Below are 69,637 nucleotides of genomic sequence, written 5' to 3'. Positions count from 1 at the left end.
GAAACGCGCTCTACGTACATTCGCATTTGAGTTACGCAGCCAGTGGAGTTCTTCTCTTGTTGGTCTTCACAGCGAGGCGCTTGTTTCAGTGTAATTTCATGAACGTCGGACGCGTTTGTCGGCCACTGTAGATCCCAATCACTCTACGCGGAGGGAGTGGGAATTAGCAGAAATTGTTGTATTCCGTTGCTCTTTCGTAGAGGCATCATCATCATCCACTCCCTTCGGGCGCGGCTTTCGAACACCAAGAAAATCCAACCAGCAGAAGCTGATCTAACGGCAGCAGCAGCAGCAGAAGTCGATGGATGCACAAGATCCATCGATGGCAGCCGTAGCAGCCTTTCGGAAAATGAAGCGCGCTGCAGGCGGCTAACCGTAACGTTTTGCCGTCCCGATTAGCGGGCCAACGTTCAGCCGGAGCGAAACTCCTCCGCGAAGCTCGCGTGTAGTTCTCAATCAGAGCCGGTAGGCCGCACCGCAACGGACTCCGAGGCTCCGAGGAAGATGGAATCTGAACAGGCGCCTCAGTTGAAAAAGGCGATTCGTTTCACGTCTTTCGGGCACAGTCGGCGAAACAAACGGCAGCAGCAGCATAACGTCGTTTCAGTACCACCGCCCCCGCCAAGCCCTCAGCGCTCCTAGAGGAGCGGTCGTTCGATCGATCGGCTCGCGATACTTGACCGAAAGAGATTCGCTTTGAAGAGCGCTCCATTGCTCCAGTCCCTCGCCGAATCTTTGCTCAAGCACTTAGAAACCGTTTGAGCCGAAGCTGTGTTCTGACGAGGTGTGCGCCTCGGGCGCATTTCACTTCCAGCGTCTGTCTCCGTACTCTGTGCTCAGGTCGGTCACTTCGGCTTAGCCTGTCGCTTGCGAAAACTGCGGAAATCCTAGAGAACGAACCTATTACGTCGCCGAGTGAACCTCAGGCACGTTCTGACTAAGCAACTCATCGGATGCTCCGAATCGCTGTTTTTTCCCCTGAAGACTCATCGCTGATCGGAATTTTCCACTTGATTTTGGAGGTTTACTGGTCCTCGCGAACGGTCGAACGGTAATTTCCGTCTGAAATTCTGTTACTTTAGGACGAGTAGGAACGAAGCAAAAGCGAAACGGTGAGCAGAGAACCGCAGCGCGTTCCACAGCAGTCAAACGGTTTTATCGAAGCCACGCGGGGGAGTTCGGCGGTCGTTAAGCCGGTCGAGTGCGCGCTTAACACAACAGACAAGCTCTCGTGAATTCTGAAGCAGCTTAGCAAGTGATGTTTTACTGAAGCGGCAGTTTGACTTCGCCGTCTCGGAATTGATGACACCAACAAGCAGCGAGCTACCAACCTGAACGAGCCATAGAAATCAAGAGACAGGCAAGCGGGTGGCTGGCCGGCTGACTGGCTGGCTGGCTGGCTGGGTAGGATGGAAAGCAGTGGGCATTCTTGGCACAGGTCGGTGTCGTCGTTTCCTTAAAGACCTCCAATACATCACCACCTTGGGCGTCCCTCACTCACTCAGCACCGACAAGCTTCCGTTGGATTCATGTTCCGCTTGATGAGGAGCATTCGAGCATTCCTTGTGATCGTATGGCGAAACTTCACTCGGAATCGGAGGCTTGAATGAGGGATACATCAACGAAATAAACACCAGGGTACGGCTGGAGGCCGCGCTTCGGAATCAAATTTGTTCGTATCGCCGGCGATCTCCTTCCGAGCGTCACGAAGGATCAGATCCGACCATCTTCAAAGTGTAGCAAACCACGCGTTCGAACGCTTTGTATAAATCTTCTCATGCTTTTTCTCCGAAAAACGCGCAACTGCTGATCAACGATCCATGGGTCCTATCTGCGGACGCGGAGAGACGTAGCTATTATTCCACTTTCTTTATTTATATAGTTTATCTGGACCGAATCGACCCCTCGTTCTGCGGTGGCTGACGTTGTCGTCGTCGTTCTTATCATCCGCAGCCGAGACCCATAGCCTCCCATAGTGGGAGAAACATACGCACCTAGCTATCCAAACAGTTTGCTACTAGGTGCCATCGGTATCGACATGCAGCAAGTACGTCGTCGATTCCGTCGTGGCCCGATTCGAGTCGGTCGCTCACTATCGCCTAGCCGCTCGCATCCATGTCAATGGCAGGCCGCTCAACATCTGCGTTTTCTCCCGACTGAGAAACGTTTCACACAGACCAGTCACAGTATCGTTCGGCAATATCGTACGTCAAACTTCAATACCACCAAGATCGGGTTCTAAATTCAGGCAGTCAATCGCCCGGCGAGCGAAAGATAGTCCGAATCAAGACCGAGAAGAAAATATTATACTTTCGCTGTAGCTGAAATAGGAACAGAAAGCCACTTCGGCTGTTGCGGCTGCTGCTGCCGCCGACAGTGGCAAGCAAGAAAAGTTGCTTTTGACCGCAGAAATTCGACACACCGGCTGCCGAATCGACCTCAGTACGTCTGTCAGTCCTCGAAGACGGACGCGTAGGTATGAAGGAGAGAAGCGAGAAAGAAAACGGGAAAAGAAATGCACACATGCGAAGCGAGCAAAGTGAGCGGGCGGCGGCGGCGTGGGCTTCAAAATTTCGTTTCGGTCAGCTACTGAATCTGATTAACTCTGCGCTTGACATGGAGCGTCAGAAACAAATTCCCCATATATCATTCTCTTCTTGTCTTTCTAAAAGTCAAAGGAAAAGGAAGAGCAGATGATGATGATGAATAAAAAGATATGGTGATGCATATCATGCATCAGGCAAAATATGGACAACAACATGGCTTTAGCGCGCTGATTCGCAACAATGGCGAACGCTCTAGTATCGCCCGCGATTTCGCTATAATAATGTCAGAGAGGAACTTCATCCAGGTGAAATCGAGAGCCATCGGTCGGCCGATCCGAGAGCCGATTAAGGGTTCCAACAATCATCATTCGAGATATCGGCTGCGTAATGACGTAGCAACTTCCCGCCGACGTGAATCTCGCGGACGATTTCCGGCACCTGCGACGACCGCAGGCCCATTATTATTAATCTCGCAGGTATTGCATGTCATCGCTTTGGCAGTGAAACTCGAAGAGACTCGAAGATGGCTCGAGACCGGAGACCGCTCATTAGCTTTTCTGCGAGGGCAGGGGACATTCCTCTCATCCTTTGTGGTACGTTTTTAGTTGCTATCGGTCCCATCCCCTCCGAGATTAACGCAGCTCGTGTCACCAATGCGCACTATTGTGCCGTCGTCCTTGGATGCATCGGGCAGGACCGCTGCATCGACGGTGCGTCGCGCGCTCTAATTTATGTTCTGATTCAATATAATGAGCGCACGTGGAGACCCGAGCCCAGGTATGTCTGACCGTCGTGGTCTCTGTTTCTAGACACTGAAGAACGATATTCTAACCCAGTCAGTCAGGCAGCTCATTCAGCCGCCACCGGAGGACGACGGTGGTGGCCGACACCGAGTGATGTCGCCGAGTACAGTGTCTGAACTAGTGATCGCGCTTCACGTCTAATTCTCGTTTGGCTTGATTGTGCTTAGCCAGCGGCGGCAGCGCTCTTGTCTCACCGCCTGCTGCCCACCTACCGGTGCATGTCTGCTTACGCGTGCATGCATGATCACTCTTACGGGAAGCTCGGGCGAAGAAAATCGCCGTCAGACCCTATCGGTCAGGGAACTTAGAATACCCACAGACGAACGGACCGTCGGACAGTTTGGAGAGCCGCGGTCGAGACAAGTCATTGCCAACACCTACAATAGACTAACTGTTAGTGTGCATAACACGCTGAAGGTTGTCACGACTTGTTGCTCTCCTGAAGGCTAGAACGAAAACGATCATCCGCAATCATCTTACTTGTTGCCGCGTTGACAACTGTGAACTTTAATGATTCTGGCAAGCAAGTGTGACCATCAATTCAAAGTTGTATAGAATTCCTCGAGGAGATAACTCTCCTAAGAAAAGGCGATTCCCAGCGGACCGCGATGGTGAATCTAACCGTAGAAGATTAGGATGATTCGCTAAGCCTGAGCAGAGCAAAAAAATAGACATTTCATACGGTATGTCGTGGGCAATAAATAATAGAGTGATTGCGATGAGTTCTCTACCGAGTCGACTGCTATTATCAAAAAGTCATCGAACGTCCGGTAGTTTTTTCCCTCATCAATTCTATCATCCTCCCCTCGCTTTTCCCCTCCGCAGAGCTGCGCCATGCAAATTCGCTTTCTCAGGAGCATCACGTTGTCTCCAGCCCCTGCGCGTCTCTCGAACATCGGAAAAGACTCGTTGGCCAGCTGGAAAAATCGTTTTGATCTGTGGCATCGATGGTCTTTCTGGGGGTCGCCTGTGGAGTTCATCGTTGGAACTTCCGGCGTAATGTGATACCGATATACAGCTACCCGAGTCATGTCGAATATTCTCTATCGGATGAGAAACGGATCATCAAAAGCATTGGTATCTCTCCTGCTGTCTCTAGCGAGAGGAATGATTTTCGAACCGGAGTTCCGTCTTTGAGCTCCCTCAGGATCTCGAGAAACCCGCGAAGTCGGTCGATTCCGCTCGCGGAATCAGATCCCGTCATATGGATGTCACTGTCTAAACATTAAACATTATTCCGTCTCAGAGGATCGTCCATTGGAATATATAATACTAACAATGATTCAGAAGGAATTCCCTCACTATCTCTGACGATGATCACCGCCGAGCATCTCGATCATCAGCTGTCTACTATACGATATTGGGGCGTTGCGTAATACGATTCCCGTTTTATATTTGCGAATATCCGGCTTGATTAGTTTCTGGGAATACGAAGACTGCCAGTAAGGCTCGCTGCGCGGGAATGCGTCGTTCTTCGAAAGGGGACATTCACCGAAGTCCACCCGCTGCTCTGGCAACACTCCTCCACAGATAAGATAACCCGCTTAAAACGGCAAAAAAAATCTATCTGAGGGATTTGGCAATGGGATCCAGTCACAGACACGCAGTCGATGATGATGGCGAGGACGATACCCGAAAAAAGCTGAAACATCAGAAGTCTAAAGCGAGCTGCGGGGACGAGGACGACGGATGGAAAAAAATTTGGGGAAAAAACAAGAAGGCGATGCTGTGTCCGCCACCGCACGCCGCCGTTCACGCGCCGAATAGTTCACCGAGATTTACGGCCTGCTCTGTCGGTCGGATATCATTCGGATGTGCTAGCCGCCGACGCGGAGATATGCTCAGCAGCGGAACGAAGGTGAAATCAAGAGAAAATCATCATTCATATCACTCGTTTCCGAAAGCGACGGAAATCTTCCGAAGTTCAGAATTCCGACCTCGAACAGTGAACTCTTGACAAACATCGGAAGCCGAGCTTCACTCGCCTCGATCCGGAATCGTCTTCACCGTGAAGGGCATGCCGAATCTTTGTCTCGAGAACTCCATCAGTCATACTCATGCCTTCAAGTCCAGGTCATAAATAAATGAGAGCAGGGAAAGTCGAGCCGGTCGGGATGTCACCCGATCTCTTGACATCGCTGCGTCTGGTCGGCCGCTCGTCGCTATCCGTTTAATTTGGTGATCATCTGCTCTGTCACAGACTTGTCGTTTCTCGTGCGCTCTAGCTCCTCCTCTCGTTTTCCCTGAAATGCACCGGTCGTCGAGGTAGTCATCGTCGGGATCCTGAATGGTGGCTGGTGGTTCTTCCACCCACGACTCGCGGCTCAAAATAGCGACAACAAAGAAAAGACGACCGGTGGCGGCCGTAGTTCCTCCGGCCATGCCGCCCGCCGCGGAAGCGGTGTTCAGGGTTGAAACTTGTCCATCTTTCCATTCTAGCCCGGGGCAGCAGCTATTTTCGTGAACACTACGCATCGAATCGTTTTTCATTCGAGGCCACTTTTTCAATCAGCAATTTGACTCGTGCCCGGCTCAGGAGAAAACCTTTTCGCTTCCGATGGGCACCTTCCTACCTACATTGTTCACGAGGCTCCTGAAGATCGAGCATGATCTCTCTCAATCAGCCTGCGATCTCCTTAAGATTCAGAGAGATATCGAATTCAACCGTGCTAACCCGGACCCATGACCATGAGTCCCGGAGTACCATAAAATAATTTAATGAGGTTCGCGGGGCATGTCCATTGGTCGAAACAATTTTTATCGCTGCGGCTGCCGGAGCAGAGAAAATGTTTTCGCTTTAGATCTTCCGCGAAATCTATTTGATTGATTTCAAAAGCCCACAGCCAATCGATCGATCCAGCGACCGACGAGAAGAGGAAACAAGCAACAAGCCTGTGATACGTACCAACCGAGCTGATCGCAAATGACACAAGGTACAACCTCACGGGTCGTGGATCTCTTCGGATTCGTTTTCGGCTCTGTCTCGACTCCGTACTCCGAAACAATTTGGAACCACTAATTCATCCCAGGAAGGTGAACGATTGCGAATGGAACCGAAATAACGAAAACGTTACGATTGTCTCCACCGCATCCGGATGTCGGAGCTGATAGACTCAAATCACTTCGACTAACCAGCTCTCTAGTGGTTTCGTTCTATGTATAAGAGGACCGGAGCGACCGAGTGAAAAAAAAACACCCGACTAATCAGCCTTAAGCGGTCGTTCCTCACTGTTCGGCACCATTTGTCGGACGATTACCGTGGTGCTACCGGCTAAACGCTCCTTCGAAACAAGGAGTCACAACCCGAAAGAGTTATTGTGAACCACTCAGTCACTTAGATGCTGAATTGCTCAATGGAAAAACGTATGCGCCCACAACGTAATCCTCGTCGCTCCTTTTCTCTAGTTCGGTCAATCTCAATGGAAAACGGCAAAGATTTCGACCACGTAGTACGTGCACCGCGAGGCTCCGCTGAGTCCCGATGTCACCATTTTCCCTGCGGTCTTTGTACCGCGCATGGAGAAACGACGAAATATGCGGGACATGTTGGATCGTTGCGCGCGTTTGTTGTCGGAAGAAGCACAGGCTAGTCCGGTGTCCCCTTGATGTCGGTCCGGCGCCTTATGCCGCTAGAATTTCACTCATCAGTCAGACAAATTTCGGACTAATGCTTTCCTTCTCGCTCGGCTCCTTCCCACGAGCGAAATGCGAGCCAGTGAGCCAACTAGCCTGCCTGCTAGCCAGCTAGCCACCGATCACTAGCGCCTATTATTAGTGGGTTGGCTTCCGAAGTCCTGAATGCACTTAGACGTTGTTCGTCTCTCAGAGTCTTTCGTTCGCCAAAACAATCACTGCTAAAGAAGCGGCGAGAGGAGCGCTACGAGAAACTGAAGCAAGAGGAAATTCGCTCTGGGGAGAGCATGTTCCTGGACCTTCTCACTCCGTCTTACACTATGTTATTAAGCCGCGCATTAGTCCTCTTCGATTGTAGTTTGCTAACAATTCCGCCTAGGTAGTTGCGACAGCGCCGACTGCACCTGCTACCGCTTGACCGCAGATCATCTCAAGAATCTGAGCACCCAACGTGTCTCTGGGCACCCTTCCGAGCTTCTGCGGACGCTCAAGATCTCGACGGGATTCGCAAACTCCTGCGAACTATACACGGAAGGTGCGAATCGCGACTCTTCATCAACTTCTTCGGAGAGGATGTCGAGGAAGTCACCGCTCCGAGGTCCCGACCGTATCGTAGAGTTTCGTCGTCTGGGTCGTCGTTTCTTTGTTTTGAAAGTCTTTGGAAAACGTCTTCGTTCATCTCCCGATTGCCCGGATGAATTCCGCCCGGCTGATTTGGGCCATAGGTTTCAAGATCTCCCAAATCGAATCTAGATGGTGCGTGCCGTGGCTGTCGAATTCGACCGTCATCGACGGAAGTCCCTAGAACAGAACCGGCTAGGGCACGGCGGCGACCAAAGGAACCTGTCGGTCTTCCCTCTCTCGCTCCGAGTGTCCGAACTACGGAGTTCTCGGAGAAAGTGCGGGCGTCGAGGTCGAGGCTATACGCGTACATCAACATTAGTCTAATAACATGTCCTCACTGGTTCTTCTTCGGTAACCGGTTGTCTAACCACCAGTTTGGGACAAATGCTAGCCTCCACCCCCCAGACTCGACTCCGGTCGCCCGACTAACTCGTCGTCGTCGGTAGGTGGACCGGTGAGTAGAGCCGGCGGAGCTGCTGCCGCCGCTAATTTTTTCACCAGATTTTTGTTCCAGTACGTCGCCGGCCCGCTTGTTAATGGTTACGTTCATGGGGATCTGAGACCGTGGGCGGATTGAAACAACTCGAGCCGACAAGAATTTCGGGAAAATCCTGGGAACGACGTCAAGATTGACGAAGTTTTCGCGTGCTGCGATTATCTTCGCCGGCGAACGAACTTCAATGGATGAGGTCGCTCTCAAATTAATCATTCATATGTCCGGGCCGGCTCCCGGAGACGATCAGAGAAACGGAGGCTCGATTCGGATGGAATCCTCTCAGCCGAGGTACGAGACTCGAAGTCGCGATGTCCTTCCGTGCATTGCACCGGGGTCACTGAGCCCTCGGCGCGGGGCTCCAGACAGCGAGACACTCCATGAATCTCCGTGTTCTTGTCCTGGAAGTCCGTGGGGAAGCGATTTGTCTAGCGGTCTCGGTGAAGGCTACGAGGAACTTCGGTAGGACCGACCGGAAAAAGTCAACAATGGACAGTCCACGGCATATTCCGCGTATAGAATTTCGTTGGCGGCATACGTAAAGCCTCAAAGGGGAACATCAAACAAATAAAGGCCACATAAAAGGAGGTTTTCGACAGTTTGGCGCCCTGCTTCGTTGTACATCTCCCAGTTCCACTGGCGGCAGCATCCTCGCTGGTAGCTTGCCGTGTAGCTTTGAAGGCGGCGAAGTCGGCATCCATCCTCCTAAACAACGGAACATCCTTATACTCTTATTTCATCTCTTACTTTTCCGTCAGATCCAGTCTATCGCGCGGCCTGGCGTTTCGTCTAGTCTGCCCCGTCCTCTCGGCTTCTCGGGTTTTTCTTCGGCCTTTCTTAATTTTCTCTTTCGCGTACGCTGAGCGTATTCAAATTTCTCGAATTTCGGCCTCCGCCCCCAAACGGCTAACTCTTCTCATTGGCGGGCATGTCTCACTGATTCTGTAGTCATCGGCTTCAATCGATCGGCTTCGCACCCCGGGTCCGCCGAGCGTGGGCTGAGATTTTGCTACTTTTTGTCTTCGGCGATGGCAGCTCTGTCCAGTAGCTCTTCTCACTCTGACTGAGGGCCTCAACCGACGTTCACTGGCTGCACAGACGGCCGCTCGTAGCCGGCTGACGGACAGACTGGCCGTTCGGGAGGATCTTCGGAGAATCGTGCGTTTCTGAAGTAGCCGCTCGCCGATCGCCCCCGTTCGTTCGATTACGGCATTACCTAATTGAGAATAGTCTTCGATCCAGGGGGCCCTTCAAGACAACGGGGAGTGGGCGAACACCAACAGCAGCAGCAGCAACAACATAAACAACAACGACAACGGTAGCAACAAAAAACGCATTGACATGGAGCAACTCGTCATCGCTCCGGCCGCACGACGATGAGCTCGAGGGGGAGACGGAATCCTCCATCCGAATCACCCACTACCTATTCACCGGGAGCGATCCGGGGCTCTCAGGACGCTTTTGCCCTTCCGTCGTCGGTAACGGAAAATCGAATACGTAGTTGTTCGGCTCAAAAACCATGCGAATATTCCGGTGCACATAAATTTCCGACCCGTGATAAAAATTCGCAAATAGCTCTTGCCGACATCGGCGAGAGGTCCGTAGGGGGATTAGAGGTGGAATCTTCCCACACCGATCTGTACAGGTTCACCTCTGGCGTTTTGCTTTACGTTCGAATTAATCGAATTCACGATCGATTATTTCGGTGATTGGGAACGATTGCACTCGAGTGCTTTCACAGAAAGACGTCGCATTTAAATATCTAATGGTATCTGCCATTCATCTATTTATTTGATGTCACGGCCAATCGAGACCCGATCGATTCTGTTCCGGTTCACTGTTTGATCGTATCAAGCGGAGGTACATTGAGTATAGCGTCGAAACCCAAGAAAGTAAACGTCAAAGGTCTCGATTCAGCGTATTCAGATGTCGCATAGCGCAGGCATCGCAGCATGCGGATCGGTATTCCCGTACAGCTCACCGTTAATGGCTTCGTTCCCTGTTATCGCCGCTGTCGCTTGGTGGTCTCGCGGGTGAGCAGAAGACGATCCAAGCGAAGAGAAAAACGGAAGGGAAAAAGCAGACCACGCGAAATACGAGGGATCAAATCTGATTCGCCCGGCACCATGGAAGGGCACGAAGACTATCTTGTCGAATTCATACATATATGTTCTCACCTCGAGGGGATCGATTCCCGTTCGAATCTTCGGACGCTCGAAGTGGAGGGTATCTGTAATTGATCGTTATCCTTGGCTGAAGATAATCCAAGTCCGTTGATAATGTGAGGAATCGGGAGGAGCCATAAATTAAATGGGGAAGAATTCAAATTCAGAGGTGTAGACACTCTCATGGCCGTCGGCTCAGTCGCAATCAGAGATTCCGATTGTGGGAGCCGGGAGCACAGCGGTGGGGTATTGCGTTCAATGGGTAAATGGAAAATTCGTCTTCGAAAATAATAGTTGGAATCAACAGACAGGCGTAGATTGATACCGCGAAGTCTGATGTTGACAGTATCAACAGTATTCGGAGACATTCGGTCATTAACGCGGAGCGAAGCACCGATAAGGATTGCTCGGTCTATCGGGAAGAAGCGCGCACTGAATGGATGATCAATCGATATTTATAAGAAGCCTGAGCTCGTTTCCGTCAATATCAGAGGTGACGATTTTCGGAGACGGCGGCTGGTGGCCTGCCGACCGGCTAAGAGCCTTCCGCGGCTGCTCTTTCTCATCGAAAACTGTCTGTCGAGGATTTTCGGGAGAGAAGCTCTAATTGACGTCCAGGATTATATGGCATTGGTATGTCTTCCGCAGGTTCATTCAGCGACGCTTGCGTACCATTCTGCTTGGAACGTGGCCGGACTTCGCCCAGTCCGCCGGAAGCTGAGATCCGAGCTCCCCGGCGGGAACCCTCACGGGAGCCCTCAAGAATCGCGATCAAAGGCTCTACTCGGGAAGCCAACATGTTTGCGATGTGCAGGAAGAAATGAATTCCGAGCTCTACTTCGCACGTTTGCGAATCGGGATCTCCCGGACTTGAGTGGTGGTGGAGATCATTTTGAGCGGCGCGAAGCCGTCTGCCATCATCGCGAGCTTCGAAGAGTCGGTGCACGGGGTGCGAATCCGCACTCATCTTATCGAGGCGATCTGCAGCGGAGTTCGGCCTCTCCAACCTCGGTAGCCGGCCGACTCCGGCGGATTCCCATGTCTTCCGAAGAAATGTCAGAGCCCTGTTGAGGTACGTTCAAGGGATGTTGAGGTCCTCGCTCTGCGTGCCCTGATTCCCGACGCCGAGCCCGCACTCCAAGTCCGGAAGGCTCCTCGCTCTAGGGCAGGAGGGAGGCGAGCAGGGAGAATCGAGAACACCAAAAAAACTATCTCGCGGTATCGACGGGGTCTGAGTCCGCTTTGCGGGAGGCGGAACCCCGCGACCCTGGTCAGGATCGCGTACCAAGAATTCAAGCCAAGTACTTCCGAACGGATCTGAAACAAGCGACGATCCCCACTTCTTGCTCATACATATCTGGGCGTCTGACTGTCATTCCCCCGCCGGACGACTGTCGGCGTCGTCGGCTCTTCCACGTCCGCTCTTACCGTTCTTGGTACTACGACGACGTACAATGCAGCAATCGACGCCGAACGCCTACGTGTGTTCTGGTGGCACGCTCCTCAAGCGACCAGTAGCTCAAGTCAGTCAGTCAACGAATGAACGTCAGCAGTCTGTTATAAGTGCTATGAGTCAAAATTCAGTCTGACGTTCCATCACGCCCCCGCGACTTGCTACCGCTCCGCTTGTCTTCGACGTAAGTGGTCGTCTCCGTTCCTCAGTAGCCGCTGGTAAGTCGCTTTGCTTCTGTTGCTCACCGGCGGCGGTAACCGTGGGCGAATCCGTCTAGCTCCCGGTCAGCACAACATCGTGTGGGAGTCCTAATTACGCGATTAATCCCGTCGTGACAGAGATGGACAATTTTCGGAAGCCTCCAGCCCCACAGACAGGGGTGTTTGCGCGCGCGTCCGTTTCTGCGCAACACCACAACTTTTCAGTTTTCTAATCGATTCATCATCAAGCTCTGACAGCTACTCGACCGGGTATTGGAAGCATCACGGCTCGACGCCTCCTAGCCGACAGAGCATCCGGGGTACCGCTCTGAAGTTCCGAGAGCGCGCAATTCCGTCCTCCCACGGCTGTTCCTTCGGATCGGACCTTCGACGGAGCAGATCATTTGGAGTATCCGAGCGATTACATAACTCTTCAAGTCTCGTGATACGGTCGGTCGGTCGGTCGCTTGCTCCTCGCTCGATAATAATTCTGTCAGATACGTATTCGCTATCTTCGGATAATCGCTATCCTTCGACTCGAAGTGAGAAGGATCCGAGGTGTGTTCCAAAGGAAGTTGTCCGACACATTCGACACCGGCGCTAACTACCAGCGCGGGCTGTCTGATTGACCGTCCAATCGAGTGAAGCAACGGACGAGGGGAACGGCGCGGAAAATCATGGATGAGCCCGACTCAATATCGATACGTTGCTCCAATACCACGCATTTCCGCTCTGAATCTCGACAATGCGGAGGCGTCTCGCCTCGATCGCGTACAATTCGCTCAGTCAGTCGATATTTCATCTTCAGTTCCAATCAGCGTTCCGCTATTTTCGGCGTGGGCTCAAGATGATCCATAATAATCGACCATCTTAATTGTCTGCTCCCGCTGCTGTCGCTTCTGCAAACGCCGCGCGAAACCTCCCATTCTCGAGTCCCATTCACTCTTCTCACACGCGAGTCTACCGTGAGCTACTTTCGAATATTTCGTACGTGTTCTGTCCTCCCACCGTGCCGAGAAGCGAGATATTCTGCGCGTTGGCGGACTCCTCTCATTTTTACTTGTGCTTGAAGCATGCGGAGTCGAACGGTTCTCGAAACCTTGCTCGGAACCCTCTCACGATTAATAGACAAACACAAATAAAGTCGCAGAACTCAAGTCCCGAAGCGTCCAGACAGACGCGTGGGAGCCCCTTCTCCGCGGCGTCGGGGCTCTATGGAAAAGGGACGGAGCACCACGTCTTTCTACAGTGTTCTGGACGGTTGCGGGATGGGCTTCGGTAGAACTCCGATATCCGAGCCGAAGAAAAATATCGAGGCTTCCTGCAGACCTCACGCGGATCGATCTCGGCCACCGCAAACAGGGGGCTCCTGTAACGAACTAGACTGACTCGATGGATGCGTTTTGTCTCACCACGGCCAAGGAATCTAGCGGCTCTACGATACGCGAGTCGTTCTTGGCCGATTTCAATCCGACGTCGACGCAAAGAAGGAGAGGAGGAGGAGGGACACTCAGAAAGCCGACACGTTCTCGCTTTGAGGAACTCGGACGCGGCTCGACAAACGAGCTGACTGCCATTCCTGTAAATGCCTAAGTGTCCATTGTCCCTGCCCGTGTAAGATTCTGTCGACGCTGCTTTGGCTACTGCTCGTTTCTGGGGTCAGGCTGATGCGCAGAGAATCCATTCACTTGACTCGTTGGTCACTCGAGCTCTCCCGCTCGCCGGCTTGCGACTATCGCCAACGAGGGCCATTCGACAACACAATTTCATATTCTTGCACCAGCTCGGTGGCTATTTGGTCGGCCATCTGCAAGTTATAGCACTGACTGAGCGAGTGAGCGGCAAACAAAACACAATTTGCCTCCCTCCGGATTTTATCCCCCTTTTCCCGCCGATTTGTGGTTTCCCTCCGTAGCACGGCTGATCGTATGTCGCAAGTCACGAGCAAAGGTCCGACCTTTCCCATGTCGCTCTCCACGCATGCGGCTCTTCCGAGATCCGGAGCAATCCTCCGGCGAGATTCGATGCCTCGACTCGTAGCTCAAGGCCGAAGCCGCCAATTCAAAAAATGCGCGAGTCGAGTAAAGGTCGTGGACTCGGTCAGATGGGTAACTCTGATGATCTTTTCGGGTGGTTGGGTCCGCCTGCCAAAACTAAGCAGTTCTTCTCTGCCCACCTGTGGACAGTCAGTGCGCAGCTCCTCACAATTAGGGGACTGACTCCCATGATTCGACGTGGGTCAGTGAAGGCTGGGTCTCCGCGGATCACCGCCCAAACACAATGGCCCGCTAGCGGTACACGTCAAGTACCGAATAACTGGTCAAAAAAAAAACACAGAGAAACTCAGTCAGCGTCCATGCGCCTGTCTCCCTGGTGGACTTCTTCTAGCGGTGTTGGTGGCAAGCATTTTATTCTTTTTTCGGTTTCTGATTCGGCGAGTCCCCTATTTTTGCCAGACAACCAAGTAGTGGTGGTCGTTGGTCCACCCGTTGTGTCGTTTGCGGCATCAGAACACGATGTCGAAGCCCACGATGGCAAGCGCCATTCCGCTCAATTTTCGTCTGTGAGCAACAACAAATTTCGGACCGTCCCCCGATTTGCGCCCGCTCGGAGGACGTCGGCCTGAAGATGAGGGGACGCGCCGGGCTCTTTGAAGGGTTGTCTCCGATGATTTGTTCGTGCGTCCGACAAAAAAAATGGACAGAAAACGCTGACAGAAGCGAAGATTGTTCACAGCTTCTTCGTCGCCGACGTGCCCGGTGTCCGGATCGCTGCCGTGGTCGTTCGCCTATTCCGTCGTCGCCGCAGTCGTCGTGGGTGACTGGGTGCCGTTAGGCTCAGATCCGTCAATCCCCACGGCAGTCATCGTTTGCGTCCCTTCACCATTTTTTACGCGATTCTAAGCAAGAACAAATCGACCGCAGATTGACCAACGACGATAGGTCGACAGCCCGAGACAAGGCGTCGGAGACCGTCGTGGGAAACGCATATAAAGGCACTTCGAGTCGAATGCGCGTCGATTCGTGCTTGAGAGGTGCCGTGTTTGCGCCAAATGATGACCGCAGATTCGTATTCGATAATGCATTTGTCGGACGCAGAGGGAGATAACCCGACAGACTATGGCGCAAGGGACAAACTTCGTCTCGTATCGACTTTCGACCGCCGAAACGAGTCGCATGATATCCACTCGTCTCTGAACTTCCGAAGAGTGACCCTACAGCTGGAAGAAGTCATCGACTACGACTGCCTACGACTGCCGAATGAGAACTGTCAGTCGTTCCTCGCTCTGTCGTCCGCAGGAATCGAGCAGTCGCAAGCCGAAAGCGCCGAGAAAACTTCTCACTCGAACTCGACAGAAACTCGGTATTGAAGAAACGTCGACTCTGGAGAACGATTCTGGCCTAATCTTGGTACGGGATCATCTCAGAGCATATTGACGAGCTTAATCGACGAAAATTCCCGATCGCCGAGTGATTTGGATGTAATCAAACCTCATTCTGCACGTTTGATGGATGTTCTCGATGTGCGAGGAGGGTCATCTCACCGATGATCACAAGGCGCATACAAGAGCGATTCTGTCCACTCAAAATCAGTGGCAGACAGGACCCGAAAAGCCACCCTCGCGTTCAGAAGCGTAGGCAGTGACCAATATATCTTTCCAGCAGTGGCAAGTACAGCAGCAGATTAAAGCCGAGATAGGCTGGCAGCATTTTTGGCAGAGTGGGAGTTAATGTATAATTTTCTTTCGATCGCCATGAGGGCGATGCAATCGATTTATTTGAAGTAAAGTCGCCCTCTGGAAGCGAATTGAACGAACTTCGAAAAAGGAAGTCGAGATCCTTGGTGAAGACACGCATTCTCCCGCGACTTCGTACCTTCTGCCCTGGGGGCGTTAGGAGCGCTCCGAGGATTCTCTTCCCGGAGCGTGGCCGGAACGATGCTTGTTCTGTCCGATGATATCGTGGTCGCAACCTTCAGCAGGAAGATGGGAAAACAAGAGAGATCGACTGGATAGAAGATCTGGTGCCAACAACAGCGTGGGATCGACGTAACGAAGTTCTCCATCAAAATCCAACGAAAATGAAGGACAGTGATTGAGTCGCGCTAGCGAGTAATCGATGGAACGTGTTCATAATAAGCTTGTCCATTCGGGTTTCTAAGCAGCATCTTCTCTTTTTTCGTATATTTCGCCCGACTCAGGGGACGACCCGCATTTACTCATCAGCTACTGCGAAACCACCGACGCCGCCACCACCACCACCACCACCGCACCGCCACCGCCGCCACTCGACCTCCTGACCGCTAATAGATGCTGCGATTGCTGCCAGATTGTTTCACTGATTCCGTCCGGCACTGATTTCGATCATTCCGATCGGAGGAACATCATTGCTGGACTATTATTTCTCTGTTGTTGTTGTTCTCCTGCTGCTGCGGCGGCACCGTGCGCCAGGGGATCGATATCTCATCTAACGGATCTATCGACAGCGAGCAAAGCAGAGAGTCAGGGAAGCAGTTTCCAATGGCTGCTCAGAGGAACGCAGAACGATGACATGATTGATTCAAGCGTTACTTTCTCATTTCGGGCGATTCTTGTATTCTTCGAAGTTCTCAAGGAGGAATCGAATTGCCGAGCTTGCCAAACTAATGTCGCAACCCCATTTTTCTGACCGAACTCTGGAACTTTCGTTCACATCACCGGAAAACGTCGCGAGTCGAAGACCTCACCGCTTTCAGCCGAAAAAACAGCCCGCCGATGACTCGAGACGAGTCAGTGAGTCTATGGATATCGGAAGCAATCCTGATGTGTTGGAGGGAGGCGCTCGACTCATTACGGTCTCGCTTCCTGCAAGTTTTTCTGCGCTAAAATTCGGTCCGACTCGGGCTCCCAAGAGTATTCCGCGACGGCGCTCGAAGCTCAACGCAAACCCCGCATTTCGGACCAGGCCGCATGATAATTGCTTCCCTTTTTTTCTTCCATATGGAGAGATGAATGACAAAGCGTTTTTATCATCGGAGAAGAATCTGGGCAGTGATTGCGAGCATGCGTTCTTCAATGAATGTTCGCTGTGGATCCAAAATATCAGTTGTTTCGTGCGGAAAAAGTGGACACGGGTTTTCGAAGGAAGAATTCAAAAAAGAAATTGGAAGCTCAAAGAGTTCCGTCAGTCTTGGTCTTCTCTTCCTTTCCGTGCGGACTATGCAAACAGTCAGTGGGATCAGAAAACGCTTTCCGGCCACGGGGGTCTGAACTTCAACCTCGGGGTCACTGAGATACTGTGTTATTTTTTTCCGATTCGACCAGAAACGAACTGCTACCAGCCCGAAAACGATCGATGGGCTCCGCTTTGACATAAAGATCGTGGTCACCTACTTGAGCACTTTGAGGATATCGTTCGCCGATGAATACAAAAAAACACGGGCCGTGGATAGACGACACGATACCTCTGAAGATCACGAATCCGTCCACACAACGTTTTCACATCGTTCCCAACTATTAAATCCGCCTCATCACGTGATATCGATTGCAGTATCGGGCATATTGATTATTTGGATCAGAATCTCTTCCTGGGTCTGCGATCCTGGATCCCGACGTCGACGTGCTGTTGATTTATGTACGTCAGGGAATGGTTTCATGCGCAAGGTTCGCTCGGGAGCTAATCAATCAAGTTTCACTGATTATTATTTCAATAAATATGATCGATAAATGAGCTGAAACTCCGAACGGAATATACTAAAATGTTGTTGTTTCTCTTCCTCTGGTCAACGTTTCCGCGAGGAGATGGCTGCGACTCCCGTCCCCGTGGGAGGTGCATCTTTCGATTAAAATCGTGTAAAACATCAGAGCCGAACAAAAAAAATCGAAGAGAAATAAGAAGAGGAACTCGGCGAGTTTTTTCTGCGTTCTCCCATAAATCTAGTTATCTGCTCTCCTCGCTTGGATAATTCCAAGCGAATTGCGCTCAAGCATCGATCCGGCAACGTCGAGCAGCAGCAGACAGACCGACTTACGAGCGATCCGAAGACGAAAACTACCGAGCAGATGATCACAGAACCGGCGTGTGATCCAACATGCAATTTTCTTTACATTTTCTATCTCGAATGATATCATTGCATGCTTCCTCCCATGGACATTTCATTCGACATTTCGCGGTGGCGCAGCTTCGATCGGTGCAGAGACGATAAATCTGCGCAATCGTTAAGCCAGTTTCTGGTCGAGGAAGAGTTCCCTCATTCCCGAACTCAGAGAATTCCTGAGCTGATCAAAAAGCGAGAATGAAGGTGGCCGGCGTATTGAAGAAAAAATCTCGAGGAACGCCGGTCTCTGAAGAATGATCGTGACATCGCTTGACGACACTCCGAGCGTGAACGGTAAACAGGCGTAACTTTCGTTTGCGACTTCGGCCTAATTCCTGCTCTGGATGTTCTTACGGGCGAGTGAACGCACGACGACGAAAACGAAGCAGTGACACAAAGGAGAAGATGATAATGATGGCGATGATGACAATCATAGTACTGGTACCGCTGCTACAGCTGATGATGGAAATGGTGCTGGTGATTGCGTGAGACTCGGCGGTGTGACCAGGAACGCGACGGAGTCGCTGCTTCGGTCAGATCGGGAGACGCGGTCGCACAGATTTCTTCGGCAGCCGATGTTGCTTCTGCCACAATTTCTGCGTCTTCCACCGCCGCTTCTGCTGCCACCGCCGCCGCGCCGCCACCACCACCAACGAACGTCGTCTCAGGGATGTAAAATAGATAAAAGTCATAAATTGAAAGCATTGCGAGGTATTAGCGGACCTGGCCGCCGCGCTGGACCGAAGATAAAAGTGGGGGAGGATATCGAAAACCGAAGCCTGCTTGCCTGCCTGCCTGCGCGCTGATAACACTCACACACACAGAATCGCACGAAACACCACGAATGTGACGGTGCCTTCGACGAAACCAGATGCGGAAACACAGGAAACTCATGCTGGCGGACAGCACGATGTTTTCCTCTGCTGCGCCGATGAGCATTGCCTCGAGACGTCGGGATCGAATTCTCTGGAGCTTGGAATCGGGTTCCACGCTTTTGAGGGTTCACACCTCTGCGCATGATGGTTTTCCGTAGAGTCCGCCGATCGGTGAACGATTGACTCGGGTCGCAACCGGAGGATTCTCGTCGTCGGGGAAATTATTTCCGTCGTGGATGATCTCTCCGGGATGAATCAATCGGAGGAGGATTCCCGAGAGTAAAGGAAGTATATAGAGAATGAAAACGTACATATATGAGGAAATTGGCCGCGATACAGAACAGGAAGGAGATAACCTGTCGAAGCAAACCCTGGATCATCGATGTCATCCGTGATGTAATGATTGGTAGTCTCGACGAAAAGCTGCTCGCGCACGTAGCACGGCGAATCGGAGAATAATTATGGTTTCCTGGATCATTTTGATAACGACTGCTTGTTCATACAGTAAATCGAAGCAAAATGTTTGAACACCGATGCTGTCTTCGCGAGACCCCTGCTGAGGATTCCGCGCTAGAACTCCACACATGAGCTCATCTCACTCCAGATAAGAGACATATTGCAGACCTCCGGTGAGCGATGGGTCTAGGTTTGCAGTTTTCTTTTTTTTCACCCGACAGTGTTTTTCTCATCTTTTCTTTTTCCTCTGTTGGAACCGAGTGATTTCACCCTCATCGGTCGTGATATGCGGCTTATACAGAGATACGGATCACGCGACTCTCGAAATTTGGTGCATGTGGCATCTTGTGTCGCAGCGAGTGTTCAGCGACGGCTGTTGCCTTCCTACGGACACATTATCGCCACGAGTTTCCCTGCTAACGGAAAGAAACTCAAGTTTCCGAGGGATAAGGCCGAGGGAAATTCAGTGGTGGGCATGTACTTTGAGCGTTTGTTTGGTCTTCGAATACCCTGGACGAGGAAGCAGGCCGTCCCGTCGCCTCTCCGGTGTTTTGCAGAACTGCGGTCGCATCCGTGTCTCGAAAATCGCGCTCCCTCTCTTCTTCTCTTCAGATTTCTTTCCTCCCACGATACATTGACAGGGAAGCAGCGAAAGTAGCAGAAGCTCAGGACCCCCTTGAGCCTCAAAACGTCCGGCTACCCGACCGCGACGTCAATATCATGCGGCGAAGCACCGCTAGGTGAGCTCAAGACGCCACAAAAGCTCACAGGTGAGCGAATGTTTTCGGAATCTTATCTCGATCGTTTTCGGAGATCCCGGCTGAAACGGTGGGACGGAACTTCCGGCTACAGGCGTGGGATGCCATTTTTTGCGATTCGAGAGTTCATCGGAACTTGAGCTCCCCTCCGATCCACGTTGCCGTCGACGAGGACGGTACGTTCCACGGCAGGCAGAGGGATACCGATCGACGGACTCGAGGTCGGAAAGTGCATACCGTCATCCAGCCAGCTCGTTCGGAGCTCCTGACCAGCGAGAGCTTCCTTCTAACGGACTAAAGCATGTTGTCGATCATGTTGTTTAATCATCATCATCATCGTTGTTGTCGCTGTTGTAAATGTCGTGGTTTGCTAAGTTGTGTGCAGAGGTGCAGCTGGCCGAGAACATGATGGCAAGCCGCTCGACTCAAAGTCATGTAATGAACGGTAGCCCCTTCGTGGGCCCGGAGAGTAGGCGGCACCTCGCTTCTGCATCGACGTCTGCCTCCATCATCATCGAAGACTTCTTCTTGTGGCGCTGACTAGCTCTTCTGATTCCTCTGCTCCTTTCTACCTTTGCTGAACATGGTCTTCGTCGTCTTCGACATGATCATCCAGCGGCGTCTTCATGACCACGGAGCAAAGCTACAGAAGTGGTCATCGCGCGCTGTTTTGTCGTGACGACAGAATTTCGTTGTTGAGGGTTCTGCTACAAATCGTCGACATCAGTCAGCTGAACCGAAATGCAGATAAAAATTCTCCCACCGGCATTTCGGAGACTCCTTGTCCTTCCTTCGCCGTCGGTAAGACCCCGGTGGTGGTCTTGTTTCAGACGCGTTTCCTGAGTTTCCAGAGCTTCAATACCGGCGTGCCGCTTTTTGTCTTTTGACATCGAATTCGCCAGCGGAGCTCGCCACGTCCCGACAGGTTCACACGGCAATGCCATCGCGTTATCATATCGGTCCCACGACGCACGGAGTGCTAGCGATGATGAAGTTTGCAGGAAAGTCTCGCCGTCGACGACGATTCTTATTTCGTTCTTATTCCTATTCCGAAATGGATCCGACGGCTCGAATCGAATCCGTTTCTGGCCTCCACGCGAGCCCTCGTCTCACCTGTGCATATCCGTGCGCTTCCGAGCGACACAAGGAGGGAATTCTCGCGAGAGAGCGAGCCAGAGAATACGAGAGACGGGGAACGGGTTGATCAACAGCGAATAATGAAGCTGGTCCCATTCTTCCACGGCACACGTGGAAGAAACTTTCGCAGATTCGTTCCAGAGGACGCAGGTCTTCCCTACGACGACGCGGTAGACCAGGATTCCTGCCGCTCGCTCTGTCTGTCTTCCACCCAGAACGGATGTTCCCTCTCTCATTCGAAAAGGCTTTTCGATGTGGGTGCTGTCGAAGGGTTCTGAGCGTCAGTCTGTTCCGTCGAAAGATCGATATTAAGATCGTTCGAAGGACGGTCGTGAAGAGAAGATTCGCGGACAAGAGCCAGAGAGCAGGAAAAAGGAAATCGGACTGATTACAAAGCTCGGCATTGATTGTCGAAACTGCTGTCGCGATAGCTTAAGACGCCCGAAGCTGTCCGTCGGGCAGTCCTTGTGGCCCGCCGGCCGCTCTTTCGGGCGAGCGGCTGGCGCTAAATATCTGTCAACATTGAAAGATTGTTTAGAAGAAGGTTTTGCATTGTCTCCACCGCAGGTCCTCGGCGGTGAGACGGCTCTAGCGAGGCCTGTCCGCCTCCCCAGCCAGACACGCGGCGAGCTGGCTGGCCCGCAGGGCTCGAGAGGTAATACCATCAGATATCTGCGTCGAGCTAGAGCGTAACCCTCGTGCGCAGGTGTACTGGCCAAGAGCCCAATTGTGATTTCGAAGGGTCAGCGCTTGTTCGACAAGTGTTCTAAGCAACGTCTTGAGCTCGTCCGCCCACTCTTCCGGCTGCGATCGCGAGCTCCCACCCGAACAGACCACATGGGACTAGCAACTGACTTACTGAACGAGTGAGCTGCACGAGATAAATAGTCTAGAGAAGGGAAGACAATGCATAGACGGACTCCCCCGCCGCGCGAGCCGCAACCGAATGCAAGACCCGGCCGGTACGACGAGAGTGAGTACCCTACTCGCGAGGGTGACGACGCTACATCTCCTGCCGAGACCCGTTCATCTACCCGTCCTGTAGCAGAGTCGGTCAGACTTTCAAGCGTAAGGGAAATTCCAGTTCTAAGAACAAACGTTCCACCTCCCTGATCTCTGTCCGTGGTCTGCCGACGAATATCGACAGGAGAGAACGCATACGAAACCAGTCAGAATCAACTACCGATTCGATCGCCTCGAGGAAACTCAAGGTAAACTCGTTAACAATGGGCGCGCGATCCCGCGAGCGCTTTCGGCTACGCTCGCCCGTCAGAATTCGCTTCAAGCTTTCGGGTCCGCCAGCCAGAGGTTGCCCGAATCGAAGGAGCGAACGAAAGAAGCTAGAAAATGTGTCTACGCTCGTTTGATCTAAATCTAGGCCCAGTCACCGTCGGCTCTTTCGTATCCGCCCCCACCCGTTTTATTTATAGGACAACAATGCAACCATTAGGACCCGCGCTATGTTCGGCGCATTCGGTGTGGAGGTCGTTAGCTCTCGTGGAGAGATTGGCGGCGAATTTTGAAGATATGATTTTCGGCTCCCCGACCGAAAAACTTCGGAAAACCACCGCGATAATGGATCTGATCCAATAGTGAAATTCTATACTTTCGGTGATTCTAACATGCAGAAGGTCGATGCACACAACCGCAGGAGACCTACCGAAAGAGAATATGGAAGCCAGCATGAGATCGCAAATCGCTGATGACTTTCCGGAGGGGGTAGAATGGCAGACAGGAGGCCGGCCGGCAGGTCGGATGGTCGCCCGGCCGAGCCAGCCACTACCTACTGTTACCGGGACCGGCTCTGATGGCGAGCGGAATTTTCAACCGCACCAGCAGTCGATAGAACCGGAAGAGTGAGATTTTATCGAACAAGCTAGGCTCTAATGGCTTTAGCCGAGAAACAGCGCTAACGCCTTACTTGAGATGTCACTACAATAGACCGAAGCAATAACGACCGTGATACCGAGTTCCGCCCGATATTCGTTCCTAGCCTCGGCATACGAGCGAAAAAAAACTTCCAGGACTGCTTCGGGATGTAAAAGAGGACACTGTTGGTTTAGAATGAACGGAGAATAAAAAAACAATATGCGTCTTTTCCCTCGGTAGGAAGCGTTCGGGCTTCCCGCGCGGGACGATCGCTCGAGTGAGTGATTCCTCGCCGTCCCGAGCGGGAGGTGCCGATCGCGGTTGAAGTCCCCGATCGAGGCCGCTGAAGTCGGAGACCGAGAGCTGCTCCACTGCGGGATCACCATGCACGGGAAAAACAAACAGTTTTTCCTCGTTGTCAGACCTGATGATGTCTTTGTTGTCATCGTCGTGGTCGCAGCCGCTGCTGCTGTTGTTGTTGTTGCTACTGCTGTTGTCACGGTCGCCGTCAGTGGTGCTGTGGTGGTTGTCGTCGTTAAGCGCTCGGCAAAAAAGAAGAAATCCATCAAAGTGAGTGGCTTTAGATCAAGCAACTGACGACAGAGATTCGGACCGCAAGAATCGCAGATCTAGAGTTCAAATGGGTTTTTGGCGTAGGTGGACACTATCGCATAGTCTTTGCTGTGCTAAGCTCGAACTGGCTTCGACTCTGAGCTCGCTCGTCTATCTGCCCACCTCCCGCCACCAGGACAACCACAACAACGTCGTCGTTCTGTCAAAACGATGACATCTCCGAATGGCAATCAAATCGCCGTCCCACAGCGGTCGTGGTGTCGGTGGTGAGGTCGATTATGTCGACCCGTTCACCTGTGGGAGGGAGGTAGCCACCGCTTCGTGGTCAGTAGTGTACGTAGAAAGGCATTCGTCGCGGGTGTGTCGTCAAGACCGACATTGTGTTCCCTTGCCGCCGCCGCAGACTTCTTGGCAAGACACGGTCGCACAAGTCGGGAACGCCGTTCGCGGCGAACGGCGCGGCGCATCGCGCAAACCCGCTCGCGAGATCTTAATGAACTGATTGGGAACATCAGGTACGTCGACCTGTTGAACGACGACCGCAACTACCACCTACACGTCAATTCGAACCGTAGATTCAGCTTTCTCCGACTGTCCCTCTGGAGAATCGACCGTTCTCTCCGGTGGTTCTCCGAGAGTACCATGCTTCGCTCGATAATTCCTGCGAAAATTCAAGCGAGGATTTTCGCTGGAATCTGGGGAAATCTGGGCGAAAATCCTCACGGAAATCCTTGAATGGGAATGGAGTTCTAGCATCGGGTCTCGAGCTTGGGTTGAGCCCACACGTGAAATCGAATTTCCGATTTCGACTTGCCGACTTCCGAGTTCTCTGTCTCCTTCCTCAACGGAATGAACAATCTGTTTCGGGAAGATCGGTTGAATGTCTGTTTGGAGGAAACATCTTTCCTATTGCCCAGCTGGTGAGGCAATCGCTCAAGATTAAAGATCTGGGTAGGACCGACGCGGTACCTCAGAACGCTTAATTGTTCCAGAATAAGAGCTAACCCTTTATTGGCTCAATCACCGGCCAGCCCTACGATCGACGGCCTCGTTAACTAGACCTATGGAGATGCTCGAGACCCGAGACTCATTTGCATTGTCGTAGCTGAAGCGAACTAGCATTCTTCTCGGCCGACAATCGGACTCCTTACCTAACACTCAGATTCGTAGAGGACCGGAAAACCAAATTCCCCGGCGGGCGGCAATGTCTTCCGCGAGGATACTTCTGCTACACTTCCCTCAATCTCTGCTATCAAGGTCCTCATCTCGATCGGGTCTCGACCTATTGAAAACAATACCATCGGGTGCGAGCATCGACATCAATTTACATCAGACCTGCATTGTATCAATTTTTGGCACGGGTGTATCGACTCGTCGCGAGAATCTGTAGATCAAATGTATCAAATATCAAACGCTTCGACTTCTCCACAAGGGCGACACCCGGACGAGTGACATGACGAGTCAATGACACCTGAAGCTTTGAGAGGACGCCGAATTGCAAGAGATCAGAATCTTCCTCGGCGGAGGCGTGAAAATTGCAGAGAGCTCTCGGCCGCGTGCATGGAGTACGTGCATCGTGCCTCATGTGTCTTGCGTCGGGGTACATTCGAAAACCGAGAATGTCTCAAGTGTCGGGACTCTTAGCTCCGCTTACGGTGTGATTTTCGGCGAGGGTGATCTTGTCTCCTTGAGCCGAGTCGGCTTCATGGGTGCGGAACGGAGTTGACGAATTGAGCGCGAAAATCAAGGCTTCCGTGGGATCCTCGCGATCTCGAAACATTCCGGCCGACGTCTAGGGAAAACTCTCACTCTCCGCGTTCGATCCACTCCGGATGCGCGGAAAAAGAGCTCAAGAGGAGGACAGTGACCACCCTGATCGACTAATGGAGTGGGTAAGGAGATGCAATTCACCTGGTGGCATTCGCCTCTCGTGTGGCGTCGTCCCGAATAAAGACACAGTGAGGCGAGATGCGACAGAACAAAACGAGCTTCGAATCATTACCATTAAATGAAACGATCGCCAACATGACTCTCCTCCGTAGACAATACCTTCCGAAGAACGCCCCAGTCATGCTTCCCATGCATTTTTGTGTAGCGCCTGTCGCACGACGTGTAAGGACCCCGTCGGGGCTGGGTGTCACACGACCGTGAAATCAGCCGGAAGCCACGAGTCGATTTCGACATTTGCCAGAGCGACAACGCTTCTTGTCGCCCTCTGTTTTTTTTCCTCACCGTCCGAGTTTTGCTTTCCACGTGTCCGCGATCAGGAACTTCGTCGATCGCAGCCAGCCCCTTTAAAACAGGGAGACCCACGGCGAAAGAGATTATCCCTCGGTCCTCCGATTCGACATATTGTCTGCGAGACCCACAAAAACGGTGCATGACTTTTGTTCAAAGGGCCGGGATAGAGGCGTAAGCGAGTAGCGTCTTCCAATAGTATCTGGCCGCAGATAACAATCAAAGCCATCTTTAATGAAGCGCGCCCTCCGCCAGCCGACAAACGAGCGAGCCAGCCGGCCGGCCGGCCGGCCCGACTGGGTGCAGGTGAGCCTGGAAGTCGGAGAGCTCTGAGACACTGCGCCAAGCACAATGCTTCGCGGTCTCCCGTTCGGTGCCTTGACGGTCGTAGGCCACCAGGCCAGGAAACGTAGTCTCGGCAAATGATGCATACTCAACATACTCACTCCCAGTCGAGCCTGCTCGCTCGCAGGCAAGCTAACAACGAAACTTTCCATTCTCGCCGCCGCCGCCCGCCGCCGCCGCCAAAGTATTGGAGACTTGTATCAAAAAGATGGACAGCCTCGAAGGTTTAAGGTGGGTCTGGAAATATCCAAACGTGAACATTCTCGAGATGGCCCTCAATCACTTGCGCGCAGGACCGGAACCTGTTTTCGCTGGTTAGACTGTATCTCTGATCTGATTCTCGCTGCCAAGCGAGAGATCGCCCGCCTACCGAGAACATTCAGAGACCGTGGACCTCTGTCCGAAGTGTGAAATTAATATGGGGAAAAAAACTCCACCATGAACCGACAAATCAAATGACTTCCAGACTGGGTAGGTCTGAACAATTAACAGCTGCTCTAGGTTGCTCGACTAGCTGTCTGTTAGGGCGCTCAGCTTGAGTGACTCGCGGATAAACGGGACTGACACTAAACGCACACCCTCGAAACACTAACACACAAAAACGAGCACGGAACAGGCAGCTCTCGCAGCTTTCTCATACATAAGCCTAAACCGTTTAGACAGACTTAGTAATGAGGCTTAACAAAACGGAGCTGCTTCTGCCGCCGCGTCTTGTTGTCGGCGGATTTTTTGAGCTTTCCGTTCCGCGAAAAATGCGACTCCTCCGAGATACTATATAAGTAACACTGTCAACAAAATTGTGCTCACTCAACAGATCTATCACCAGGCTCGATGATCGCGGACTTTCAAGCAAGACAGTCTTCTTCACCTTCGGGAACTCGCAGCCGCTTTACCAGCCGGTGACAGACCGAAGTTCCTCCGCCGCGATTTCAATTGCGAAATCCTCTTGCTCGCTGGACTCTGTCCGGCTCCTAGTCAATTATTCTTCCTCTCCTCTGTAGCCTCTCAAGTTCCGGCTTTCAGATCCCGGAATAGGGACTTCCTACCGAGGGCTGGGCTCGACCCTCTGGATTAGCTCTCTGGATGAAGGCCAGTGCCCCTTTCTACTTGGTCAAACTGGTGGGTAGAGTCGTGGGGAATCCGCGTCTCGACTGTTCAACATTTTCCATATTGGACATCGACAGTCGTTCTCGGGTATTCCGTATTCTCGACTTCGAATTCGAGGGGGGATTTTCCTTAACGAAAGTGCTGCTCTCGCTACCTCGGCCTCGCGAAGCGAGCGGAATCCTCACGTTTCCGGTCTCGGCGACGGAGTTTCCATCTTGTTCATATTCTACCATAGAACCAACCCGAATAGACACATATCGCTCCTTCCCTTGCGCTGATTCCTAAACCGTACCGAGAGTTGGTCGCGATCACCACCATCACGAAAACAGCATCAACAACGGCATTGGAAACAACAATGGAGATGAGAGTCGGTGGGAAATGCCATCGGTGGAAGTTCCGGGTCGGAACTCGAATCGTCTCGCGATTTTTTTTTAGTTCTTCTTCTTTTCCTCAATCCTTCCACAATCAACATTCAAAGCTCGGTCGAGTGCTGCGGAGTCCATTTGTTATCCGGGCTGTCGTCCGTAGTTGACATCGAGAGCACAAAGCTGTGGAAACCTGACGAGCGGATGTTGTTGTCTCTGTAAAACATTCAAACACTGTTCGCCGAATAATAGCGAGATGAAGCTGGTGGTGTGAAACCGGCAGCTTTCGATCGTCTCCGGTGTGGAAGGACGACGATGACGACAAAGACAAGCGTCGTCGTTTGAAGACAAACGTCTGAGTCGAGGCGCTTCCTTCGGAAGACTCGATTCTTGACGATTGCCGTGTCATGAACAATGCTCACACTTCATTAGGTCTCCTGAAAGACTTTCTCTAAAACCGAATCAACAGTAGAGCTCGCTGTCTATGATCGTTCTTCTCGCTTGGCACTCCTAGGAGAAAATTATATGTTCTTCAGTTGTACTCACAGAGCCCGCTTTCTCAAAAGACCAACCAGCCGACCAGACTCGAAATTCCAGAGGCTCGTTGTTCTTTACGTGACTCTTCATTCATCTCCCGGACGTTCCTGAGAGAATGCGAAAGGTGAACAGAGAGCGCTGAAGGATCTCAGGTGTTCTTTGAAGTGATCGACCTCTCGGAGGCATCTCCGCAGCGGAGACCGCGATCCCTCAATTCAGAATGCGAATCGGATTTATAGAGAAGCGCTCTACCGAATCCTGACGACCCTTCCGAGAGCAATTCGGAAAAAGCTCCTTCCTCTCTAGACGAAGGTGGACGTGTTTCCACGAAATCGACGGACTCGTATGAATTCTCGGCGGAATATCCATCCGCGCGCCCAGCTGATACTGCAGGATGGCGGACTTCGCTCCGTCGACCGTGTAGGTAGCTTGCGATGCGACAGGACCGACCGTCTTCTGCCGAGTCCTCGCTCCAGCTTCATGCGTGTCCTTTCAGGCAGCGAGGAGAGAACTCCTAGAGCTCGAGCTCCCGGACTCTACCGATGAAAGTCTCCGCCTAAACCTGGAGCGAAGTGGGAGGCCGCGCTCCGGTTCCGGTTGCAATGACGATGTATCGATAGATCTATGATTACAGTTCAGAGTCGACCGGAGCCTCATTGCGCCGACGAGCCGTCCCGAAGCTCATGCACGGAACGCTGAGAGAATCCCCGCGCGAACCAGCTCGGGTCGAAAGTAATTTTTGTCGTGTATCGTCCTCGCTTGTCGACCAGAGCAGCCGCAAGAGCAAGAAAATGCAAGAGCACGAACGCTCCGGTGCTATTTGCCTCTCCAGACGAAGGAGTGGTTTGAACCGTCGACTACGACGTCCGCGACGATGGCAACAACGACGACCAGCTCGCGGCTACAAACCAGCGAATTCCCGCTCCTCTTCGCCCGCTGGAACGGGCGACGGTCGCTTCTCCTCCTCGTTCTCTCGCTATCTGCTCGACTGGCTGAGCCGTCGTCGGTCAGAAGCGAAGAATCAGGATCAGAGGTCGTCGTGTCTCACTGCACTCACCGCCGCCGCCACCGCCAACACCGCCGCCGCCGCAGAAGCACCGGGAACACGGCCTGGCCCACGACAATAGCAGCAACAATTAGATGAGATGCTTGAAGGAAAAGTCAACGCGACATCAAGAAGAAAAAACTCATAGTAATCTCGGACTCGCTGGACATCGCTGATGACTCCGTTGCTTGCAGTGTCCAGGAATGTCGCTTTTCTGAAACACAAGACAAAATGCGCTCACGCACAGCTGCTGTTTAAATCGCAGCCGCCACCGTCGCGGTTGTCCACCTTCGCGAATAAGGCGGGCCGTCTTCAGCAAAACCAAAGCGACGGCGGCGGCGACTTTCGTTCACTTGTCCGCCTGCCTACCCGCCTGCCTGGCTCTTCGTTGGCGCGTTCGCTCTACGCCGAGGCAGCCAATTCCCAAAAGATGAATCTGCTCATCTTGTGCGAGTTTTCCGCTAAGATAATTGACGTTGTCGAGGAGCGGCAGAAGCCGCAGCACAAGTAGCTACGAAGAAGATGAAGGAAAAGAAGCAAAGCCGTTCGACGATGGCTCGATCGCCGCCGCCGCCGCCGCCACGTTGTGTAGGAGTCTGCCTTGATGATGATGAGGACGACGGCAGCAGCAGCAGCAGCAGCATCGATGATGATAGGGGGCACACTCACGAACCGATGCCGCCGCCGCCACCACCGCCGCTATCGAACTAAGCGAAAATCGAACACAGCGGCGGAGAACCCGCTCACCTGAACGGCGAAGTGCACGAGAAAATTGGCAGCGGCCTCTCTCCTTCTGAGTATGTTCGTTACACTCCCACTTACCGCCGCTTCTTGTGCTTCTGCAGAAAATTTCGACAGGGCCGTCACGATGATGATGATCAACTTTAAATCATGGAAGGCGGAGCGACCATGTACCCGGAGGAACTCTTCCTCGAGTAACTTCTCTGTATAACGGCCGAGCCGGCAGTAGTGCCGGCGAAGGCGGTGGAGGTAGGTAGGAGCCACTGGATCGGCGCCGTCGTGGGGGCTCGTGTCCATTTGCCTCATCATCATCTCAAAGTTTTCTGCTTCCCTGTCCGTTCGGCTTAATTTACCAGCCGTAAGTCCGCTACTCCGGCGTTTGCTTCTGTGCCCCACGGACGATTTTCGACGAGACGCGTACACTGCTCCCGGTACGCATCAGAACTTCGTCTGACTCGTGATCTTCGAATCTAGGTACCTGATTCCCGATTCATTTGAACTGATGAAAACTTCCCAATGGCACCCATCACCGTGGCTCGAAGTACACGGATTCAGTCCCACCTGATTCAGTCAAATTAGACCGAGCGCGAAACCGGAATCTACGGCACCAGCTTTGAGGGTTGGAATGTAAGCTACGGGACATGCATTGGAGGAAACGTCTCTATCGGAATGACGGCCATTCATGGACGCAACAGCTATGAGGAAGTGCGCGTCATCACAATCCCTTAATCCGACGTGATCGGTCTACCTCGAATGGATTAAAAGCGAATCCATCCTCCCAAGAATCCTTGTCACGTAACGCCAAAAACGATCAGGAGATGGGAAGGGAGACTTCAAGGTATCAAGATGAGGGAATCTCTGGCGGCGTTTCGAAACGAAACTGAGAGTTTTCGTGGCGAAGCGGCGTGGGCGGCGCGATTCGCGGCCGGCCTCCTCTTTCAGCGTTACGCTTCAGCAATTTCGTCGGGAGCAGTTGAATATTTTATGCTGTGCAACAACGAGAGCCGAAAGGAAGCAAACGATGATCACTATCATTTTAATTCCTGAGCCTTCCGTCGACCCACTGGATTCGCAGCGAGTTCTTCATGACCAGGACTCCTGAATTCTGGAGAAACATACGTGTGCCTCAAGGTCTCGGGAGGGTCCTCGTCGGCCAGACGCGAGACCTGAGATCTAGCTGAGTCTCGCACGAGTCGATGCAGACTTAAGTCTTTGTAGATATCGACCAAGACTTTCCCGCAATTAGCGAAGATCTCCTGGGATATAATTCCAGATCCGGGCTGAGACTTTGAAATTCCCCGGATAGGGCTGACCGGCTTTCATTTTTCTTCCTCGAGTCGCGAATTTCGAAGTTCACCCGTGTAAATCTGCTAATTGCTCCACCAGAACTAATTCCACAGAGGATCTGGTTTTGACGTCTCCCGGTGGTAATTCCAAAAATTGTCCGTAACAATAATGGCGTCTCTCTGTGACACTAAACATCCGGCTCAAGCTTCAGATTGCTCACATCAAAGAGTGTGTCACGGAAACTAATCGCGCGTTCGAATGATATCCCGGCGGATGAGTTTTGTTGCTCAGAAAACCGTGTGTGCTCTCGGAATCAACGCGATGTCCTTCATTTACACTTGAGCGCTTCACGCGGAGGCATAAGCGCCTTGTGAGCGGCAGCGGCCCACATCAATACCTCAAATTAGGAGCGGACAATTTAAAAAAAATTAAGAATATATCTTCTGGCTGCGTGTGTACCCGCCCGGCAGTATCTGATAGCGCCGGTCAAGACAGGGACCACCGCCAACTGGGATACCTCGGGACGCTGTCGGAAAAATAGCCGCAGGTCTAATGGTCGATTGGCAATCTGGAGCAGAAGATCGGGATTCCATCTTCTCGCCGAAGTGCAAGTCGACCAGAACACGGAGGGATCCTCTTTCCGACGAACAAGTTCGTTGCGTCCACTGGAAGCGAGGGTCAACACGGAGAAATAGCTAATGGGAGTCTCGCTCTCACGAGGAGAGGCTGAACGCTCGTCGTCGTTCCCGCGTCGCGTCGTAATTATTTTCCACCACACAATCGGCATCACTGAGCATGTGGCCGAAATCCTTCTGGAGTCGCATCTCGCTATCGCGGTCGGAGCCACGCCCTCGCCCGAGCGATCTCGAACGATAATAAACGACAATGAGTGCAGACAGCTTCCAGATACATATTAATTCCGAGTTTCCGTATTCTGATCCTCGTTCATATTCGGCGATGTCGCTAACGAGTCCATTGTGCGACAAATTCAATCGTACCTCCCATGATGCATGATATTCCTCGCGCAATCATACGGAACCCATTCGTGTGCACCATTTCTCATCTGAAATTTTCGATTGCGCTCCGATAGTTAACGGTGCGACTGCACACAATTGATCTTCTCAGCCAGCCGGTGGTCAGTCAGCCAGGAGCCACGTTTGTCCTCCCACTGACTGCAGTCAGCCAGAGAATGCACGGTCGAGGGATGAGTGAGAATCTGCCGAAGTCGTGATGACCTGTCGGCGGAGAAAACAGGGGTTGTTGAAGCTGGAGGGCTTCTGCTTTCGTTAAGCACGCGCATCGTGGACCACGCTCCCGAGCTCATCTATAGCTTGATTAGTGGATGCAGTTTGTATCCATTTAGCGGTCCGCTCGGCCAGTCATCGACTGATTCCGAACAACGAGAAGATGGGAAGTCGTGAGGAACTTCGGACGACCGGCTCCGTAGGAGCTGAGATCTTCGCGGATCTCATCGAACGAAATCCCTCCGGTGCCAACGGGCTGCCAAGTCGAGTTTGCGGCTCGGCCCTCACTCAGTCGATTTGGATTGGAAGAGCTGAAAGCTTTCACCTATCTTCTTCAACGCTGACCTGGAAAATTCATTATCCGGAATCCGGAACAGGAATTATTGTAAAACCTGGAATGCCTCGATCACAGCTTCTCGAGGGAAACTTGGGCTCACACAAGCTCGAAGGCTTCGGAGCGGAGCCCTAGCTTGGAGTTCCATCACGGTTATTTCTATCTTGGCGTTGTTTGAGTTCAGATCTGGTGAAGATAGTGGGAATCATGCTCCGAGAGAATGCTTAATCAAATGGGCGATTCACGAGATGTTCGCGAGATCATCCTACTCGGGGAAGATTGCCGTTCCGCGAGCAATCCACCACTCACTCCACTGCGTGACAGCAGCTCCGAGCGAGTCGTAATCAAGCCCAATCAGCTCCGCGCAACGCCGGGGACTGCGAGTACAACAGACTCGGAGGAATCGAGGGCTGACGCGAGCTTCATGCCGCGCGACATTCTAAATTTCTAATTCGACGCCGCCAGACGTTGACACGAGAAGTGCCACGAATAGAGCGCATCGCACGGAGACTCGGGTCGTGCAGGACGATACCTGATCCCCTGACTCGAAAACAAGATACGGAGCGCTCGCGATTACCAGACGCCAGGAGGGTCCATGCTCTTTATCCAGGACATAGGGATCAGTATCGGAGTGGATTTCTTCTATGGCGATTCCTCCAAGGCTCCGAAACTACACCTTCGCTTCGAAGTGAGAGCTCATGAATTTGCCACGGCACTGCCAAAATTCATTTTTGGCGCGGGACTCCGGCTCCGTTTTCCCCACAAACCTCTAGGCAGCGCCGAGTCAGGCAACTGGAAGGAAGCTTGTCCAGGACGGCTTGCATTTCCTATAGCGGAGATAAAAATCGGATGAATAATCAGAACCTGAAGGCGTCGAGAAGAAATCATCTTATGACGTTAAATTCGATCCAACTCGGAATAACAATAATCCTTCCCGCTTATCACAGGCTTTCGCGGAGAAATACTTACCTACCGTCGGTTCAGGTTTGCGAACCCCCTGGACTCCAGAGCTACCTTTCGCACTCTCTCGGACGGTCTCGGAATCCGGAAGGATGCTGCGATGCTTTCGCATTCTTCTAATATCGATAGAAAAATATACTGTGTCGATCTCAGCATCAGCATGTGACGTACTGACCGTATCCGGATTCCGAGCACAACCATCTCGAATGAAGAACATCTCCTCGGAAGTCCATAGACCTCTCCATAGACCTATGAACCTCCGAGGCGGTCGTCACCTCGCTTCAAAATCGGACAACATGACATAGTCTTCGGTGCTTGACGGTGATGGCTCGGTGGAGGAACGGGAGGTCGGGCGTATTTGACTACCATCATGAATAGTCTCCTCCGAGTCCGTCTCCCAGTTCTTAGGTTCAGGACCTTGTAGTTCACCCGATTTGGAAGTCCTTGCTCGCACAGAAGTTTCGACGTGCTGAATCGACGTCTTTGTGGCATTTGCGAAAAGATACTCACTCATGAGAGAAAATTGGTGGATGGTGTTCGACGCCATGCCTACAGGCAGCCTATGAGTATCGAGTAGTCTCGAACGGTATTACCCAGTGTTCAGTTTTGCACGGAATTCTCTGACGGATTCCTGTTTTGCTCTCCTTGCCTAGGATAATCACCCGAGGCCGCTTCCCCTCCCACGACGACGCTCTTGGCCGCTGGTCGACGCGCGCAGAAAGGATGTATAACCACGCTTTCGACCACCTACAAACGTGTCATAGCCATTGGTACAAAACGGGCCCCTGGTGACACTTGAGGTTTTTCGAGTCAGAAACCCCCACGACGGTCTGACGATGCTCAAGGACCTCACGACTTCTTTTTTGATTTCTTTGACACTCCTCAAGTGCCGCACATCGTGCCGAACAAACCTCTAACAACCGCGTGGTCATCAATGAAAGATTGCTTCGAGCTCTGTGTCCGTGTCAAAGGCGAAATCTCATCTACGGTGGAAGGCACGGCACTGAGTGAGTGAGATCTGAGATCTGTACGGAGGCGTTTGCCTGGGGCATGGAAAGCGAAATTAGCAGTTTCTTCGAATAGGAAATTTCCTAAGGACGGGCTCCACCAAACAGTAGCAGGAGGAAACGTGGAACACATCGGAGCTTCCCGTGAGGATCCGCGACCGAAGTCTCGCCATTTAATACGGCACCGGATTGCAGCAACGCTGCCGACGAGTGAGCATTATTTGATGTCGGAACTTCGTCGATTGATATTCATTGCCCAGATCAGATCAAGATCTGAATAAACCTCGCCACTCGCCACCCGACAGCGCCATATCCTAGGGCAGGGACCTTGACACCAAAAATTGTTGAATGAAGTCAATAGTACTATAGTTATCAAAAGATATCGCTAGAAGACGGAGCGATTGCGGTCACTTCTCCACAAAAGGACATCCATCGCTCGCTGCTCGTCCAGCCAACTCCTGCCTTAAGTTCCAGGAAGGACCTCTCCCCTAATTTTTGGCAACCCCGCTGAGTTAATGTGCCCCACCAATCCACTTACTAGGTCCACTCGGTCATGCTCTCCGCTCTCCACGACCGGTGGCGCTACCAGGCGGGGACATTGGCAACGACCGAGGACGGCCACGCCGTCTGCTCTTTGTTTACAAACATAGGCCATGAGGAAAAGAGAAAACTATCGTCCCGTACTGTTCCGAGCAATCGTTCCGGTAGTCCTTTCTCAGACACAGACGAGCAGACTCTGGCTATCTCCTGCAGCATTCCAACCAGGAGCGGTTGCCATCCTGGGAAGAAACGCAATTCCTTAGGTAATACAGCGCATGCGTGGTCCAAAGGCAAATGAGAGAGAAAAGGGTTCTGTTGCTATCAGCTTGGCAATGAGAGGAATCGAGCGGCCGGATGGACAAACGGGCGGGCGAGCGAGTGAGAAACGAGAGACGTCCGTTCAAAGCGTTTTGTTTTTGAGTAAGCGAGGCCTCGCAGTGGTTCCCCCGCAAAGCGTGTATCGTCGATCAGGAATTGCCCCAGTTTTGAGTCACCGACCGATCGCGAATCTTCAATCACGACTTTTCAGAGTAAGTCTCGATCCAGGCGAAGGCATTCGTGCGCTGACGTCGCTGCGTTCTGGCCAGCAGCTTGGAATCTGTTGACAATATTGTGCTCGCGAACTTTTGACGGCGTTCGGGTAGATCGCGGTCCCTCGCTCCGGAGAATCGGAGTCTGTGCGATCGAAATCAATGACGGGACCGAGATCACTGAATTCATCCCGAGGTTCGACTGTGTCAGGACAGTCTTCGGATTCGCGTGCTCGGACAGCAGCTCATTCCCTCGGCTAGCTCGCGCGGTCCGCCTGGTCGTTGATGAACCAATTCATGGTGACATCCGATCTGATCCGAAGTGTACGCGAGGGTCTGTTCCGATTTTCGTCGATCCAGACCTTCTGCATCCGGAACAGTAGGGATACGTGTTAGGATTCTCTCCAATAGTCCCGTCGGAAGGTGTTCCCCGAGGAGTCCTTGAATCATGCAGGTCTGCAGACATTGGCCTTTGAGCTCCTGGATGAGATGGGAGTCCGTCACCGATAGGAGCGTGTCCTTCTCCAAGGCTTTCATTTATCTTGCCCCTGATAATCGCCGTCTGGCTATGCTCTGTTACGAGTTGGCGATTGACGTCAAGAAAGGATCTGCTTCCGGCAAAATGTGATCCTAATTTCTCTAGGGGAACCTTACAAGGTTGGGGCGGGAAAGGGGGGTTGGGATCTCCCAGTCAATTCTCGGTCTCGTAGAATGCTCTCGGAAGTTTGCCCGTGTGCCGTCCCATCCACCACCGCAGTTTCTGGTCTCGATGAGCTCTCGGAGCCTGGGCCCTGCCTCTCTTTTGCGCTCTACATTTTCCGAATAATCCGCTCGAGAAATATATTGCTGACGTCCCTCACGATCGATTTCCTCCTTCCTAGGGTGCAGATGAATAAATTCAAATGTCAGAAATGTCGTAAGGAACTTTTCGGTGGGGAATTCGTGCTCACGAATCACTCCGAGCCCTGGACGGAGAGCCACACAAATGTGTGTTCTGCCAAACAATTCGTTTGGTACCTGAAGGATGAAGTCCTCGAAACATGGCTCCAGTCACAAATTGACGCCGGCGGGTGGATAAAAGGCAAACTCCATTGCCCGTTCTGTTCTCTGAGGATTGGCTCATACGACTTCGTGAGCGGCAAGCAGTGCGATTGTGGCTCGCACGTTCTCCCACCGATACACATCGTCAAATCGAAGGTTGATCACGAAAACCCGCAACTCCTCCGGGAAGCTCTCGAAGCTCAGATTGTCGTGCCCCCCGCTGCTACAGATTTTTCCGACTTCACCGTGGTGGCTCCTGGAAACGCAGGTCCCTGAACCCACCCTTGTGTATACCCTGCAACAATAAATATTTGCGTGGCGGTCGATTTCATCTTTTTCTTATCGTAGAATGAGAAGTCTGAAATGAGTATGGAGTAAGAGCTCGTACGGGAGACGCACGATATCGATGACCTTTCCGATTCTCTTCTTGGATAGTCGAGCAAGCTTCTGGAGCTCGTAGACCAAATAGGATTCGACAGTGGTGCTCAGGGACTTACTTATCTCGGAGAATCGAATTCAGGCTCCGACTCTACCGGGCATCCGAGCACTCAGTAGCATCCGAGTTGTCGATCTGTGAGCTTCTGTCCGATCGGCACGGAACTGATGGCTCCTGAACTTATTTCTGTTCTGTTTCTGGAAAGAGAGATTGTTTCCATCCTGATTTATGTGTGTCTGATTTCCCCGCACGCATGGGCCCGAGGCTCCTTCACTTGTGAGTTTGGTGTCAGATGCCCGTCTCCCAGATGCCCGACTTCCGGATGTTCGATATCTCGCAAGAATGTTTGGCTCCAGGCCCTTCCAGGAGGAGTGCAGACAACTACTTGAGTCGGTGGTTACTCAGGCCGTGGGCTTAGGTCGCCCTACAATGTCATAGGCTTCCAGTTATCACCTATCCTAGCCTCTGAATAGTCGGGCATCTGAGACTGCACCGTCCGCTCATTCCGACCTACGCATCGTAGAATCACTTGAGCCCCCAGTCAGAACCACAGTCAAGCGCACTATCCTAGATGATCAAGTGAAGACGCTGGAGTGATCAAAATGAGGATGCAGAAGCAGACGCTCTATGCCTGAGATTGTTCGTGTGAATCAATCGGATCTGAGACCTGGCCTAGCCACTACACTACACTGGGAATCGAACCCCTGGAGATACGATTGATATTGATGATAATTATAATGTACACTGATTGGTAAAGGGATTGAAGAAATATGAATCCTTGATCTGAAGTTCCTCCAATAAGTCGCTCCGGTCTCTCTGAGGAAGTGGTTGAATTGGTTGCGGGGAAATAGTATTTCTGTTGGGAAGGATAACGTGGTGTGGATGTAGTGAATGCGCAATGGACCTGGTCCGTTCGTCACAGTCGCCCCCCGGAATTCCCGGAACAGGGTGTCGGGAGTTCTCCGAGGTGAACCATCGCCACGCGCCAATGATTTGAATCCGAAATGTTCCTCTCTCTATGGAAAGGCAAGAGTCGAGTTCGGTTCGCGTCGTGCGCGATTAAATCGGTCTTTTTTTCGAGCCGAATTCGAGAGCAGATTGAACGTGAGCCGAAGCCCTTTGTCTGTTGGATGCTCCGCGTGCGAACCTGCTAGGATCCCGTTTGTCCCCCGAGGAGGTTGTTCCATGAGGAGGTTGGTGATCGTTCCTTTGGAGTTGATGAAGAACCTCGGCAGCTCAAAATTTTTGCTGAGTTTCGGCAGGTAGTTTTTCGGGCTCTTCGGGCTTTCCGTTGCCGTACTGCTCTCTTCGACCGTCGTCCGTGGTTGGTTGCCACCAAGATGTGGCTGGTTGTTTGGTCCGGGTGGGGGTTGATCCGGGAGTTCTGGGTCGCCGATGCTGGGAGTCAGCCCCGGAGGGGCATTTGTGCTATGTGCGATACGTGAGGAGAGTCCGGAGGTCGTGTCGGATGCCCTGATTGCGCCCCTCGGGCTTCTTCGATTTGGGTCGAGGTACACCAAGGACCACCCTCTGCTTGGGCGCTGAGTGTTCGCACTGGAACTTGAGCGTTCGCTGTGATCGGTGGAGCGGTAGCCGGTGGGGGATCTTGGATCGTGTCGAACGTGGACTCCGTCGACGTTTTGATCTCGGCCACGATTGAGATTCCTAGCTCCTTGAGATATGGCAGTGATTTGCTGATCATGCTCTCGGTTTCGACGAATGATCCGCGAACCTCTGGAGTTGTATTGGGTGAGGACTCTATGAAGGCCTCTGAGGCTTGGATCCATTGCCCTGGAAAGGATCTTTCTCAGGCGAGCCGTTTGTGCGAGGGCATCTCTCGGGCTGTCCCTTTCATTCTGTGTCGCTTTCCGGTAAAAGTCTATTCGGGTCTCCAGAAAGTCGAGCTTCGCTCTCTCCGGGGTGACGATGGTTTGGGAAGCGAAGACTGACGGTGGTCCTGACGTGTGAGGTTCAGGGTCGACCTGGTCTGAGGGTTCAACTGGAGATGACCTCCCTTGAGGGGGGAGTTGATCTTGTTCCCATGGATGGGGTTCCGGCGCCTCCGCTGGAGATTGGGGTCTCGCGAGGAGGTCGGTCAGAGCGTTGTAAGGGTCTCCAGTGTCCGCGTACATCGTCGCGATCGTCTTGCAGCAGACCTCTTCGATGTGCTCCGTGAATTATGTCCCGGTTGTCTGGAGACGGAGTCCGAGGTATCTCGCCGACGTCACGATTTCCTACGGCTTTCCCTTCCACAGAATCCGGTCATGCCGGCTGAGGCGGCCTCCCCGCCCGATCTTCATCACCACTGTTTTTGAGGCATTCAATCGCAGTCCTACTTCCTCGAGATGGTCGCTAACTACGTCGAGCATCGTCTGTAGCTGGCCTCTGTGTCGGTGCAGGATGATGATGTCGTCGGCGAACATTGCAATCGTTCCTGTTCTACACTGCTCGATGACTTCCGCTGGGAGCTCTGCGAGGAGAAGCGAGAACCCTGTGCAGCTCAACGGATCGTCTTGGGGCGTTCCGCGATTCTGTTGTATGTCAACGCTGACTCCTCTCCCGATGCTGACTTCGAGTGAGTCTTCATGGTAGAAGCTCTCAATGACTTTGAGTAGCTGCCCGTTGACTCCCGCTCTCTTGAAGGCACCCACCATTCCTTGTCTTGGAGCGAGATCAGAGGCTTTTTGGCAGTCTATCAGGATGGCGAATGTCTGCCCCTCCGTGGCAAGGCTTCTCTCGATCTCGATTACCACGTGAAGAGCGTCTTGCGTTCCGAGGTTTCGTCTGAAACCGAATTGTTGAGGGGGCATATAGTCCTCAATCATGGACTCGATTCTCATGATCACGCCCTTGAAGAAATTTTTCCTGAGGGTCGACTCACTGGCGATCCCTCTGAAGAGATTCATGTTGCTTTTCGATTCCGTTGGCTTGCCCTCGAAAGGATAACGCGGTTTGGATGCAGTGAATGCGCAATGGACCTGGTCCGTTCGCCACAAACATAAATGGACGGGGTCATGCCCCGCATTGGATCGGTATCCTCTTCGGTTTCTTCCTCTATACGTCGACACATTAAGTACCCGAGCCTCAGAAAAGCGCACTGCCGATGCTCCCACCCGAAAACCCTGGATGTTTGTTCTATTCCTACTTCTTGCGTGGTTCGAACCCTTACCGTTGATCAGTGGCAGCTCTGGACTAGAGCACAAAGGCTGGAAACGCGAATGGTACCGCCGGTCCCTGGAGAAATCACGACTAATACGGACCTCGATTCGCTTTCTTCAGAGACACGATGGACACGAATGCGATGACACTCACCCGGTTCGTCCTCGGAGAACAGCGTAAACATAAAAGCGCCTCCGGAAATCTGACCCGACTCATCACTTCGCTCCAAACAGCTATCAAGGCCGTCGCTGCCGCCGTGAGAAGGGCCGGTAAGTACCTACGTACAGTCTCGGCGATGAAGCCGGGAGCACGGATGATGTAATCAATCCTAATTTTCTTACCAAGCGCGGTGGATATCCATCGCACTTCTGGCCGCCACGGTCCTTAGAAATCAGCTGCGTATGCCAAATACCCGAAACTGGAATCACCGGCATTAAAGTTACGGGGTGTTCTCGGCTTGGAAGCGGCTTCGAAATCTCGTTCTCGTCCCATAACTTGAGCGCTCTCACGTTTTGCACGCGCGGGGATTCCGGCGCGTTTTTTTTAAATTCCCCCTCTCCCCAAAATGGCAACTTCCATGCGTGTTGATGATGAATGACGATCGGTATCACGACGACTGTCTACTGCCTGGAATGAGTGATGTGATGGAACGGCAGTAGGCTGCTACTGCTGTGCTTCTCAGTCCGGAAAATTCTCTCGGTCGGCGGTAACTTCGTCATGCAGTGCCGCATTGAAGGGAACACGACTATTTGTTGATGTCATCCGGGTGTAAGGATCATTGTGTCCACCAAAATTGACTGACTGCCCGAGCGAGCCGCATTGACCGTCCGACATGGATCTCGACAGTCCCGATGCGGAGCAGGAATTCCCTGGTCTCTACGCGGATAGCAGATCAGGAGACGAGGAGGGACGGAAAATCCTGTCTGTGAAAAAGAAAAAGGACAAAGACAAAGGCTACAGGGCCTTCGAGGAAGACGGTTCCGGTGCGTCGTGTGAGGATGTCACGAAAGTCTCATCTTCAAGAAGATTCAAATTCGGCAAGTCCAGTGCGAAAACGACGTCGAAACCGACGAAAGTGAAACTTTTCGGCGTTGATCTGAAAGACGTTCTCAAGAGAAACCCCAGTGTCGATCCGAGAACCCCACTCGTCCCGAAGTTTCTCACAGAGCTTTTGAACTATGTGGAGAAACAATACGATCCCAGCCACAATTTCTACAAGGGTACATCTCACTTCAAGTCGAAAATCCACCAAGCTCGTCATTCGCTCAACTACGGCCAAGAGCTCGTCTTGCAAGAGCCCCAAATCGCGGCCGGATTGGTGAAACTCTTCCTCCGGGAACAGCCGTCGCATATATTGGGACCGGTGATGGAATCGAAACTCGAAGAGGCGAAACTTTCTGAAAAGAGAACTCAGAAAATACAGAATCTCTATCAGAAAGAAGTGCTCGCCGTAAACAAAGCCGTTTTCGAGCGGCTCGTACTCCACATGGAAATCATCGGTATCGATCTCACACCCCTATTCAAAGTGTCTCAGAAGGCTTTGAATGTGCTCAAGCCGGTCATGCGTCCACTTTCGCTCGAGGACGAACTTAAGGTTGAGGAAGCGCGCTTGGCGAGAATGCATTGGCTGGTGGCGAAACTCAAAGCGTCCAAAGACAAGAACAAAACCAAGGAGAACCATCAGGAGAAACTCTGGGAAGCTCAACGTAACGTTACCCAACTGAAGCGTAAGCTCAAACAGATAAGCTCGGCGAACACCGCGGAAATCAAAGAGGTCGAAATGAACCTCGAGGAGCGCCGGGAAGAGAGCGAGACTCCTGCGAAGCTCCAGCCCGCCGACGAAGTGGATCGCGAGGAGAAACCCAGTCACGGAGAGGAAACCGTGAAAACACCCGAAGTACAAGCACCTGAGATGGAGCCGGAGGCAGGTCTGGACAAGGGAGAAGTTCCGGAGAAAATGACAATCCAAGCGGTCAATGAGAGTAACGAAGACGAAAAGGACTTGGGCGAAAATGACAAAATCGAGGAAAAGCATGCGCTCGATGCTCCCGCGAGCGATATCCAGAACAAAATTTCGCCCGCACCGCAGCCGAAACACGACCAGATTTTACAGCCGGTCCGCGCTCCTGTCGTCGAGGCTAAAATTGAGACCGATCCACTCAATCAAGGAGTAGATTCGGCGAAATTCGATGATGAAGCCTTCGATAAAGATGACTTCATGAACGAAGCTGTCAAGCCGGCGTCAATCGCGAAACCCGAAGCGCTCTCGGGGAAACCGCTCGAAGCGAGCGAGCTCCAGCGTTTACAGCAAGAGTGGAAGGGAATCATCGCGGAGCAAGCGGAACTTCTCAAAGTCAAAGACGAAATTCGACGTCGGATACGTGATGAGCACAAACAGATAAAAATGATCCGAATGGTTCGCAACCATAAGTCCCGTGTGACCTCTATGAAATCAGTGTACCGAGACCCGCTCGAAGAAATGAGCACTGAGAAGCTCCAGGAAATCCTTCAGAGACTCATCGACTCCAATGCGCAGTTGACGAAAGACAATCAAGCTCTAGCAGATAAGGTTTTCGAGACGGGAATGACTCTCGTCCAGCTGCGAGCCTCGCAACGTCACGCACCCGTCAGCTGAGTCAATGGATCGAGGGCCAAACTCAGATTCATGGAAAATAAGATTTATCAAGTATTCCCGCCGCCGGAGAAGCAAAAACCCCAGCAAGCTTGCTCCGCGGTGGGTCGAGTTATGGAAGTTCATTATACGAGTTATGCGGATCGTCATAGCCCTCGCAGCCTTCGAGTGAATATTCTATTTTCAAAAATATTTATGGTCTATCGAGGGAGTCATGTCAGAGAAAGGGACCCCGAGGCGGACTCATAATAATTGCTTGTGTTCATATTATAGGAATAAATATTGACAGTTACAATAATATTCATTCGGAGTGTCTTCACGGATATACGAACCAATCAGGTATAGAGGTTGCTTCCTCCATGGGCGATGCTCACACGACGCGAATCTCGGCAGCGTTGCGCTTGGCAGGCTGCGGGAAATCAGATGAGCTCTCCAAGTTGCAATTATGAGTGGGCGGTCAAATTGAATTTGATCTAGCTCCTGTTTCTCAAGCGGAGGAATCGCGAAAGCGTTCAAGGCGCATCACGATCCTCTTCAAAGATCACGGCGTTTAATAACATATTAAGGACGATGGAGGAAAGTAGAATATATGCAGAGATCAATGTAACAAAGATATTCTTCGTTCGAAGCTCCAGGCAATGACGACTGCGGCGGCGCCGCTCTCGTTCAAGTTGAGAAGTCTCCATAGGGTATTCGATTTTCCAAATCTCCCATCAGCTCTACAGGAGGAGACCCGGGGGTTGGAAAAGTCTTCCCAGTGTAGTTCGTAACCCTGAGGCGGAGCAGAATCTCGAGTCGACTCATTTGATTCTTCCTTACCCAAGGTATCGCGAATCTGTATGGCATCGCGGGCAACACGAATATCCAGGGCGAGGAGCAGAAGAAACTCGATGTTCTCGCCAACGACCTGTTCGTGAACATGCTGAGATCATCGTACACGACCTGCTTGCTCGTTTCCGAAGAAGACGACAAAGCAATTGAAGTGGACCTGGAGAAACAAGGGAAATACGTGGTGTGCTTCGATCCGCTCGACGGCTCATCGAACATCGATTGTCTCGTGTCGATCGGCTCGATCTTCTCCATCTACAAGAAAGTTTGTTCTCACGCCCGGGGGGGGGAGGGAAACTCGTCTGTGTCGCCCGGTCGCACTTTGGACGGATAGTGTCCCCCGTATATTCGTCCTATTCCAATGTGACTTTTTCCTGATCTTCTGTGAATTCCAGATCGGCGATACCGTCTCAGAGAGCGATGCCCTACAACCAGGAAGACAACTGGTCTGCGCCGGCTACGCGCTTTACGGCTCGGCCACCATGATCGTCCTGGGCCTCAAGGGAAGCGGCGTGAATGGGTTCATGCTCGATCCGTCTCTGGGCGAGTTCATCTTGACCGATCCTGACATGAAAGTGAAGCCTCGCGGCAAATTATACTCCATCAACGAAGGTATGCGTTTCGTTCTCAAGGTCCCATATTTTCTCTTATTGATATCTTTGAGGCTTGGGTGGGACTCTCGGGACGTTTTCCGAAAGGATGATCCTCCCTCGTGGTTTGGATAGAGATTCCGGGCGATTCGAGCACGGAGTGACATACTGTAATGCTCATCTTCCGAACAACAGGTTATTCTGCGCTGTGGGATCCCGCCGTCAAAGCCTACGTCGAGGAAAAGAAGAACCCGAAAGTCGGGAAGGCTTACGGCGCTCGTTACATCGGCTCGATGGTCGCAGACGTCCACAGAACGCTAAAATACGGAGGTAAGGACGCAATCGCCGATTCGTGTAGCTTCTGGAGCTTCGGCTCTCTTCCTATCAATCTGCACATATTTCTGCTGGATTGTCTCAGGAATGACTTCTCGAATCCCTCCGACCAGGTATCTTCATGTACCCCGCAACGAAAGAAGCTCCCAACGGAAAGCTCCGTCTCTTGTACGAATGCAACCCCATGGCCTTCATCATGGAATTAGCTGGAGGGAAAGCCTCGAACGGAAAGATCCCGATTTTAGACGTGGTCCCGAGCGGTCTTCATTGTAGGCAGCCGATCTTCCTCGGCTCGTCCGAAGATGTCGATGAATTGCTTGCGAAATATAAAGAGCACGGGAGTTCTTGATCCGTGAATCGATGAATAAATCGAGGCAGAACATTATCGTGTTAGTCGACAAGCTGTGGCATTTCATCGTCGGTGGATTGGAACGAATGTTGTTTCTGCAATGACGATCGATTCTCACAGGATTCAATCCTCATCACCTTGTCGAGGAAGCTCTCATTACGGTGACGGATCAGCGAAGCAAAAAGGAACCACTCGATTAGAAAAGCCGGAACATATTTTAATGATTGATTCGTGTCTCGTCACTTGCACACTTATACTTTCAAGGATTCAAACATTTGTTTGTACAGCATCGATATATTTTAAGAGGATCAAGGAGCGGCCGGACTCGTCCATGGCGGTTGGTCGGAATTCTCGAGGATACCACATTTGAGCGCCGTATCCTTCCCTTCATTGAAGACCACGGAGAAGTTCTTGAGGTCGTCATCCGTGCAGAACTCGATGGAGAAGCGACGCCGCAATAAAGGCTCCTGCTTGACGTCTTGAGCCATCCAGATAGCCTTGCGTCCTGCAATAGAGGAACTCGTCTTTTTCTAGAGGTCTCCCCGTGAAAGAAGAAAGGTGGAAGAATATATCGAAATCGATCGGACATGGGCCCGGCAACTAGAAGTCCGAGTCGAAATCACCAACCTGTCTCCCGGAGAGACGTTTGGACGGCGATTATGGTTTTCGCGATGATAGTGTCGGTTGCAGCGTCGCTGAGATAAATAACGTGGCCAAAGATGTCATCGTCGTAAACGATGCGCACGATGCCTTGTCCAAGATCGAGCCATTTATTTCCGCCGATCGGCATTTCTTCTGTGATGTCAACTACGGCACTGAAGAGCACGTTGTCTTCGTCGAAATCATGCTCGCCCTCTTCGTATTCATCATCTTCCTCCGCGGTTTCGTCGTATTCGTAAACTTCTTCTTCGTAGTCCTCCTTGGCGTCCTCCCGCGTGGTTGCGACGCCTTCGGGGCCGCACTTCACGATTTCGAAGTCCTCTAAGTCGTCGCCATTTCCTCCCGCAGCATCGCCATCGTCCGTCTGGTCTAAGCCTGCAATTCAAACTTTGTAGAATTAACAGCGATGCCGGAATATGCCGCGTGTGACTTGAGGAGTCGAGCGGCTGGAAGTTCTTCGAGCATGCGAGTAAATCTGAGCTCCGTCCCAAGATCCTTGTAAAACTATGGTAACTCTCCCGAATAATCTCCAACTTTCGGATCCACTATCAATTTGAACCTTCACCTCCCTCCCAGAGTCCAAGAGATATATTGAGTGATATCAGATGGAGAGAACGTGCCGAGAACCAAGATGACAAGTGAAAATTGATCTCAATAGCATCGAGCAGAGACTTCAGGGGCAGCCGGTTCTGGACAGAAACCTCATTTATTGACATTCTTGATACGATCTCTGTAATGCTCTCATTCGGAATTCTTAATGTTTTTTTCTTTTTCTTTACACAAATACATTCTAAGGGAGCCTCTTCGGATCATTGAGAGGATCTAGAAGTTTTTTGGAGATCATCCCCTAATATCGACCGCACTTTCAGACCACAACAAATCCGTCCGCACCTTCTTTCGCTTTCCGCGCTTTTTCCACCTCCTGGTCGAAAATTTCCTTGAACTCGTTCAGACGGGCTTCGGTCTTAACTTTCAGAGCGAAAAGCTGCGGGGTCGGATCACCTTCTGCGAAATCTACCGCAGACCACGTGAGACTGTTGTTGGACGTGGAAAGGGGTTTCAGCTCCATGCCGTCGGTGATGTAGTGATTACAAGCGACTTTGTGAACCTGGAAACGATGTCAGAAGAGGGTAACGGTGAAAATTGATGCGCTCGAGAGTTTTCAAAGATAATTCAGACAGATCCTCGGTCATCGAAAAACTAACCATGTCTCGACGGACAACGATCCGGGCTCTACCGTCGGTACAGCGGAGAATTTTCGCTTCTCCGAGGGCCCGTTCCTTCCATTCACTGGTTTCACCGTGGTAGACGTAGAGTTTTGCACGCTGCGAGTACAACACTTGGTCCTGTTCTTCGCCGGTCTGAACCGCAACCAGGTCCGGAAGAGGGATGACGGGTTCGAAATGGATGTCCTTCGACGGTTCAACCTCTTCCACGTCCTGAGTGGAGTCGTCGTTTTTACCAGGGGAGCTCGTCGCTCCGGTCTTCGAGAACGATGAGAAGAAACTCGAAACCTGACCACCTCCCCATGGGGGGTTATCACCACCGGACTTCGCGAAGCCAGTCGTGGACCCCTTCGCCGCCAGAGCTGAGAATGTCATGCTGGATCCAGCACCGAACAAGAAACCGCTGTCCGTCGTGGTTTCCGAAGGCTCCAATGGCTTCAGCGTTTCTTTCTGTGTCTCTGTGGGGAAAGTCGTCAATCCATAAAATCGTACTTGGTTCCGGCTTTTTGAAATCGGGCAAGGGAATCATGGGGAAATCGGGCAAGGGAATCATGGGGAAATCGGGCATACACTCACTTTCAACTGGTACTGTTCCGAACGCCGGGGGCGCTCCAAAGACGGGCGGTGCTTTCGGTGGAGTTTTCGTAGTTTGCGACTCGATTTTCACCGCAGCGAGTCCTTGCAAGGCTGGAGCAGATGTTTCGGCTGGAGCAGATTTTTCGGCCGGTTGCGGAGACTTCTTCTGGGCGACCTTCTTCGGTTTGACAGCTGCTTGTTCCTCAGGCTTGACCGGTGGCGTTGCTGCACAAGCTTCATTCGCTTCTTCCTGTTCGCAACCTCGGCAGCCCTTGCATTTGTGCTGCCGTCCCTCGTAGAGGAAGAAATGATCGGGAAGCATGAGCGCTCGAGCTCTCATGACATCAGCATCGCAAGCTCTCTCGATTTTCACAACCTCAACCGAATCACTTCGAATCGAAGCCGAAGATTCTTGAGCGTCCGTCGAGTCCGAGAACAGGACCTGCGGTTTGAGCGGACTAGCTGTTTTCTGCTTCGGTGTGGTTTCGACCGATGGCGAGGCGCTTTTCGGCGAGGCTTTCACGGGTGTCGGGGCCTGTTTTCCCTGAGCGTCGAGAATTGCGTCGAGCATTGCCGAAGCCGTTTCTCGGTTACGGACCCGGATCGCGAACAGTGTTGGCTCTGGTTCCCCCTCAGCAAAATCTAGGGCTTGCCACTCCAGTGTTCTGTCGTCGCGTTTGCTGAAGTTGATTTGTTTGGTCAGGTAGTGATTCAGGCAGACCTTGTGGACTTGCTCCCGTCTCATGGTGAGACGAACTTTCGACGTATTAGGATCCTGCAGTATTTTGAAGTCACCGACTCCCCTCTCCTTCCATTCCTTGTTCGCGAAACGGTACAGTTTCGCTCTGACGGAGTAGAGACACGTCTGGCCCTCCTCGCCGGTCACGACCTCAACCTCGGGCGGAAGCGAAGCTACCGCTGGAGCAAAATCCCGATCCTGCGATTCCACGACTTGATCGTCATCGTCCTCCGAATGTCGAACGCCCGAAGCTTCGAAGGAGAATTTATGCTGTTGCGGACTGCCAAACGTGAAGCCTGCGGACAGCTCAGCAGCCGGCGGTGTTTGATCCTCGACTTCTTTCTTAACCGAAACAGGAGCCGTCGGAGTCGTAGAAGCCGCCGGAGCCTGCGTGGAAGCGACCGTATTGCCGAACACGAAGCCAGTCGCGGGCTGGGGAGCCGAAGATGAATTCGCTGACGTCCCGAAAGTATACGTGGTCGATATCGGAGCCTTTGACGCTTGTGTCGTATCGGGGTTGGATGTTGAGAAACCGAAACTCGAAGTTTTCGGAAGTCCGAACTTGAACGCTCGAGCCGCTGAGCACGCTTGGCAGCTTTCGGCGGTGGGAGGATTGCTCACATAGCACGAGGAGCATTCCCAGTTTTTCGGGTCGGGTTTGAAAAAATCACCGAAAGACGGCACCGCAGGAGGTGCGTTGTCTTTAGCCGCGACGGGGACGCCAAACTTGAAAGGAGAACTGACGGCGGGAGCGGAACTAGCGGTATCTTGAGACGCAGCGCCCGACTTCGAGGTTCCGCAGGAGATGCAAGTCGACGCGTCAGCCTTGTTGTTCACCAAGCAAGTACTGCAAGACCACGATCCGGCGGCGACTTTGAACATTTCCGACAGCGAGGGCAAGGGTTTCCCTTGGGAAGCCTCCTCCTTCACCGGGATCGAGGGAATCTTCGCTGACGGCGAGGTTTCAACTGAGGTGGAATCCGAGGCGGCTTTCACACCTTCGTCGAACACCTCTTTGAACTTCTCGGCTTGTTCTTTTGTCTTGAAACGAATGACGAACTGTTCGTACTTTTGCTCTCCGTCGGCGAAATCAGGGGCGAACCACAAGTGTTCTGTGGGTTTCGGTCTCGGTTTGAGTTCCATTCCAGGCAAGATTGGGTGGTTGGCGCAGATTTTCAGCACCTGTTCACGACGCATGAGAACTCTGTATTTTCCTGTTGTTTTATTGCGGAGGATCTTCACCTCGCCCAGTCCTCGCTCTTTCCATTCGCGCGTTTGCTGATCGAATCGGTACAGCTTGGCTCTGTCGCAGAATTTCGCATCCTCGTCTTCCTCGCCTGTTTTCGCATCGACTAGCTGCGGCAGCTCGATGACCGGCTTGAACTGCGCAGTGCACTCGTAGTCTTCTCCTTCGGCGTCTCCTCCTTCGACGCCAGCGGCGGGATTGCTCGGGCTCGATGCGACCGTCGAAACAGTGGGCGTGAGAGCCGAGAAACTGAAAACCTTGCTCGTGGGGGTCGTCGAAGCGGCGGAGCTTGACGTGGTTAGCGGCCAACCGCTCCCGAGGGTCGGCTGCGGAGCCTCCGGCTTAGGGAACTGGAAGCTGAATCCGGAGAAGGGGTTCGGCTCCTCTTCCGTTTTGGATTTTTCGGCAGCTTTCACCTCGGTCGGAGCGGGCACGGTGTTCGCTGCTACGACGGGTGTCGAGTTGAATGTGAATCCACCGAGGGATGGTGTTTGACCGAATGTGGAAACAGGAGCAGCAGCAGGGGCGGCAACGGCAGCCTTACCGGTCACGCTTGTGAAAGGACTGGATTTGCCGAAGCCGAGGGCAAAAGGACTAGACGCGTTCGCAGGCGACACGGAGGGTGCAGCGGGCGTCGGTAAGATCCCGGGGGAAGATGAGACCGCTACGGGGGTCGCGAGCGGCACGCTCGTCGTGTTTGGTGTGGTCATCGCTAGAGAGGAGAAAATCGAAGATTTCGGCGTTTCTACGGCTACGTCCGGTCTGGGTGAGGTTGTGCTCGCCAAGCTCTTGGTCGGGGTCTTGTTCAGAGCCGCTGCTAAGAAAATATTTTCTTTCGCAGGCTGACACGGCTCCTGTGGAACTCCGCAATCTTGGAAAACTCGCATGAGAATCTCGCCCGGCTGGATGGACCAATCGGTGAAACGGATGTAGTATGATTTGTCACCGTGAGTCCATTGGACGTTTGTTTGGCCGTCGCCAGTGTCGTACGTTGAGAAAGTCATTCGACCGAGATCCTGAAATCGGGAAAACCCGTGAGAAATTCCGCGGAGCTCCGAGGAATCGAATGAAAGGGAATTGTCCCTTGAGAAATTGACAAATCTCCGGACCACTTACATGCGAGATGTATACACGTTGGGCATCGAAATACCATAATGAATTGAGAATGGGGCCTTTGTTCGGTGTTTGGAGGATTACAATTTTGTGGACGCCCGACACGGCGGAATAGGACACGCCGGCCCGCGATTCGTAAATAGTTCCTTCAGCTTCGAAGAGAATCTTATTCTTGGAGAAGTCATCTTTCGGGGTCACCACGGCACTCTGTGGTTTGGTGGGAGCAGCGGCCGCGAAGGAAGTTTGCGCGGACGGATGCTGAACTCCGGTCAGATTGAACTGAGGCAAACCGGCGCCCGGAGGTATGACGAGTCCTCCGCTTTGGTACTGCTGGGTGCGAGAACTTGAGGAGGTGTCCTGATAATCGGTGTAATCGGCCGAGGTTTGAGACAGGCTGACTTGTTCTTCGATGCGTGTCAGTTGCTGAGAGATCTGAGCGACTTTGATGACCATTTCGGAGTTCGTCGCAACCGCTGCTTTCGTTTGGCTGGAGATTATGGTCTGCTCAGCTAGAACCTGGAAGACAAGACCGACTTGTAGACTGATAGACTTATTGAATCGCGGGGACCCAGGATCGACTTGAATTGAACGACTTGATTTACGCACGGAGAACGATCATTCATCCTCGACATCGAACGATGAACGAGCCAGATAGGAATGCGCTGACCCGTCACAAGCAGTCTCTTCTCGTTGGCGACTCGTCTCGATCAGATTACTATTGTTTGCCTATTAGGTTATAATATTTACCTGTGCCAGAGTCTCGATGAGTTTTGCCTGCATGGCCTTCAACTCAGTGAGTTCCGTTTCGAGTTTGGCCGACTTCTGAGTTGAGTCCACCAAAATTTTCGCCGTCTGTTCTTTGATGAGCGTGTCGATTTTGTTCATGTCGACTTCTGGGAGCGAAGTCGTCTCTGTTCGTGGAGGGAATATCGTCAGCGAGACATATCGAGGATGTATTGCTGGACCATGCTCATTACATGGGGATTCAGAGAATCGCGATTACTGGGTTTGGGCGCGAAATACAAACCTCGGGTGTTGAGTCCCGATACGTTCAGCTCCACGTCCAGGCAGCTCGTTGTTTCCGAGGCCTTGAACTTCAGAGACTCGAGTTCTTTTTTCAACTTTTCGCTCAACTCGGGATCGCTCTGGGCCATCTGCAGACCTTTTTTCAGCAGAGCGCTCGATTTTTCCAGGAGGCGCTCGATCGTGTCGACATCGCCCTCCGACATGAGTTCGTCACAGAGCTTTCCAGCCGCTCTCGCGTAGTACAAGTAACCCTTAGGATTGTGGACCGATTCGAGGGTACTGCGGGCTCGTTCGAGTTGTCCAGAATACAGAAGGAACTTTCCGATTTCTAAATTTGCCTCGCCACGATATCCACCTGCGTCTTCGGACGCAGCCATCGTTTTGGGGATTTCGAAGAGCACGCTCGGGGCCGCGCGACCGCCACCGATCGCCGGTTGGATTCTGTGCTGCTCGTCCAGCCGAGCGAGGACAATCTGGAATGACCCACTCCAGTCATTATTTTTGCGCGCTTAGAAAACTCCTCTGGGCTGATTCCCGTGTCCTCAGAGGAGAGAGAGTAGCTACATAGAATCAATCACGAAGCTTCGCAACGAACCCTGTAGTAATTCACGGCAGCGCCGAAGTATGGGGCCTTCTTGCGACCTTTTTCATGGAGGTCTCGAGCGATCTGAATCAGATAGTACACCGGCATTGACTTTTTGGCATCCTTGCCGCGCACGATATCGAGTCCGTCGCTCACAACTTTTTTCGGTTGAATCAAATCCCTGCCAGCGTTGACTTTCTTCACAAACGTCCGATACATGGCGTTCCAGAAGTTTTGCTGGAAAGGAGAAAGACAAAATCTCAGGCCGAATCGAAAACCAAAATCTCAAGCCGAATCGACGACCAAAATCCCGCTGTCGCTATTCGAACCCGCGGTCAGAACCCACCTGTTTGTTCGTGGTGAAAGCCCTGTGGAGAATTTCGCGGGGAACCGTGGGTCTGATGATGTCCAGCTTGCTTCCGAAAAGTCTAACTGCGGCCAAGACTGCCGCCAGGAAGGCGTCGATATCGGATTGCGATGGTGTGTGCGCTCCATCCATAGTGCTGGGAACTAGGAGCAACGAGGGGAAGATCTTCTCCGTCGGCATTTCTGCTCCGCTCAAAAGCAACCACACGATGTGCTCTAGACTTCCGGCGAAGGCTATGCACGAATTACTCTCATAGGGAGCGATCACCGATCGATCTGGGAGCTTCGTGCAAGCTCGAGCGAGGACCGTCTGATTGAAAACGGCCGCGATCGCTTTTCCCGGGAAGAGTCGCTCGGTCACGAACTTCACAGCGGAGTTCCCCGATAGGGCGATTTTGACGCTCTCGGCCAAACTCGGATCAGTCGACGTGTTCGCGAGGCAGTAATAGCACACGGTTGTGCGATAAGAGCCGTCCAGATGCACTTGGAGCAAGAGCTTTCTGACGTCGTCTTTGAGTTTTGAGAACCAAGTCTCATTCGTCAATTTCTTAGGTTTATATTCGAGTGCACAAAACATGAGTGCCTGACCTCGAGCCCTGTAGGCATCTTCGCGGTTCGATTCGTCGGCCCGACGCAGCATACCGAGCGCGAATAGGAACAACAATTGACCGGTGAAGTGATCCAATACGAATGACCACAAGCATTCCCGGTACCACTGCTGATTTGACAGAGCCTCGTCTAACAAGTTATCGAACACTTCGAGCTGCTTGAAGAATGCTTCCAGACCCACACTGCCTTTGTCTTGGTCGGCGATGAAAAACGGATCCGTGATCAAACCCATGGTCAATCTCTGACTGATGTGGAGGTGCAGAAGGGCGAGGGTCTGATCGTAGGGCATGGCTTTACTCGAACGAAGTTTCTGTGGGATCGGAGCGCGATTAGAATACGAGCAGTAAATTGAGAGGTACCGATTTAATCAATGGAAGTGGAGGAACTTACATTCAGAGCGTTTTGACACGCTCTGTACCACTGGGGGCTGTTCCGCAACTCCTGCTTGCTCTCTTCTCGCAGGATGATTCTCACACAATCTTCGAATCGGTTCGCTTCAGCATAAAACACCAACAACTTTATCTGCGCTTCCGGCTCTAGAGGATAGAGGATGGACCGCTCTTTCAGGACTGCTTCCATCTCCTGAACAAAAACATGATCAAATTAGTCTCTCGTGGAGGGGATTTCCAGTCTTCCGGTTCCCCTTGATGGAGCGGATGCAGATCGGCGACATTTCGTCGAGGAAGCTCGTCGTGGAGCTCCGAGGAAGAATCAATCACCACCTACCAGAACGCTGAATTCGCCCTCACGGAGAACGGCTTCCCTCAGGCCTAACATACTCATCTGCGGAATATTGGCTTCTTCTGCCGCTTTCAGCCAGCCTTTTTTCACCGACAGCGCTATTGATGCTAGGGGAGCGGCTTCGCATATGTTGGCAAGAACCTCTTTGTTCTCGCTGAGTTCGTAGGATCTGGAAAGAAAATTAAGAGTGAACTCACCGCATCAACGCGTCGAATCGCGCAAGCGAAGTAATTGATTTACCCCGCTCTGGAGTGAGGGTTGCTCCCCTCAACTATGGTAAGTTGAACGTTTGACTTCGAACCGACCTCTTCAGGGAGTCGTAAGCGTCCTGGAATCTGCGGAGCTTGAGATAGAGTTCACCCACGAGTTTGTGCGCTTCATGACTGTCGGGTTTCGCCTTGATGTATCGCAGGAGATACTTCTCAGCCTCGCAGTGTTCATCGATGTAAAGGTACTGCTGGGCGATTCGCAGGTACCGATGGATCCGCTGAAAGCGTCAACAGGTGATTAAACGAACTCTTCCGTCCCGCGCGGGCGATGGCTCTAACGTGAACCTCGTGGAAAGCTTTTGAACGCGCGCGATCGTAACTCCAGAACTCGAATCAGAGATGAAATTCACAGTGAATGCCCGAACCAGGATGGATTCCCGGAAGGCTGAGCATCGGCTGACATTCTGCGAGTATCGCCGTCAGAAATGAAATTCCGACGACGGTGCTCCCGTCATGTTCCTAGATCTAAATCATTATTTCCTCTCAAATTTGAGCAATGAGGCTCAAAGTTATTCGCACCGATCAGTTCACTAAATTCAATCACATCGCGGATTTTTCGCGCGCACTGTTCCGGCGCTCTCGAAGTTTCGCTGTCTGCGCGAGGTCCCCACATTCAGCAAAAGTCCAAGAATTCGCTATCTTGAGCTCAAATATCCACACCAGACGAGTTTCAAAAATCTGTCATCGGATACGGTCGACATCGAGATTCTCTTTGGGAGAAATTCCCGATTCGCCGACTATTCCCCATTCGCGATGTCAACGGTTCTGCATGGAGGAACCGATTTTCCGCGTCGAACAACGCTAAACATTCTACCCCGGATTTGACAAGCGCCAGGATATCCGCGGCAGGTACACGCGTTTTTTTCAAGCTAAGAGAGGAACCGCGGTCAACTACAGATATTTCAAGAAGGATCCCATTCGGCAGCCGGGATCAAGTTTTCAACCGGCGTGCGTCATACCTCTTCCTCGGATTTGCAGCTCGCCAGAAGTTTCTTCACCTGCGCGTCGACCTCGAGACGCTTTTTGCTCATGGCGCAGAGATCGAGTTTTGCCGCACGAAAAAGATTTTTCCTCGGCTGAAAAAGCCTCTTCGATAACGATATTGCGCTCCACTCGGAGTCTGTGGCAGTGGTGGCACCGTAACGTTGCTTCTGCCGCTGCAAGCACAGACGACACGAGCTGCACCGTCGACGACGACGACGACTGAACCGAGCAGCACACACAGCAGCTAGCGGACAAACCTCTCCGGCGCGGCGGTCTGTCCGGATTATTGGCGCACAAAACACATAACAGAACGCAGAGCACCAACCAGAACCGTCGGATACATTTAGATCATCGCTCCCCGTAGTTCGCGGGCTCGATTCAAACCACGCATGGCGCGAACATTTTTCCCGAGGCAGCCGACCTGATTCGAAGGTCGTTCATTCCACGGAATGAGCTGCATCGAAGCTCCCTGGAAGCTCGGCCGAGTCTACAAATCCTACACAATGGTCAAGGCTCTCACTGGAGGATCTTGAAATCTCCGCAGAGCGGCAAACAGCGCAGGCTGCGTCGAGAGCTTCTCCCATCTCTCCTCCCCGCTCGATGCGGCCAGCGGCCAGAAAAGTTCAATCGAAACCTCATGATGACGGTCAATCAACACTCAAGTCTGGAGGATCCTTCGGAAAGCACAGGCGGCGGGATAGAAAACCGGCTGATCGCTGCCCTCTCTCGGACCGGGCAATCGCACGCGCTCCGGTTCTGGTCGTCAGAGGACAGGGTTCAAGTCAGTCCGGTGGTCACTCCGACTCTGCCCAGGAACTTGACGTATAGTCGGCGGCGCCTTTATTAGTGGGAACGCATAGAAACCGCGAATGATTCCTGTCCTCGTCGTCACGGATTCCCACGCCTATCCGGCGCGCATTCGCTGTCTAAGCTTTTCTTGTCCTGTTCACCCACCCGAAGGGTAGACCTGTATTCAGAAAATAGTTGTCTGACTCTCCAGACATTCTGCTTCTTCCAGAACTCCCGATCTCGTCCATTTCTGTCTCTCTAAGGAGTATCTTGAAATCGATAATGAAGGCATCTCCCCCAACGCCCATCGATCCCTGCTCTCTACTCTGATGAATGATCTTCACCCACGAGGGGTCGCAGAGGGTCGAGTCCCAAGATTCCATGGGGAACAATTCATCAATCAATGTCTCTCATTCACTCGTACTGAGTAATAAGTAAACGTCTATGGGGAACATACAGTCAAACTTTTTTACGAACGTGATTGGTACTTACCGGGTATTATCGAGAACAGAAATATCGTATGCTACGATTAGACTGATTTTCTGCGAACCACATACAGATGTTCGATTTCGAGCAAATTTTCCCTCAATGCAAATCATTTTGAATGCGAAAATGTCCTCGAGACGTGAGGATAGAAGATCAATTCTCCAATCCCCAATCAGAGCTCAAACGCTGGGCCGTGTTCTCGTCGATTGAAAAGTTGTTCCGTCACGCTGTGAGACCTTTTGATTATAATGGAGAGATTGCAGCGCAGAGCGATACGTGTGGAGCGTCGACGAGAAACTCACTCCGAGAGATGAACGAATGCCCTTACGAGGGCTACGCGAAAGCCGGAGAATATCAAACGGTCTCCGCGCGCATAACTTCCCCGATTCCGGTCTTGCTCAGCCTCGAGCTCCGTACTCGCGAGCCCATAGCGCGACGGTCGAGATGAAGATCGGATATTTATTCACAGCGAGCGATTCGACGGGGTCGATATATGCATTTGTCAACCCGAATATTTAGACGAGCGCAGCTTCACGCGGGTGAACCGGAGCGGACTCCTTCCGCGGATCCAGAGTTTCCTCAGGGCGGGCCCTAAAAGGGAGAATGAGTGACTCGCAAGAAATTTGCGTAAAATTGCATCCTTTCTGATATCGTTGCACGAAGAGGGATCGGGACCGAGCGCTCCCTAAAACCGGGAGTTGAACGAAACCATGAATCCACCTAATTCGGAATCGGGGAGTTTTCCAGGAAGCTGTCGACCATGAAAACCCATCATCGTTGAGCGAATTATAGCTTTGCATGGGACCGCTGGTCATTGTCGACGAGTCTGCAGCCGATCCCGGCTGCCATAGGTGACCTGCGAGAAAACAGCGAGGCGTCCGCTATAGAAGGATATTTGCCTCTTTGGGTGTCCCCAGGGCGATTCTACGGAGTTTTCAGACACCAAATTGTGAAGCTGGTCTCATCGACTTCGATGGACCGGGATGCATGCGAGCGGCAGGGCAACCGACTCATGAATGAACCGAAGCGATGAGGTTTCACAACCAGGCTGATGAATCCAGAGAAAACTCGGTATTCATCATGGTGGAGAATGTCCATCATTTCTTCGGACTCTAAGGTAGCGAACATTTATCAGGGGTGCTGAGAGCTCTCATCAATGTTTTCGAGAGCGCTAGAACGAACCCGATCGATGCGCCCTGAGGTATGCTGACGAAATTCGTATTCGGGGGTACCACTTCTATTTTCAGATGGGTTTGATTTCTCATTATTAACAGCGACGACGTCTCATAATTCACAAGGGATCGTGCTCACTAATCTCCGTCTTTCATACGTCATCCGGGCAGAGGCTCCTCATCCCTAAAATGCCGTGCAATTCTGGGTGTCTGTCTAGTCTAGAAAGAGGCACCCTCCCCGCGAGATGTGTCGATATTTAGCACGATAGGTTAAGAAGCGGCCGAACCGTCTTGGCGGAGCCTTTCGCCCCGCCCATTCAACAAAGTTTCCCCTCGAGAACCTGCGGACCTCTCCACCAAAATATGTCGGTATGGAGTCCTGTGTCTTGCGCGAACTCATCTGTGGCTTGCCGCCCACAATCTTCGCAACCCCCAATGGAATCGCCGATTCCTGAAGAGTCTCCGAGTCAAAAAGATCTGGGGAGGTCCTCTGACGATTCGCTACTATCGGAGGCGCCGCGGTAGTGGACCTTCGAATCCAACGAATCATCGAGTAATCGAGCCTATTCCTCCTCAGTCAGCAAGCCGTTTGATTAGCGAGACTCGACTGCTAAAGTGGGCTCTCCGATTCCGCTCCGAGCCGAATTAGTGAATCATTATCAGCCCAACTTTATAGCATACGTAGCCAATGACGATATGACGCTAACCCGAGCCCTGCTCCTAGATCACATCTTGATCGATATCTGACAAGGGGAGCCATTCTCTCGAGCTTTTCCGGAGATATTCTCGGTTAATTGACCGCGAACCAAGCGAAAGATGAGCCACCACACAGGAAGCGTCGAACTAAAACTCTTCTTGCTCTCGATTCTTCCCCAGTGAGCCGGATTTTGCTTGCGGATTTTTATTCACCGGCCGGGAAGCATCAGAGTCTGGTGCGACAGAAGGTCACAGCAAAATTTTCCTTACAAACTTGATACTGTGGAGGATTTGATTGCAATCGGCGGCAACCTTCCCGTCGATTGGGACGAGGAAGTATTGATCTAGTAGACCGAACAAATGAGAAAACGCGTCGCCTGATAGGTTGTAGGTCAAGTCCTTATGGCGGAATTCACGGGAAGCTCTGCTTGAACGTACGGCACCGACGAGGCCCTTGCTCATCCTCGACAGATCTGCGGCGGTCACTGCTTTCGGGATTAGGCATTTCCCATTCTTCGAAAAGTAACTGTAAACGATCAGAATGTGCCTGCAGGCGATTCCGCTGAGCGGATAGAGAACAAATGCCGGTAGATTGTATCGCGTCGCTGTGCGTATAATCAACTCGGATCCAAAGGATTTGAAGATTTTAGTCGCGACGATATTCGCCTTCACTGCTTCCACGGGGTTGAGGAGCCGCGACCCTTCACAAGGGCTGAATCTGGACTTATTGAAGTCCGACTGAGCTCTGGTCAGCTCTATGCTGTACATCGATTTGTGGTGCTCTCTCCCAAGGCACATGGATGAGGTGAAACACAGCGCGAAGAAGCATCTGAAGGCGAAAAAAACGGAGAATCTGACGATCCATAAGCACTGACCCGAGCGGATGCTCATCTCTTACTGCGTTTCTTCACGACGGAGAGGAAGACTCAGATTTTGGAGCGCGGCATGCTTGTTGAGTCAGTTGGTGCTATTCGTGATTCCACCGCATCGAAATTTCCAAGGTGAATGAGACGATAAATTCTGTCGCTCCTCAAACAAACAGTAGCTATGACATTCCCCGATCGAGAGTCTCGGATTTCTCCGACCCGCGTCCGTGGAAAGCTACAAGGCTGAATCTAAGAATCATTTTTTCCAGCTGCCATGCCCTTTCGATTTGGCTAGACGGAAGCGCGGGAGCTATATTCCTTGACCGTGCTCAGGACGCTTTCGAAAACATTCGAGCCTCGCAGCAAGTCTAATAGAATAATATTTGTTCAAGTACGATGCAGTGGCGGTATTTGCCTTCGAGAATTCTCATACCCCAAGCATTTCCGAGAGGAGACGACCTCGAGCTAAATTTTTTTGACTCCTTTCGCAAGTGACTGAACTCGTAGAATCGCTCCAACACACATATGCTGTGGATGAGCTCCAAGATGCGGAGATCAGCTCTGCTATAAACGTCTCTCACGTGTCTTCATCCGTTGACACTGTATTTCCCGAGATTGGCCCACGCAACGTTCCCGACTGAAGCCTCGGCTCCCGAGGGGATTCCCACGAACTGCTGATCTGTGGGCAAGTTCCCCGTCGAAAGGGACGAGGAACATGCCTCCAGTGCTTAGAGACCTGCAGCTCCCCACACAAAGTCTACCTTTACTAGACCCGGATCATGTCGCTTGCCATCTCAACTAGCTAGACGGGACACATATGGGTTGGATGCATGGGATAACGAGCTGGATTATTTGAACAGAATAAGTAGCCCGAGTAGCCCAAAATGGAGGTCAAACTGGAGACGAAATCGATCATGATCACGAGAGGCCAGTGTGAGGTCACTTTTAATGAGAGCAGATAATCCTGAGAGAGCGTGAAATCTGTGCAGTGCATTCGGACGCAGGATCGGAAGTGTAGTGGCGGATGCCTGTACGTCAAATATCGCCCTTTTGAGCCCCGGAAAATAGGGAGAAAAAATACTCCCTGACTCCGTGCACTCTCTTCCCGTATCGTCACCAGGGTGCTCATTAATTCCTCCGGAGCATCCCGCGCACCACGGGTCAGATACATCACCTGGGGAGAGACAAAGCAACCCATTTCGCGAGTTGACGAGAACCAGAGAAGTCTCGAAAATACAGAATCGTCGAGTGCAACGATTGTGCGCACATCCAGGTGACTCTTTCCCCGGGCCGATTTCCCCTGGTGCACAGCGCAAGCAGTGCGTAGATACACTTCCCATCATCAGGATTTCTTCCGACTGACGAATGACCATTTCCTCGACGAATGATTTTACCCTTGTATTACAGCTCTCTCTGACACACCAATCGAAAGAAAGCTCGATCACTTCCTCCTGCTAGCACAGAATGGCGCCTCTATTCTGAACGGCCGGTGATGCAAGTTTGGAGATTGTGTTCGAAACCTGCTCTCTCAACATCTTCGGCGCATGTGTCCGTGCAGTCAGCGTTGTTACCCCCGACGAGGACATACCAGACATTGAGGTTATCTGGAATGGATATAGGGTTAGTAGTTGAGGGTTGGTCTCGTCGAACACCGAGGAGAATCAAAGAAAGCCCTGAACCATCTCGGAACTTGCCTGTGCCGCATTCGAGGACGTACAGCTCGTCTAGATTATCATTGTCGTTGAAGAAATATAGTCGGCTAGCAGACTTCCCGGTGCTTTCGTAATGATTTCCGACTCTCTCGAAGCGAGCCCTGAAGGTCAGATGGGTCGAAATGGGGTGCATGATATATACGTGTACACGTGACGTACATATATTTGTAAGTACACATCATATGTATGTATACTTCCCTTATGTACACTCATCAGAGATCGAACAGCAAAATATGAGACTTGAACCTATTCTTGAGAATTTTCGATCTCTCTCTCTCTTGGTTCAACTCCAAAGACGTCGTTTCCTCCATCGTCCTTACCCTATTTCAATCTCGTCGATTCTCGGGAGAGAGAACTCAAGGATATCTCCGGCGACAGAAATCGTGAAGTGTTGCTTGTAGCACAGAACACTGTCGGCCAATGCATACCCTGTCACGTTGTTTTGCCACTAGATAAACAAGAAACCATGAAAATCGATTATCTGAACCCGCTCTGTTTCATTTGATTCGTGCAGAATCGTAGGCCGATTTTTTTACAAGAAGGGCGATGAGGCGCAGCGTGAAACAACCAACTCTGACTCACTTTCTCGATCAGGCCGACATTTGCGTACTCCTCGTCGTCATCGCACGTATTTTGCCAGTCGTCCTTCAGAGCCGCTCGTGTTGGAGTCACGAGGAATACTGGAAATGGTGTATGTATTTAGATGAGTATTCATTGTTATTCGAACCAATACTCCAGAAGGTTTGTCTCGAGGAAGAACTCACCGCTGACCAAAGCGAATATTAGCCGCATTTTCCTAAGGATGCGAAGTGGATAGTGCTTCCGGTTGACCTTCGCTCACTGAAAGCCAGAATATCACCCAGAGGGCAGATTACCCCTCGAATTCCAAGCCGGCTGGACACGATTTCTCTGGGTATGGGGTTGTACCCTGACACCAATGAGATGTTTCTCACTCTTGAATTCGGGATCACAGTGATCTCTAACAATAACCTGTCACCAACACGGTAGACGAACAAGCTCAAAACATTTTGGACTTCGCATCATCTCCCGTTACAACAACCTCTGCTCCTGGAGGGCTCATCAGAGGCGAGCCGGCAATCATATATTCAAGTCCTACTCCCTTCAAGACATCGGGCGAATAGAAAAGCTCAGGAAGATTGCCGAGGAATGATTGTTTTCTGTTTTTTTCCTAATCGTTCATGGACGCGCATCATCGACGATTTCCTGGATCTGCTGATTTCCATGCATACTAGAGCTATGATCCATGTGATCAGGGCGGCGCCATGCATTCGATTTATCATTTCGAGACCTGTCAGAAATGTTGTTCCGCACGAATCCCACAGATCGCGTTCCCATTTGATCCGATTCATCTGCGGAGAGTTTTTGGGGGAACTCGAACAGAGGGCTTCAATACCGGGGGCCCGCATCGAGATCGGGAGAATTTCCACATCTCGAGCGCAATCTCAGCTGCATGCTTCCGGGGAAAGCATCAAAACTCCTCAGATGGACATTCCGCTGCGTGCATCGAGGGCAGATCGACAAGACCATGAAGAAACGCATCGATCCAGAGACTTACCTTTCAACGAGGAACAGGAATTAGAATGAGCCACAAGTATAGCTCCTACCCGAGTGCGGAGCCGTCCGCGTCTGACGGAAGGAATTGATGACCATTGCTCAGTCTAAATACAGCGGTCTTCATATTTCCTTGAAGCTGTGGAGGGATAGGCAGAAGGTGCCGCTATTTTTTATGAGAAGGTTGGTCAGATACCATATAGATATGGACTGATGGAGACGAAAGATCGCGCGGGAGATTGCAAGAAAAGCATTGAGGATTCCCGGAAACACAATGAGGGGAGCGACTCGGATCGGGCAAAAAACCGTTTTTTCCCTCAGGACCCGCTTTCATATCCGAGAGGCTTGTTTCGAGCCCAAATAATGGATAGACTAGAGACTAGAGGATGGGGGTGAGCGAATTTTCAGATACCGCTGATACGCGTGAAAGCACTCGAGTCTGCTGAAATCGTGATTATCCCCCATCACAGCGATTCTGTCGGAACCTTCCCTGTTTATGTTACGGTCGGCTCACATTTTCTCATCAAGCGCCGACTGCATCTTCCCGTTCACGCCGCACGTATCTCGAACTCCTCGGGAGCAGTCGTTCCCGAGATGCTCATGAATCGAAGACTTTTCCTGATTCCCAGAGCCCGAACCTCAAATCGGATCGAGTTTTCAAGCCTCCATCGAGTATAGTTGTGGTAACCATACAAGCTTTGGCAGGGGCTAGTGTAGATCCGGTAGGATCTCGCCCCCTCTGGTGTCGCCACTAACTCTTAAAGTAAGTCGACCTCCCTCTCTGAGCTCGACACTCCGCTAACGACTAGGTGTTTCGAGGTTCTTGAGGTCAGTACTTGAGCGAGGACTGGAAGCTGTATTCAAGGTTTCAGGCAGAGCTCCGCTGCGCACCATGGATCCGCCGGCGACCGGTGCTCATCTCCTGATCGGGCGCATGGCCATCTTCGAATCATTCGTTTTTTCTCGGACTTCATCCAGGGATGAAGGAACAAAATAGAGCCGAGTCGTAAATTAGTGAAGAGCCTTCCTCTTCACCCAGAAATGAATCCGCGGTCACTCCGGATCGCAACCTGTGCATCGCTTCCGCTGGTTCCAACTAGCCGCTTGAAGTCTCGCTGAGTAATCGCGGGGAAAATTGCGGCCCGTTCACGGGGCCATTAGCGCGTTTCCAGCGACCAAATGCCCCACACTGGGTGTGACGACAGCGATGAAGTAGTCATGAGGAGGGATGAATTTGAAGCCTCGGAGAGTACGGCCGTTTCGGGGGATGGAATGTTTCCGGATAATGTTGGGATTAGGGTCCTGTACAGAGGATACTTCCGGACCCGAGCAGAATATCCGGAGTCAATTCCTAGTTTTAGGGCGCTTGTCTCTTGACGAGTTATGTTTGGCCTGCAAAGGTTCGAACTGTTAGGAGGCTACGCATAAGTAAGCGATCGTCGACCTGCGAACATCGACACCTTCTGAGGGTTAGTCGAACTCGACTGAAGCCTCTCCCGCCGAAATTTCTGGTTGCCTGCATGAGCTTTAACGTCAAAATTAGGAACGCCGGCGGGCTGAGACGCCGAAAGCCGTGGCGGCCACGCTCCATCATAGGATGCACCGACAGGTTGGACCACCCCGTTGCTCTTCAATTATTTCTCGCCTGCCCGCGAAATTCGAGTCTCAGCCGAGGAAGGACGTCAGTAGCGACAGGAGACTATTCCATTCCCATCAACTTTCGATGAGACCAAACCTCGGGAGTAGCCAATGGGATCTGGCTTGTTTTCCTTATCTGAGGGATACCCTCCCGGAACGATCGAGCCATCGATGCGCGGCGGCCCCCGGAGGAGAAAGTCGCCATGTCCATGTCCCGTGATGAGATCGGAATGTTCTGAGGGTGCTCACGAGGATTTTTCCTGGAGCTCGCGATTCTCGAGGATTGGTAGCGATCCAACAGATTTGGCGAAAGTGGCTCTGTTTTCAGGTGATTGTGGACGCCGCATAGGGAGCTGTGGCTCGAAATTGATGCGGAGCTTACTCATCCACTCTCCGTCATATTAAGCGACGATTAAGAGAGTGGGGGCCAAAGTTTTTGTTTTCATACGGATATGCGTTTTACCTGGCGGAGTTTGGAGCTTCTTCAATGCCCAAACAGGCGGATCGTCGTCCACGTGGCTCAGCGGAGAAAAAGTTCCGAGCCAAGACAAAGAGCGTGGACACGACGGTCTTGCGGAACTTAACTTTCTGTTACCCCGGCTGAGTTCCACTTCTCACGTCAATATGTGGTGAGGAAGGACCGGGACTCTCCGAGACTTCCGGAATGAGCCATAATAATTATAATAATAAGAATTTCTTGAAAATCAATCGAACTCATCATCAGGGTCAAGTGCACCTGTTTTTCTTCGGTATTACCTATGTGGCTCTGTAGTTTCCGATGAAGGCCGGATTCGGGACTATGCCGGAGAGAGTCGAATCACGATTGCTTTCACCGAACTTCAGGTCCCGGGGCAGCCGGAGAAGCACCATGACAGAGGAAATGAGTCCTCGCATCGAGTGGGCGGACACCGTCTGCTTTGAAATTATTCGCAGGCACGTTGTATCCTCCTCATCCAGCCGAGGTCCTCGGCTTCTGCTTTGTAGAGCAAGCCTAAATCTATGATGTTACGGGAGTTCTCTCCTCATCGCATGCACCCAATATTCCGATGCTGACTGAGAGGTCCCCATACTGCTCTGTCGGAAACAGCGGAATCCCTCTCGCGAAACAAGAGGCAATGAACATATTCAATTTTGAATCCTTAAAAAAGACGGTATACGATCAATTGCAGCTTCGAGCTCATAGCGCTCGGAGCTGCTCGTGCGGTCCTGACTCTATCTCGCGAGTTGCCAGGAGAGGATAAGTGACTGTCGCAATCAGGAAGGAACGCAGAGCTGGACCTTCAAAGCAAAACACGACCCACACGAGATTCCAGCCAGTGGCGTGGTGAGCCCCTGCGCCTCGCTGGGCGGCTCTGCCGACCCTTCTCATGCCCTCATCGCGAGATCTTTTCCGGAACCGAATACTTTTCGGTTCTGGCAACGGCCCCGCCTCTAAAGAACCTGAGGAAAACGCTTTTCCGGAAACTTCTTTTTCCTCGCCCAACGCGGAAATGCCGCCCCCTGAGAAGTGCGTCTTGGGACCTACCGCCCCCAGTCGAGTGGAAACTCTGGATGGAAGGAAGCGTTCCTTCTCGGAAAATTTCCATCGGATTCCGCCAAACCCTTGGAGCGCAGACTTGGGGGGAAGGAGATGAACAAAGTGGATGAAGATTGCAGAATTCTCTGCCAAAGGAGCAAGGTTGCCATTGCCCCCCTGATTTTTTCGTTCGCAAGGCTGCTGTCCACGCCCTATGAAGGCGCGATTCCCCCCCCTGCCCCCCACGGAACTCGGTATGCTTTTCCGTTTTGCGCAGATACGGACGGTGCTCGCGAGCCCTGATTAGGATCCCGATGTTTCAACGAATTGTCAAATTGTCAAACTACTGCGCGGGACGAGTCTTATCCGTCGCCGTACAAAGGGCCGGAAAGTGCTCCTGCTCTCACTCACTGAGAGTCGCCGCGTCGGAACGTGGAGAATTGAGAATATCGGGACGTGGTTGCCGCCACGAGAATTCCAATACTTTCGGCCTGATCCAATTTGGAGTCGCAAGCCACCGCTCGCAGCAGCTTCTCCGGGGCGCGTCACCGAGCGACTCTTCTCTTCATGTGAATGCACGGTGTCCAACATTAACGATATTGGAAACTCCTATTCAATAAGCTCCCGGATGATAAATTATGGACCATAACAGCCCTTCTCTCAGCCAGAACAAACAATCGAGACGATATTGATTTTCCGGGATCGCTGGTCGATCGGAGTATGACACGGAGTATTCCCACGTGGCTCATATGACACCGAGAAGATTCTCTGGAGACCGGTGACAGCCCCGTCTCTCACTCATGTACACTCGGCCTCGAATGATGCCGATGATTCCGGACGAACTCCGACAACTGTGAGAGATCAAAGAAGTCCCCCTGAGAACCGATGATATTCAAGAAAGATATGTGAGCGCTTGTCGGCGTGATTGTGGGAATTTAAGCTTCCAGCGCTTTCTGGGGGGAAAGCATACCCATCCTCCCGGTGCATTATTGACTTCTTCATTGCGCGAAAGAAGCGATTCAGGAAGAGGTACGTACTTTCACACGACAAGAACGAGGAACAAACTGCAAGTGCTGTTTGTTGCCCTATTCTGCCGCTTTCTTTCCAACCACCACTGATTATTGGAGGAGGAATTCTCACGATCCAATGAACTTCATCTAGAGCGATCGTCTTGAGCAGTATCATTCCCCCTCCATGCATGCTCGTGAACTCGGGCGCCTCCATCTGGAACGAATTGGGGGCAATCGGCGAATCTTTCAAGACGATCTCGGAGAAATGCATGACTGATGACCGCCTCTCGAAGCAGATTCCCTTTGAATCCCTTCAAAGAAGCCTTGATAAGCCGCTGTGATGCGTTTTATGGTAAAGGTCGACCCTCTCCGACATGAATCGGACTCGGAATCACCTACGTCGGCGATAGCTCCGCTCCCTTGGATGCCCGTGGGGACCGAATTTCAGGCGTTCCTGTGTCGCTGAATGTCGATATTCAGGATAAGGATGCTAGATTCTGCGCGGTTTTCGATTCCGGACTCGGAGCTATTTTTTCCCGCGACATGATTCCGCCTCTGAACTTGATAGTAGGATAGTCCTAAAAGAGTAAACCTGAATCGGAGCGACCTACGATGACCTTGTCCTATTTGGGTTATCCGAGCGGTATCTCTGTAGGTCGCTGGTACACAGGACGGTGCTTGGGAATAGACTGTTATCTCCGTGACCGACTCGTGACCCGTTAGACGCTCGCGAAGGTACATGCATCCGCGTGGATACTGTCCGGCTACCTTGTGGAGCGCCCAGTCCCGCTCAGACAAGCCCTCAGCAGATCCTGCCCGCTCCGAATACGCATTCGAAGCCCGATGCACCCCCGATCCGCGCCGGAAATGAGCTCGAGGGGGAGTTCTTCTGCAGAGGCGGCCCACTCCTCTCGTCCCTTCTCTCGGAATGTAGGGTTCTTCCGAGACCAGAGCTCTTCGCTTTCGGCCCTGGAACCTACGTCGGATCGAGGACAGCTACCCCTTATATCTACGTCACAGAACGTTTCGCGCGGAATGGTTACCCCCTTCAGCTCGGTGTGTAGTTCTGAGGAATTTTATATCAGAGGCTCAGCCTGATGGAACTTATTATCGCGCTAAGGGTGCCGAGACTCAACTTTCTCGCGTGAACAGGCTCTTTGAGAGCCCTATCGCTGAAGAGGCACACTCGAAGCTCCCATTGATTGATGCACTCGTCAACGAAATCTACCCCGCTCCCGTCGACGACTCGGATGAACGACACCGAAGCTCTGAGAGCCCAACAAATCAAGGGAATGCTCTCCAAGCTTGGTGTTTTCACTTAATAGGCATCAATAACTTTCCGGGCCGCTTCAAGCGGAGTCACGTTCAGGGACTACCATTCGATTCTGGGTGCAGATAGATCACGCGCAATTTATCACTATTCACAATATTCCTCATGGCCCCCTATGAGGAGCGGATCTGCGTTTAGGTGCGTTTCTCCGAGTCGACCTTGGAGGAGCGAACGACAGAAATTTCAGGGGGCGGGTTATCGCGAACACTCTATCGCTAATCGCACTGAGGGATAATTCTTTCCTCTGGAGGACGAGCTCTCAATTCTGAGTGCCATATCGCAGAGACATAGGCTGGATGTCAATTCTGGGCTTCGACGTTCATCGAAATTATTCGAGAGATTCCAGGGAGCTTCTCCTTCCTGAATCGGAAAATCTGCGACGAAGTCTATTTCGGGAATGATCAGCATGGGAGACCTTGTTGACGGGAAAATCGTTCCTATTGACCGGGAGCGAAGTCTCGAGGCTAAGAAATGCGGGGTGGTGCAATAGATTCAGACTCTTTCGCTCACAAGGCATTCCTAGAGGATCGTTTTCCCAGCAGATCTTGTCGGGGGAGCCTTCCATGGCCGCGGCGGTCAGTTTTCCCCCATGGTGAAACTCTAGCTGCAGAAATCTTGGAAGCGTCGCGCGAGGCGTCTCCTCATGTCTTCCCGGTCTTTGTTCGTAATTACTCTCTACGATTGCAAGGATTCCTTCACCCTTCCCTCCAGGGCGTTTTGAGCTTCGAAATTTCCCTGCCCTCCAGCGACGGCGTAGTGGATCGCCAGATGCAGGAGCCCCTACTAAACTACCGAATATCTTCCTGCGCGCGATCTTCCTCAGGAGAAGAATAACAAACACGCGCAGATACTCGGACAACATCAACGACGATCCCCTCGATTCGAAGGCTGATAGCAGGCTCCCTTACGAGCTGCAGGGTCGAGCACGTGTTCAATGGGCAGACAAAGGCGAAGAGAGTCGATGATTAGATCGGGTCGGAATGTTATACAATACAAGCGTCTCCAGTGCATCTGGACATCTGAGCCAGTTCTCGTTGTAACGCTCCTTTCATAAACCCCCGCAGGCTCCTGTATCGATTCCTCTCCCAGAGCGAGCTCGAGGGCGGACGGGATACCATATTTTTCTGACGTTGAGGCACTCTTCGATGATTAAGTCGAGTGAGTTTCTAATGACGATGATTCGTCCTCAATTCGACCCGCCCCGAGAAATTGCGAAGAAAGAAGGACACTCCCAATAAAGGTTAAAGGTTACTCTGTGCAAGGAGGCCAAATCATCGCAGCCAGTGCGCAGAGAGACGACGAGGGTTTTTGTGAGAATTCAAGCTCAATGTGTTCTCATTCACGGAGACCCGGGAAATATTGAGCACCACGACCGAAGTGGGTCCGAAGAAAGGGAAGGTCCAA

At 52.0% G+C, this 69,637-nt stretch overlaps 5 protein-coding genes across 5 annotated transcripts; 2 read left to right on the top strand and 3 right to left on the bottom strand.

Annotated features, from left to right (window-relative positions):
• The first annotated feature begins 35,741 nt into the window (after positions 1-35,741).
• fbp (fructose-1,6-bisphosphatase) lies at positions 35,742-45,352 on the top strand. Its single transcript, XM_018640016.1, has 6 exons — positions 35,742-35,940; positions 40,697-40,845; positions 44,033-44,301; positions 44,432-44,648; positions 44,822-44,956; positions 45,073-45,352. Exons 2-6 carry the CDS (start codon positions 40,704-40,706, stop codon positions 45,306-45,308), a joined length of 999 nt encoding a protein of 332 aa, XP_018495532.1. The 5' UTR covers positions 35,742-35,940; positions 40,697-40,703; the 3' UTR covers positions 45,309-45,352.
• On the top strand, positions 36,811-37,297 carry LOC108864420 (E3 ubiquitin-protein ligase RNF180). The gene has a single exon (XM_018640017.1). The coding sequence runs from the start codon at positions 36,829-36,831 to the stop codon at positions 37,255-37,257; it is 429 nt and encodes a 142-aa protein (XP_018495533.1). The 5' UTR covers positions 36,811-36,828; the 3' UTR covers positions 37,258-37,297.
• On the bottom strand, positions 38,823-40,323 carry LOC108864406 (uncharacterized). The gene is made up of 3 exons (XM_018639993.1): positions 39,754-40,323; positions 39,368-39,482; positions 38,823-39,208 (listed from the first exon to the last, which is right to left on the bottom strand). Exons 1-3 carry the CDS (start codon positions 40,321-40,323, stop codon positions 38,823-38,825), a joined length of 1,071 nt encoding a protein of 356 aa, XP_018495509.1.
• Positions 45,353-45,511: 159 nt separating the features above from the next.
• Nup358 (nucleoporin 358) lies at positions 45,512-55,493 on the bottom strand. The gene is made up of 14 exons (XM_018639992.2): positions 55,422-55,493; positions 54,499-54,680; positions 54,179-54,362; positions 53,843-54,034; positions 52,824-53,762; positions 52,490-52,714; positions 51,896-52,367; positions 51,616-51,779; positions 50,872-51,384; positions 47,771-50,771; positions 47,174-47,652; positions 46,860-47,076; positions 45,936-46,343; positions 45,512-45,813 (listed from the first exon to the last, which is right to left on the bottom strand). The coding sequence occupies exons 1-14, from the start codon at positions 55,491-55,493 to the stop codon at positions 45,617-45,619; spliced, it is 7,245 nt and encodes a 2,414-aa protein (XP_018495508.2). The 3' UTR covers positions 45,512-45,616.
• Positions 55,494-60,838: 5,345 nt separating this feature from the next.
• Positions 60,839-62,817, bottom strand: LOC100908170 (uncharacterized). Its single transcript, XM_003744509.2, has 6 exons — positions 62,744-62,817; positions 61,932-62,007; positions 61,750-61,847; positions 61,488-61,615; positions 61,150-61,268; positions 60,839-61,059 (listed from the first exon to the last, which is right to left on the bottom strand). Exons 2-6 carry the CDS (start codon positions 61,957-61,959, stop codon positions 60,929-60,931), a joined length of 504 nt encoding a protein of 167 aa, XP_003744557.1. The 5' UTR covers positions 61,960-62,007; positions 62,744-62,817; the 3' UTR covers positions 60,839-60,928.
• Positions 62,818-69,637: the final 6,820 nt, after the last annotated feature.

Source organism: Galendromus occidentalis, unplaced genomic scaffold, assembly GCF_000255335.2.
Source record: "Galendromus occidentalis unplaced genomic scaffold, Mocc_1.1 scf7180000077470, whole genome shotgun sequence".
NCBI classification, from domain to species: Eukaryota; Metazoa; Arthropoda; class Arachnida; order Mesostigmata; family Phytoseiidae; genus Galendromus; species Galendromus occidentalis.
The sequence above is the reverse complement of the archived record's forward strand: the minus strand, read 5'-3'. Positions and strand labels throughout refer to the sequence as shown.

Coding starts and splice junctions, on each gene's coding strand:
- LOC100908170 (XM_003744509.2), bottom strand. CDS start 61,959: ATGCGGCTAATATTCGCTTTGGTCAGCG. Junction 61,848..61,931: donor AATATTCGCTTTGGTCAGCG/GTGAGTTCTTCC, acceptor CACCATTTCCAG/TATTCCTCGTGACTCCAACA. Junction 61,060..61,149: donor CGTCCTCGAATGCGGCACAG/GCAAGTTCCGAG, acceptor TATCCATTCCAG/ATAACCTCAATGTCTGGTAT.
- fbp (XM_018640016.1), top strand. CDS start 40,704: ATGGACACGAATGCGATGACACTCACCCGGTTCGTCCTCGGAGAACAG. Junction 40,846..44,032: donor TGCCGCCGTGAGAAGGGCCG/GTAAGTACCTAC, acceptor TCCTTACCCAAG/GTATCGCGAATCTGTATGGC. Junction 44,302..44,431: donor TCTTCTCCATCTACAAGAAA/GTTTGTTCTCAC, acceptor TGTGAATTCCAG/ATCGGCGATACCGTCTCAGA.
- LOC108864420 (XM_018640017.1), top strand. CDS start 36,829: ATGAATAAATTCAAATGTCAGAAATGTCGTAAGGAACTTTTCGGTGGG.
- Nup358 (XM_018639992.2), bottom strand. CDS start 55,493: ATGAGCAAAAAGCGTCTCGAGGTCGACGCGCAGGTGAAGAAACTTCTG. Junction 54,681..55,421: donor GCTGCAAATCCGAGGAAGAG/GTATGACGCACG, acceptor TGACGCTTTCAG/CGGATCCATCGGTACCTGCG. Junction 52,715..52,823: donor CTTTCACCACGAACAAACAG/GTGGGTTCTGAC, acceptor TCTCCTTTCCAG/CAAAACTTCTGGAACGCCAT.
- LOC108864406 (XM_018639993.1), bottom strand. CDS start 40,323: ATGAATCTCTTCAGAGGGATCGCCAGTGAGTCGACCCTCAGGAAAAAT. Junction 39,483..39,753: donor TTAGCGACCATCTCGAGGAA/GTAGGACTGCGA, acceptor CCCAATCTCCAG/CGGAGGCGCCGGAACCCCAT. Junction 39,209..39,367: donor CCTCACACGTCAGGACCACC/GTCAGTCTTCGC, acceptor GATCCTTTCCAG/GGCAATGGATCCAAGCCTCA.